This window comes from Helianthus annuus, chromosome 4 (assembly GCF_002127325.2).
Source record: "Helianthus annuus cultivar XRQ/B chromosome 4, HanXRQr2.0-SUNRISE, whole genome shotgun sequence".
Classification (NCBI taxonomy): Eukaryota; Viridiplantae; Streptophyta; class Magnoliopsida; order Asterales; family Asteraceae; genus Helianthus; species Helianthus annuus.
The window spans coordinates 130190519-130262607 of record NC_035436.2 but is presented as its reverse complement, the minus strand read 5'-3'; the positions used below and the strand labels follow the sequence as shown (position 1 = coordinate 130262607).

General features: G+C 38.6%; 3 protein-coding genes across 4 annotated transcripts; all 3 read left to right on the top strand.

Moving 5' to 3' along the window:
• Window positions 1–18077: 18077 nt before the first annotated feature.
• Window positions 18078–23956, top strand: LOC110936835 (probable prefoldin subunit 5). The gene is made up of 4 exons (XM_022179244.2): window positions 18078–18377; window positions 18455–18558; window positions 22191–22268; window positions 23710–23956. Exons 1-4 carry the CDS (start codon window positions 18191–18193, stop codon window positions 23791–23793), a joined length of 453 nt encoding a protein of 150 aa, XP_022034936.1. The 5' UTR covers window positions 18078–18190; the 3' UTR covers window positions 23794–23956.
• A 2914-nt stretch (window positions 23957–26870) lies between these two features.
• On the top strand, window positions 26871–32533 carry LOC110936836 (vacuole membrane protein KMS1). Of its 2 annotated transcripts, none has more exons than XM_022179245.2 (9): window positions 26871–27147; window positions 28634–28845; window positions 28963–29041; window positions 29125–29409; window positions 29522–29667; window positions 30672–30788; window positions 30862–31041; window positions 31982–32230; window positions 32313–32533. In XM_022179245.2, the coding sequence occupies exons 1-8, from the start codon at window positions 26937–26939 to the stop codon at window positions 32156–32158; spliced, it is 1407 nt and encodes a 468-aa protein (XP_022034937.1). In that variant the 5' UTR covers window positions 26871–26936; the 3' UTR covers window positions 32159–32230; window positions 32313–32533. The 2 variants fall into 2 exon arrangements, with proteins under 2 accessions (XP_022034937.1, XP_022034938.1); XM_022179246.2 differs by having other exon boundaries at window positions 26920–27147; window positions 32310–32533.
• A 1736-nt stretch (window positions 32534–34269) lies between these two features.
• On the top strand, window positions 34270–35241 carry LOC118491546. The gene has a single exon (XM_035989400.1). It carries the CDS (start codon window positions 34270–34272, stop codon window positions 35239–35241), a length of 972 nt encoding a protein of 323 aa, XP_035845293.1.
• The last annotated feature ends 36848 nt before the right edge of the window (window positions 35242–72089 follow it).

Below are 72089 nucleotides of genomic sequence, written 5' to 3'. Positions count from 1 at the left end.
TGGTTAGCGTAAGGAGGGTTTTTACTACTAGAGCATGTGACTGAGTAGGGTGATTAAGGCCATCAATCCTCGTTATAGGACCGAGGGGCATGAGTGATAGATCTATTTGGGTGTAGCGAGCCCCACCCCTGAGTCCGCAGGATGGACCATGTGGTGACTATGTCTTCCAGCCGAAGCCCGGTACGAAATCTGCTAGGTTTGAGTCTTCCTGCATCACTTCACACATATCAATGACCTTGCAAACCATTGGTGATCTCTTTTTCCTTATTGCTACATACCAGGGACTTACATACATACTTACAACATTTTTCAAAGGTTTATACATACACACAAACGAACACATGAACTCGCTCAACTTTTGTTGATGTTTTTCATACTACATGTATTTCCAGAAATTTTAATGGATCTGGCAGGCGTTGGAAGTTTTAAGCAGCGTTAAGAATAAAGATGTCATCCATGGTCTTTAAGTTTGGACGGTGTGTCTTATTCCTGGATGAGACATGTCTTCCAAACCTTGGTATTATTCAATATCTTTTGACGAGTCCTTAATGAACTCAAAAACAATTTGTACGATTTGTAAAACTAGAATTTGTAGTCTACGTTTTAAAAAGATGTTGATATATTTTAAACTTATTTAATGGATGACAAACCTATGGTTTTATCATATAGTTGATGTTATGATTGAATGCAATGATATTAAGAAAGTCACACCATAATCACGCTTCCACAAATGTCAGGGTGTGACAGCTTGGTATCAGAGCTTCGATCGTAGCGAACTAGGATTCTTTCTTGAGTCTAGACTACGATCATTAGGGCTCTCATGAAAATGTTTTACGACATGTTTTCATTGCATACACAAAACGTCCAGATCCAGGGAAACAAACATTTTTACAAACAAAAGGCACAAATACACATTTCAAAATTTATATTTATAGTTCAGTCTTAGAGACTGAGGGAGGTTCAGTCTTAGAGACTGAGGGAAGTTCAGTCTTAGAGGCTGTGGGAAGTTCAGTCTTAGAGGCTGAGGGACGATTAGCCTTAGAGGCTGGGGATAATTAGTCTTAGAGACTAGGAGGATTGGTCTTAGAGGCCAAGGAGCTGGTCTTAGAGACCAGGGAATTAGTCTTAGAGACTGAGAGTTGGTCTTAGAGACCAGGGAATTAGTCTTAGAGACTGGGAGTTGGTCTTAGAGACCAGGGAATTAGTCTTAGAGACTGGAAAGGTTTGGTCTTAGAGGCCAGGGAGTTAGTCTTAGAGACTAGGGAGTTCAGTCTTAGAGACTGGGGAGGTTTAGTCTGAGAGACGGAATGTGTTAGTCTTAGAGACTGGGGAGGTTTGGTCTGAGAGACGGGATGTGTTAGTCTGAGAGACTGGGTGGTTTAGTCTGAGAGACTGGGAGATTTGTCTGAGAAACTAGGAATGATAATGTGAATACATGACTACGTGATAAATTTCTCTTATTTGCATACACTGCTTGCTAATAATTTCACATTTTGAGACCCCTGTTAACAAGCTATCCTCTGATTCTAGCATGCATTCGATTCTAGACTCCTTTGAGTCTATGACATCTGCAGCCTTACAGACAGCCAGATTATAGCTTTCTACTACTAACGCAGACGATAACGCCGTTATGACTGCTGCAACTATCACCTGCTCAAGGCGCCACACCGTTACACGACCCAGAACCTGCTTCTGAGACAGCTCCTGCTTCTTTTGGGTCAGCTTGATGTTGCACCTGCTGAACCTGCACCTTTACTTAATCATGACCCTGTTTCTTTCGATTTACCAGTCATTACACCCTTATATACATCTGACCCAGTACCTGCGCCTGACAATCTCCTTATTGGTTGGGACGCTTGATTTTGTACCCACAACCGCTGACGTTGCTCCTTTTCCCCTATGAAGACCGACATCCATTGCGCTAGGCATGTTTATCCCTTTATCTTGGGACTTACCCGCACCCCGGAAAGGTACTCCAGGTCGGCACCCGCGTAACGATCCCTTTGGCTACAGCAGCATTGTCTACAATCTCGCAGGCCACACCATTTGCTACATCCATCTCCACATCGTCAAACGAGCCATTTCGATGGTTCCTATAACACACTATGCCAATTCTAGACCCTTACCATCCCTCACATTATGGAGGCTACACACGGAATGAGTGCCCCTGTGACATCAGCTACAGTTTGAGGATATAAGCCGCAGAGTTTTTGGAGCTTGAGCTGATAACACGTCCTCCACCCTGTCTATTGCCAGTATACTTTCATCAAGATTCCTTTGCACTCTCACCTACTGCTATTATACCTTTCCCAGGTTTTGATGCTCGTTTCTTTACTGCCGAGCAGCAGATCAGTTACTTACTTTGACGTACATACAAGCTTGAGGAGGAATTCAAGCATGTTAACAATTTACTTTTCTTTCCTTCTCCACCTCAGTTACCAGTATAGTTGGTTTCTGGATTATGCAGATTGCATTACATTTGGGTAGGACATTAATGATAAGCCGATATTGTGGAGACTCTTGAAGACCACATCTGACTACGTAATTTTGATACACTAAGGGGGTGTTTGTTTTTTCTTCAAACATCTTCAAGGGGTCTGACATCTGTAGGCGCGCAGACATTACCCTTGAAGACTGTTTGTTTTTTTTCTTTTAAACAGATCTGAACTCAGCTTTTTTCATCTTAAAAAATAAGCTATGGACCCCCTTCTTAAAACATCTTCACACCTCCCTCTTCTCCTCCCTCAAACATCAGCCCCTCCCACCACCGCTCCTCCTCTTTCTCCGACCTCCCTCTTCTCCTCCGGCGACCTACCTCCTCCTCCGGCGACCTCCCTCTTCTCCTCCGGCGACCTCCCTCCTCCGGCAACCTACCTCTTCTCCGACCTCCCTCCTCCTCCGGTGACCTCCCTCCTCCTCCGGTGACCAGCGCCTTCTCCGACCTCCCTCTTCTCCTCCGCTGGATCGAAGCGGAATGTGAATGTTTCGTCATTGTTTGATGCGCTTCAGACCGCTATCAACTTATAAAAACAAACAGTCTTATATTTTCAGCTTGTAGATCTTCAGACCACATCTTCAGTTGCAGACATAAAAACAGATGAAATCAGCTTGCAGACAATTTATGTCTGCAAAAACAAACAGCACCTAATATATTTAATAGACAAGGGTAGGGTGACCCTGTGTCCCTGTTGATGTGATACATTTTGGAAGACAACACAAATGTGGCCAGGGAATAATGAGAAGCTAATCATCATTAAGCATGCGATAATACTTTGTGACCAATGACCAACGAAAGCTCAGTCGCTATGTCTTCATTAAGCGTGTTATTGATCTATATGTGTGTGCTATAATTATAATACTACGTGCTTACTTGCTATGTTCTCATTAAACATAATTACCAAATTACTTGGTTATACTATGATTATACTATTGCTTGATTGGTTGGTATGATAACCTAATATGTGTATGTGCATATGATCTCTAAACAACTATATGCACTCCTCGAACGAATAAGACCTGACCTAACCAATCTTCTTCTCAGAAGATGTCGACACAAGGGAACGTCGATACCAACAACCCTCTGCCGACAACAGCAGAGTCAGAACTGCAAGGGCGCATCTCGCAAGCCATCGCACAACTCGAGACCCTTCGCTCCAAACGTGGCGGAGGTACCTCAGGAAATAACCAACCCAGCGGCTGCACGTACGAGCAGTTCTTGAACCACAAACCTCGAGAATTCGACGGCACTGGGGGTGCCTTAGCTTTTGTGCATTGGGTGGAGAAGACGAATTATGTCTTACGGTTGAGCAAATGTGCCCCAGAACATCAGGTCACGTACGTAGCTGGACTATTTGTAGATGGGGCTCTGTCCTGGTAGCAATGGGCGAGACTATTGCGTATGCTTTGACGTGGGATGAACTGAAGGAACTAATGTGCAAAAGATATTGCTCTAGGGTGGAAGTCCAGAAGTTGGAAACTGAATTGTGGAACCTGAAAAGGGAAGGTCCAAAGATAGCTGAATATGTGCAGAGATTTGGCGAATTATCACAAGTTGCATCACGTTTGGTGGAACCAGAATCTAGGAAGATCGAACGTTTCATCGGGGGACTAGCACCTCAGATTCTAAGCCTGGTAACAACATCTAAGCCTCCAACAATCATCGAAGCAATCGACATGAGTGTGGCGCTCACTGAAGAAGCGATTAGACAAGGAAATTTTCCACTCCGGAAGAGAAAAAGGAAACTTCCGTAGAGTTATCTGGGGATAACAAGAGAAAGCTCGTAAATTTCAAGAAGGTTACTCGGGTGAGTAACGAGAAGAAGGCCAAAAAGGGAAAAGACTACATGGGTATCCTACCTAAGTGCGACAATTGTCTACGTCATCATGTCGGGTGATGTAAGTATGGAAAATGCGATAACTGTGGTAAGAGGGGGCATCCCAAGGAGACTTGTAGGCAAAGTATTGAACATGGAAATAAAGACCAAGATAATAGCGAGAATCACGAAGGAAACAACGACAATTATCAGGGCAGAGCTAGTGACAAATAGAAACGTGTTCAAGGTTGTCTTAACTGTGGGAGCAAGAAGCATTTCAGGAAATACTGTCCTAAGAAGAATCAGGCACAAGGATAAAAGGCTCAGTAACAAAGCTAGGGGAGCACGCCAGGAACCCGAGCGTGGATATCGGTATGTCCCATATTACTCAACGATATGCATCCGTGTTGTTAGATATTGTCGCGAATTTTAGTTTCGCATTTCTAGAGGTTGAAAGTATGCTTGGTTTAGTAGTAAGTAAGTTAGATATCTCGCACTCGATAGAACTAGCTAATGGGGAAGCTAGTAGAAGCCAATGAAGTAAATGGGACATGGCAAGATAGGACCCGGGGAGTGAGAGTTCACGCTTGATCTACTGCCAGTGAATTGGGAGACTTCAACAAGGTAGTTGGACGGATTGGTTGACAAATGATCAATAGGAGATTGATATCCGCACTGCGATGGCGAACGAAGAAACAATCCCGACTCGTGAAGCAGAGTACGCCTTTACAAATTACAAATTGCTTGAAGGCACAAAAGTTGTTTGCGAATAGGATGTGTTGTTTTCTTGACTCATGTCATGGACAAAGGAGTCGAAGAACCAAAGCACGAAGATATTCCTGTGATAAGGAAATATCCTAAAGTCTTCCTCGAAGATTGCCAGAAATACCTCCTCAACGGCAAGTCGAATTTCACATCGATTCGATTCCAGGCACCGCGTCCGTAGATAATGCACTCTAGAGACTTACACCTTCGGAAATGCAAGGATTGACAGTGTAGTTTCAGTAGTGGATAGAGAAGGAAGATAACAGACCAAAATTACCGTTTTGGGTTACCCCAGTTCTGCTCATCAAAAGAAAGGACGATGACTTTCAAATGAATATCAAACTACCAGGAGTCGGACGAGCTAGCCAACATGGGTTAGCGACTCTTGCTAAGGATTGACGAACTACTTATTGGACTAACTGCGAGGATCCAACCCGTATTTCCCGACCGATCGATGATCGAGTAGCTGTAACTTCAGGAAGAAAGTATACCCGGGGAAAATTGTGGGACAATAACTTGTTCTTAAACGCACACAAGAAAGGTGTTTCCTACACAATGCACAGAATGATTCTACACCGAATACGAAACTCTGAGAGTCTAGGAAACATGTACTTAGGACCATCGGGAACCAGGTCTAAACTCACAAAGGTTGTTACTTAGGAACCACATCCGTTAACTCAAGCAGACACCATTAACCTGACATATATGCCAGTTCTGTTGACCAAACCGAAAGTACTTGAATTTCTTTTACTTCTAGCGAGTAGACGTTTGCATCTCTACTCCCCTTAATGGTAGTTGCATCGCGTTGATTTTCTTCGCAAAGAGCGAACACACATTTGTTTCGATACTTGGTCATTTCTTCATTTTAGCAAGTACTCATTGTTTCAGTACTCGGAAACTTTCATGACATACATGCATCATTTGCTACGCATGTGGTTTCGTCACGAACAAACACTTCATTGAAATTTAAATATTATTTTGCTAAACCTAATTACTGATTCATGTTTCGAATGACCTACATTATTGTTATTGTTGGCCCTTTTGATGCCAAGTCAACACACCTTCTTGAAACTGCTTCCTTTCAAGTTACATTCATGGTTTGTCTTTGTAACCATGCCGAGATTCCTTTGTTGATACATACGTTTATTGCCGGGTTACGCTAAAACCAAGTTCAATTGCTTGAACTTATCGATTTCGTATATTCAATTTAAGACGTCATATGATGTATTAAGGGCATCATATTCAAATATTTTGCAAAGGTTCTTTCGTTTCGAGTCGTGGTAGGCTTGGTTGGTCTACGAATCAACTAAATCGTTGTTGGTTCGATACCTCACGGAGATACCTTCACAAAAATTGAAGCTTGCGCTATTTTAGTTACTCACTTCATACACGGATTTAATTGATTATTTGATAATTTGCCCTAAATTCGTCTTGTTTATCACGATGAAATCGGTCTCAACACAGTTGTGTGTTGAGGCAAAGGTACATAGATTCATTTCATATCACGGTGTACCTCCTAACGATTCTTTTACGATCAATCGAATGCCTTGCGGTACTTATTGCTTTCTCACTTTCGACCGAAAACAGTGGCTCTTTGATGTTCCATATTCAACTGAAAACTCTATGACATTGTGTAAATCAAATCTTCTGGCTTGTTTCGGTACGTGTTCATTTGATTTTCCAACTCGGTGAGCTTGTTCAGTCACCACTATACTTGAGTTATGTCACTGCGACACCTTGTGGTGTCATTTCAAACTTGTAACTCGTGCTAACCTGGGTCAACCGTTTCACACAAAATTGCACGTACTTTCGTTTGACTTGTAATTTAAACATTTCTGATACAACTACGGATCAAGACAATGATACACCAGACTCGCTTGTATTTCATTCGATGTACTTTCGAAATTTAAGAATGTCAACACACTAAACCTTACCATCCATTTACTCGGTAGTTAGCAGACCATTTTACTATTACATTCGAGTTATTGATTTTGAATTCATATAGCGGATGCTAGGGGTTGTGAAAACTCATTTGCATATTTCGATCGATCGTTCGGGAATCTTATTAGTCAAAACTCCTTTTTTTGTGGAACCCCCCTGCTAGCTGGATTACACTAGGCAATACGTGAAATACGTCTTGTACCTTTGACATCAAGTGCTAAAAGCACATACCTTGTAACCATAGGATTCGGGTTGTATTATATTATCTTGGACTCACCCGATGAGAGTGAGGTTTGATTCGGTTTGGTGATTATCTACCTCGGTATTACCCATATGTATATACATGTGATGTAACCATAAGGACTTAAGGTAGTCCAAATTTCGAGGACGAAATTTTCCTAACGGGGGGAGAATGTGACAACTGTCAAATTTGCATGCATCCGTACGTTTAATTAATATTGATTTATGCTTAATGACTGTGCTTAATTACAACTGACGAATTAAATTGCGTTATGATTTTTTTTGCATCATACATACATATGCATCACATTCATACTGTCACTCCATTTATTACATACAACCTTAGTGACAAACTTGATGCACAAGCACAGTTAGCACAATGAGCGGATAACTCAGAAAACATGCTGACAATGCCAGCACATAGACAGACACTGGTTTGAGGCCAGTATGAGCCAGAGATAGAATACTACACTAGTAGGGAATGTAGGGAAGTGAGGACCATAAAACTGCGTCACTAGGTGATAGTTATAGTGCCGGGAAGTGCCTAAAACACACTCTAAATGCAGAATTATGCACTTAATAAACAAAATTCAGCATTTAACTATGCTAGTAAAGTGCAAAAACTTGGCAAAATAGTCCTAGATACTTTCCAAAGTGTTGGGAATTAAATGTGTCACATAAAGTAACATAAAAGACACTTTATGGATTTATTAAGCACTTTAACGGGCAACACCCAACCGAACAACCGGACTTTACCCGGAACACAAAAATATTGTCAAACACATTGTTTTTATTTTTCTGAGCCAGTTAGGGTCCCCGAACACCCTAACACACTATATATTATATGACACATCATAACACACAAACTTAATACTTGAATCCTAACTAAATCACTAACTAACCATTGAAACTCAACAAAGCACCCCCCCCCCCCCCCATGGGGACGGTTACATGGGTGACTCACCAATGGATTTCTTCCATTATTTTATTAGATCTTGTTGTTAGATTTAGAAGCATAATAACCCATGGTTAAAAGGTTGTTGGAACTCACTTATATAAACACACTAGTCCTTCACCACATTACATTACATTCACAAACACCAAACAACAACACTCTCTCCCTCTTCCTTGTGTGTTTGGCCGAGAGCCACCACACCACCACCACCATCTTTAAGTTTCATTCCAAGCAATCTAAAGACATCCAAAGGTGCTAGAGACCATACAAGTAAGCTTGGTGTGTTTGGAAGCTCAAGGACCTCTCTCGTTTTCTTTTATGCATCACTTTTACACACTTGAAACCCCCTAGCCTTGTGCTAGTAGTAAGTGTCTTAGATCTTCATCCTCTTCATATTTTTGGTGGTTAATAATAAAAGAATGATGAAATGATAAGAACTCTAAACAAACATAAACAAAGTCTTGACATAAACTAACTATGAGATGAAGTAGTGTTAAAATGAAGATGAAATCATGTTGTTCTTATGTTATTATGATTATTGTTGTTGGTTGCTAGTAAAAATGGTATAGATCATCACATGGACTTGCTAGATCATGCTTAAAAACATGAACTAGCAAGATGTGAAAGTTAGAAATGTTGTGGATAATGAAATCATCCACACATAAACTATCAACTTGATTAAATGGGTGTTTTCTCGAAAAATAAAGATCAAAGTAAGTTCTAATATTGTAGATCAAAAGATCCAAGAGTGGTTTTTCGAAAGAACCAAGTGAAAAGTATGAGTTTTGTTAAAACTTGGATCTTACATAAACTAAGCGCATTTTTGGTGAGTAAACAAGTGTAGAAACACTTGTGTAATAAGGGAATTTTACAAAGAAATATTTTTAGAAAATATGACTAGAAGTTGTAAATGTTCAAACTCTTTAAAAATGAAGTTTTTAAAGAACTAATCACATTTTGGAAGGTAACAAGACTTACTAAGTGTGTTAGTAAGTTACTACATGTTTTTATAAATTTTCAAGTTCATGAGTTTATGGTTTATGCTTGTTTTTGACAAAGTTTGATAAATAGAGGTTGTATGTTGATGATTGAGAATTGATTGAATGATTTTACAAAAGAAAATGATATGCTAGTAAGCATGGACGCCTCCATTTACAAAGGAAACTCTGGCGAAATTTTTCTAAAATTTCAACACTTAGAAAATATTTTTCTAACAAGTGTTACAAATATATTTTTAACTTGGTTTTCAAAATAAACTTCGCCATGATTTTATTTACAAAAATACCAAGTGCCGGAGGTTGATTTTCGTAAATAAAATTTGATAAATATATATTTAGGAATATATATTTTATACTAAAATGCTTGTGTGATTGTTTGTTTATATTGTGAACTAGTTATATTATTTTTAGGATAAAATAATATAACTTACAAAATACCATGGAAATTACAACTCCAAAATAATACCAAGAAAATCACAAGGAATGAATATTTAAGTTACACACATAATATTGTGAAACCGAACACAAAAACGTGACTTATGAAATATTTCGGGATATACCATTACACTATATTTTTGGTAAATCTTATTTTGAAAATGAAAGAAGTGAAAATAGGATTTCGTAAATATTACCAAGTATATCATATTTTTTTTTGACAACGAGAATATATATTATTTTTGGGAGTTAAAAATATATTTTCCTAGTATATTTAGAAGATATATAATTTTTGGAGAAAAATATATATTTTCTGGGACGCTACATGATTGAACAAAATAAGTTTATATATATTTTAGTGAGACTTGAAATATATGGTTTTAAAAATATATATTGGGAATACATTAACATATTTTTATTTGAAACAATACACCGAAATACGACACCATTACTTGGCAAGATATACAAACACAAATACGAAAATACATGTATGAGATACCCCCACCCTTGGGAAGAAAATACGAAGTTAAATACTTGAGAAGTAGGAATACGAAATATTGATTAACAATTATTCCAACCATTAACTAAAATTTAAAGTTAAAATAATTATTTTAACTAATAATTATAACCTGGAATAATTTTGGGAACACAAGAAACGTAACTCAAAAACCTTCATGCTAAGCAAACGCACGGCCCGTTCGTCTAATAGACGTTAGTCCACTGTAGGTAGTCGTGTTGGCTGAGGAGACTCGGGTTACACATACTGAAGACGTAATACTGTGAGTTCATGTTCCCCCTTTTCTCTTTACTGTTTTCAGTTTTATACTTCGGGGGTGAAATACATGTTACAAAATGTTACAGACATTTATTTACATGGTATGGTTAGCGTAGGGAGGGTTTTTACTACTAAATCATGTGAATGAGTAGGGTGATTAAGGCCATCAATCCTCGTTATAGGACCGAGGGGCATAAGTGATAGATCTATTTGGGTGTAGCGAGCCCCACCCCTGAGTCCGCAGGATGGACCATGTGGTGACTATGTCTTCCAGCCGAAGCCCGGTGCGAAATCTGCTAGGTTTGAGTCTTCCTGCATCACTTCACACATATCAATGGCCTTGCAAACCATTGGTGATCTCTTTTTCCTTATTGCTACATACCAGGGACTTACATACATACTTACAACATTTTTCAAAGGTTTATACATACACACAAACGAACACATGAACTCGCTTAACTTTTGTTGATGTTTTTCAAACTACATGTATTTCAGGAAATTTTAATGGATCTGGCGGGCGTTGGAAGTTTTATGCAGCGTTAAGAATAAAGATATCATCCATGGTCTTTGAGTTTGGACGGTGTGTCTTATTCCTGGACGAGACATGTCTTCCAAACCTTGGTATTATTCAATATCTTTTGACGAGTCCTTAATGAACTCAAATACAATTTGTACGATTTGTAAAACTAGAATTTGTAGTCTATGTTTTAAAATGATGTTGATATATTTTAAACTTATTTAATGGATGACAAACCTATGGTTTTATCATATAGTTGATGTTATGATTGAATGCAATGATATTAAGAAAGTCACACCATAATCATGCTTCCGCAAAAGTCAGGGTGTGACATAGTTCTGGAATTTGATTTTTGTATCTGATAAGATAATTAACCGATCATCCCCCTAGATTAACGAAAACCCATGGTCTTCGCGTTGCCCTTTTTTTGGGAAGTCGTTGAAAGACTGTGCCGCATTAACGACTTTTGAGACAATGCAGAAGTAGATGGTATTAGAAAGACTTGTGACGGGTGATGTATACAAAATGCAACATATAGATTAAATCAATTGAGGCATAAAACTAACCATTTTTTAGTACTAATGTTGGAAAAAGCGCGTTTCTTTCTTCCTTTTGAATTTACAGGACCAAATGAGCTTAAAAGAACAAAAGGAACAAATAAGCAGCAAAAAACCAACAGGATTACAAGAAGGAATAACGTGACATGCCCAACCCCTCAGCAGCATCTCCCAAGACAAAAACAAGAAGACAGAAGCTGACCACAGGGTCGTGCCCAGCCAGGCATGGGCCGTGGTCAGACCTTGCACAAAAAGACAAAGACTGCAGAAGCTTCTACGCTCACCACGGGGCCGTGCCCAGCTCACCATGGGGCGTGGTCAACTCTTAAATTTACAGAATCTTGATAGTACAGCAAAGAGTTGACCACGGGGCCGTACCCAGAAGACACGGGATCGTGTGGGCCCCTCTGCTGACAGATGCAATTTATGAAGGAAGAGAAGAAGATTGGCCACCGGCTGTGCCCAATGGACACGGGGCCGTGGCCTGGGCTCTGTTCTGGCTATAAATTGGGGTGCTTGGTTCACTTCAAAGGCATCCCTTGGCAAACCACTTCTCTCCCACTTTGCCACCACCCCACCACCACTACAACACCAACACCTACCATCATCATCCATCTATCATCTTTAGAGTGTGTAGTAGTCTTGGGATCAAAGATTGATTATAAGAGTTCTGGTCAATCAAAGGTCATGTTTGGCTAATCTCTTACATCACTTGGTGAAGACAAGTCTTTAATGTATTACTTTTTATTTTTAATCTTTCGGCACTTTTTAATTGGGTATGTATTAGTGACTTTAATAACTAGTTTCTTACGTTGAAAGTGAATTTTCTTTACCAGTTCTTCATGATGTCATTGATTTGCTCATTCGTGTCTTTACGGTCTATATAAAGCGTGTTAACTACCTGGAAGGGGGTTAGGAGGGTGGTTTGGTAAAGTTCTTGTCTCGTTCAATGTATAGATCCTGCGAGGACTTAGTTCAAGCTTACTAGGACCTCCTTCAATACCCCAAAGGTATTGATTGTAACACCTCGAATTTTTGCGTCCAATAATGTATTGACACGTGTCATAAGTTTACACGTGGTATTAAATATTAAATAAGGACTAATGTTGACAAACATTGAAAGTATGTGAATCCGAGGGTTCAGAATGTCAACGATGGATAAATATACTGTATAGTAACCCTAAATGATGCTCGTACCTTCAAACGAATAAATCATGGATCGTACGGAACGAAATGCGGAAGAAAGTGAGAGATTACAAACTACAGGGGTTAAATGTGTCAACATGTTTAAGTTATACCTCTGAGTGACCCTTTAACGAACCCGGGACTTTGTAACAGTAAATTACGCTCACTAGAATGTACGATATAAATTTCGCGAAGTTCCGTTTTAAAACGAGAAAGTTATGATCAAATTCGTTAAAAAGGGTTAAAAGCGTCCAACATTGAAAGTTATGACTTTTCGGGAAATAATAGATTAACCAAGGGTTAATAAAATGGGTAAAAGTTCCGAGGCCCTTATTCGTAAATAAACGAGGCCCAAAACGCAAAGTTACCCCTTCGAAACCCAAAGGCCAAGTGCAATAATTAAAAAGATTTGAAAATCTTGAAAAACAAGTCTCATGCGGGCCGCGTTAAAGAATCAAAGGATCTTACGCGGGCCGCATTGTCAGTAAAGATATGGGCTCTGACGGATGGATTCAGGCGACCCGCGTAAGAGTTAAGTGATCTCTTACGCGGGCCGCGTCAATGCCCCAGATGCAGAAAACGTGTACAGAAGCACTGTTGAGTGTTTTAACCGACCTTAGAGCCAATTATGAGAGCATGGGCGCCCCCTAAACGTCCCCTAGCACTCAGGGACAGCTGTTGATCATCCATGAACAATTATAGGTCTTGTTGTAATGATCTCATGCTTCAAATTTCACTATAAAAGGCCTTGTTGTGCACACTTTAGAAACACACCTAAATCTGCTTTCTTGATCACATCTGGAGCTCAAGAACACTCTTCTAGTATCTCTGGTCGTGTACCAAACTTCTGTAAGTGTGCCTAACCCTTTGTGGTTTAGTTTTTGCATAGTTATTGCTTAAAAGTCAATCCGTCGTAATTAACGATTGACTTAACAATAAATCACAAATGGTCCAGTGATTTGTCGAATCAAAGGTAGTTATATGTTGGTAATCATGTGGGCATTAAACCCTTAAAAGGGCACCCTCTGATTCCCACTCTAACTAGTTCGAATGTCGAGTCAAACTTGCTTAGAAAAAAGTCAACAGAATGCTAATTTGCGATTTTATGCATAATCAGTAATGTAGATGACGTGTAACCTGTTTTAACACTCATATAACATGATAATAAGTATATTAACTAGTCTAAGCTTGTTTGGTCCGACCATTTACTATTTTGACCCGGTTCGGAACCGAAAGTCGCAAAACTTTGACTTTTACTTTGACTTCAGTTATGACCCGTTATGGTATGATTTAGATATGCCTTAGAACTCTCTTAGGACCAGGTTACATGATGGTATAACCCTCTGTGACCGGTTCATCGTTTGTTCGAGTCTTTCACACATTTCCGTTAAAAGCTCAAAAGTTGACCATAACGCCCTTTTCACTTTAAGACGAGAATTTTGGACATGTGAAAGGACAATAACCTTAGTCACTAATTTCTAAGCATGTCCCTAAAATTTCATGTCAATCCGAGGTCTAGAATAGGAGTTATGCTAAATAGCGCAATTACGGAAACTTTAGTAATTAAACGGCGCAATTAGCATAAAGCCTATCTAAACCCAAATTTCGACACCAAACCTTTTACACACTGATTTAAAATAATATTTTGAGATTTTTAAAGATTTTTAATTATTTTTAACCTACTCATAACCTGCGGTTATGGCATCGATTCGGTAAATACCGAATATACCCTTTTCGGACATAACTTGAGTTCTACATGGTATTTTGACCCGATTCCAGTTGCTACTGATTTTAAATAATAAATAAAGTATTTTGAACTTTATAAACTGTTCGGAAAACTCCGATTTCCTGTAGAACTCAGAAACCTCTTTTATAATCTTTAAAAAGACCGAAATATCCCTACGGGGCGTATATTGGATTTAAACTCGTTATGGGCATTATGGAAGGTATCCTACTGATACCACAACCTCTTTAAATCATATTGACTTGGGAAACCTGTGTAGGACTCTTACGGTTACCCGTTACGCCTTTTGCGCGCACGGTTCGGTTTATGTAACTAGTTTACATAAACTAGCCGAAACGGGTCAAACCTTATCGTTTTTACTTCAAAATCCAGAGTGCGGTTATTATACCCATATAAAACAAGTCTTCAAACTTGTTGGGTCCAAACCACATTCCATTCCCGGTTTTCGCCTTTCACGCGATTAAACCGTAATTATCCTTCGAAACTGACCGGTCTAAGCTAAGGCTAAATTAAAGACCCGTTAGGATTCTAATAGGTTGTTATAAACCTTCGTTCCAGAATAGGAGACTAGTAAAAGATACTTGCATTTGTTTGATTGAGGTTATTACTTGCTCATGTAAATACTTTTAACTTATTTTCCGTTATACGGGCTTGGGTTACGGTATATAAAAATACCGCTTGGTCGGGCAATTAACCCCAACTCATTAGTAGTTGGGTATTATCAATGTGACCCGTTTAAAAATTTGTTTTGCTGGCTTTACGCCTTTGGGAGCTTAATGACCATGTCCCGGATATCCTTGGCAGCATTTTACGAAATGGCCACGACCTTGACACGCGGGTGTAGGCGTACACCCTACAATGTGTCCATAATTATAAAGGTATAACCGTTAGATTTCCCGCCACGGTTTTATGCTATGTGGTGTGTCAATTAACCTTAAACCCGGCACGACCCGGGCGACCGAACGCATAGTGAACATGTAATTCTTTTACAAGATTTAATTGATAAATTATCCCAAGTTATAAAGAGTTTGTGCCTTGTGCATTCAAATCAATTTTTATTAAACATTTTACAAAAGTGTCGGTTGAATGTATTTACCAGTGTAAACTGACGTATTTTCCCCAAAAAGATTAAATGCAGGTTCTACACGTAATAGGCTGGCCACTCCTTAGCATCGTTAGAGTCTCGCAAGCTTGGGATGCCATTATCTGTTGAACATTATCTCTTTTTTATTTTTGATCCCCTGTGGATTTTATTCGACTGTTTGTGATACTCGGATATTACATTTAATGGTCGGAATATATCTATCTTTATGTTTCCGCTGTGCATTTAATTATTGTGTGGTTTGACTATATTGTTGCCAACTACGTCACGGTAATCCCCCACCAGGCCCACCGGTGAAACACGTGGAAATAGGGGTGTGACATGGATGGTGGGGGTGCAAATAGCTTGAACCCCTCATATGTAAACTACTATTAAAACATTAAATCGGCTTCTTGGGATTGTATCCTTGCTGACTCAAACCACTTAGCCGAGGGTAACGTCACCTTCAAAAGAGGGGCCTACCACTTTTCGCATTAATAACTTACTTAATTGTCTTTCAATATTTCGACCCCTTGGGATTGTATCCATGCTGACTCAAACCATTGGGTTGAGGGTAACGTCACCTTCAAAAGAGGGGCCTACTACTATAACTAAGATAATCTCTTAAAAAGTCCGAAAGTACGGAAATCATAAAAGGGTACATTAAATATGAGTTGGATCTTAGTGATTCTATCTTGTCTATTTGTTTTTCATTTTATTTATCTTTTACTTTTTAGATTTATTTTCATGTTTAAAAACTATTTTAAAAAAAATTAGATTGATTAGACGTTGACGATAAACCGGTATTAAAAGCTCTTGTGTCCTTGGACGACATCAGTATCTTACCAACACTATACTACGCTCGCGATGGGCGCACTTGCCTAAGCGTGTGTTTAGTGTTAGTACAATATCGTGTTTTATAAATTTAAAACTTGACTAATGCGTAAAACGGACTTAAAATATTAATAAAATCATATCACGCTTAACGCACACCAACGGGACATAGGAGCTATGTCGAGGAGGGTCACACCTGCTTTGTTCGAAAGGCCCAACCAAGCTAGGTCTAGCAGTTTGTTCTCTTCTTTGTTGTTGGACCTTCGATGTTGGACGCCCGCGAGTGTTTTCTTGTACAACAGGAGGTTTTTTGTAAACAAGAGGTTTTTGTCGCTCATACGTGAGTTTAACACAGCCTTGATCTTCGACATCATGCTTTTCTTTACTTGTGGGGGTTCGAAACGCATATCTGTTTCACATCTTCGAATTCTTTGGTCGAGACTACTTATCACCATAAAAGGGCATCCACATTTTTTGCTGATGATTTTCCTAACCATAGCCTTACTCTCATGTTCACCGCTATGACAACATTGGAGCCATATCCAGTGATTCTTAGATCGTCTAGTAACAATAACGTATCCGTTGTCTAACCCTCTTTTCTACCCAAAGTTCTAACTCTTTGCGGGATAAAAAATCCTAAACATTATTAACGAAAAATACATATTACATTTACAATAAATTTTTAACAAAAATATATAACATTTATAATACATTTTAACAAAATATATATCATTCATTCCTGATTTGTTTTGTACGAAACTTCCGGGTAAGCGGGTTGCTCATCACCTAATGACTCTTGGGCGTAAGAATGCTCACCAACGTCTTGTTGTATGTACGAGGCATCACTAACGAAAAAGTTATTGTTATAGTTTTCTTGTCCGTATGAGGCACCATAACCTTCTTCATAACCCTGACACGTGTAACCGTAATCATCGCTAGGCACAACAACCTGAAAAAACCAACGGTTAAAAGATGACGGTACATCTAACGCCTAATTAAAAATAAGTAAACAAATATTTACCTCGTTCAGGTCTGGCGACAACGGTTCGCGAACAAACTGAAAAAAAACTAACAGGTAAAAGATAAAGGTAAATTTACCGTCTAATACAATAAGTAAATAAATGCTTGCCTCGTTCAGGTCTGGCAACAACGATTCCTTGTGATGGGAACGAAAGCAGGACACAACCTCCTCCGCATGATCATCATTTACTCACCCATTGTAAGAAATTGGGATAACAAACCCTTCCTAAAACAGCGGTGTGGTAAGTATTTCATAAACAAACCAACAAAAACAAGTTAATAAAATACTATACCACACTGCTTGCCGAAATAAACGTGCTCGTGTTGTTGCCGGACGACTCGCCAAAAACGTAATTGAGGTTGAACCAAGACATGGTGGAACCGATTAAGGAAAGAAAGAAAGAATAGAAAAGGAAACAACGAGAACTTCGTCTCCTTCGTCGTTTCTAAAGGTAGAAAGTCCATTTCATCTTTTACAGATCAATACGAGTCATATATCCCTATACAATCCATATAGGGCGGACTCAATATTCACATCCATCATTTTCTGTCACTGTTAAGTGACAAAAAGCTAACATCATACTTACGGATCGTATAGGCTTTTACGATCCGACCAGTATAGGGTTTGCACGTAAACACTTTCTATGAGGTAGGTATGTGTAACAACCTTGGAAATTGATTTTTGCATAGTATGTGTGTACCCGTGGTCTTCATTTCATTTAAGGTTTTCCATTGTGCCACTAATCCGACAAAGTAAAAGTGATTTGGTAACTAAAAAACTTGGTGGGTTTGCTAGCTAGGGTTTGTGAGTGAGTAAAGCCAGGGAAACAATGGCGACAAGGGGGATGATGATAGCAGAACTGGAGAAGATGAGCGTGGAGCAGCTAAAAGCAATCAAAGAACAAAGCGATCAAGAAGTCAATCTTCTTCAAGACAGCCTCAACAACATCCGTACCGCCACTACTCGTCTCGATCTCGCTTCTACAGCTCTTAATGATCTATCTCTCCGACCTCCAGGTATATACATACATCAATCATCATTCACTTGTGTCGATTGATTCTCTCAATTTGCACTTTATTTGATTTTGAAACAGGGAAGAAAATGCTGGTCCCGTTGACGGCTTCTCTTTATGTTCCTGGAACCCTAGATGATGCCCAAAAAGTTCTGGTTGATGTTGGTACTGGTTATTTTATTGAGGTATGTTGCTGCTTTTCTTATATGTGTTTTTATTATGATTTAGCCTTTGCAAATATCATATCCTTTGGAAAGATATTCACCTTGAATGTTATATAAAAGTAGGCTCAAATCTAACCATGATTGAACATACACTGGTCATTCCAATCTAAGGCTATATGCTGAGGCGTGGAAAGATATTCGCCTTGATTGTGAGTTAGGATACAGGTGACCGATGGTTGCTTACATGGCGCCACTTTTCCCCCTTGAAGCCCTCACATTTGGTGTAAATTGGCACTAACTTTTCCTGAGGACGTGCCTGACTCATCTTCCACCCGATACAATTTGTCCCTCGAGTTTCAATTGCATAGTAAGTTGCTAAGTTTTGACGCTGCTGAAGCTCCATGTTTTCCATATCACTATTTGGGTCCCTCTTTCATCCGATTCCTAGACGAACCTAACATGCTTTTTAAGTCTCTAAATCAAAGATTTTAGGAAACTCCGATCTGCTGTTCATTTGTTTAACCAGAAATGTGTCTCTTCTCCATTGCCCTGCTTTGTGCTTTCGTTACAGAAAGTCAACAACTACAGTTTAGGAGTAAATTACAAAAATCGTCCTTTATGTTGACACCAGATTGCAAATTATGCCCTTTACCTTCAATAATTGCAGAAAACGTACTCTATGTTTACAAATCCTTGCACGCTATGCCCTTTGGCCCTAACTCAGTTAATTTTCATGGTTTAATATGACCATTGGACACCCATTTGAGGGCAAATTAGACTTTTTACCAATTATCTATATAAAAAAAAATTTATTAAAAAACATATAAAATTTATACCCCACCACCACTATTTTCATGGTTAAATTTCCACCGCCCCACCACCTACACAGCCATCATCGACTAAGAAATTGAAAGGTTGTACAAATATTGAATGGGGTGAAACAAATTGAAAAGCTGTAGATAGTGGACAAAACGCATCATCAAACTTCTCTGCTTCTAGCCTAAGCACATGGGGCAAAAGTTCCTAAAAGCTGTGCAAGTAAAAAGCCCAAATTATTTCATAAAAAAGTAAAATGCTCAAATTGAAGTTGAATTTGGTCAAAATGTTGGATCCTCCTCTTAATGCTTTTTACTGAAAATATACTCGATTCCTCTAAAGCTCACAGCAGAACCGCAACCCACAACTCCTTTAATTAACCGACTAAGATCTACACCAATAAGACGGTTTAACCAGGATAAAAAAATGGTGGTGGGGGCGGTGGTGGCTGGTGATAGTTGTGGGGGTGGTGGTGGCTGGTTAGTGGTGGCAGTGGAGATATAACCATGAAAATGGTGGTGTGTAGGTTAGGTGGTGGTGTGATGGCGAGGTGTTGGCGTGTTGCGATGGCGGTGGTGATGCGATGGCCGTGGTGTTGCGATGGTGGAGGTGCTGCACTAGATTGTAGAGAGAGAGAGAGAGAGAGAGAGAGTTTGTAGAGAGAGAGAGAGTGAGTGTTTATTTTTAATATTTCAGTATTTAGGATAGAATGACCAAAATACCCTCTTGTAGGGTTTACTTGGTCAGATTTAACCATGAAAGTTAACTGAGTTAGGGCCAAAGGGCATAGCATGCAAGGGTTTGTAAACCTAGAGTACGTTTTCTGTAATTATTGAAGGTAAAGGACATAGTTTGCAATCTATTGTCAACATAAAGGACGATTTTTGTAATTTACTCTTCTCTTAGTTTAGTCCACGGCTATTGAATTTCTTTCCAAGTTCCTCGCTAGGATACTTTCCCAGGAGGCCAGGACTATTGAGGAAATTAGTGTTGATGGTAAGCTTGATGCCTAGATTTTGCCACTTCGACAATAGAGCCAAGTTGGTAGCACGAATATTGCCAATCCTGAGCCCACCTTGATCTAAATAGGAGTATTTAAAGTATATTCATCTTCTTTGGTAACTGTTATTAGAAAACTTATGGGACCCACCATAGTTATTAAAGGCGCGAAGCGCACTCTAGGCGCATTAGCTCCGATTAGGGCCTAGGCGATAGGCGCAAAAAAAGCGTGGGCCCGAGAAAAAAAAGCGCACTTAAATAAAAAAATTAAAAAGTTCATTAAGGGAATAAAGTACTCAAAACCAAAACAATAATGTGACAACAGAATTCAGAATTAAATCAGAGAACAAAAACTAGAACTTAGAGAACTAATCAGAATTAACTAATTAAAAATAAATACTGGAAAATACAGAACTAAATCAGAGAACAAAAAACTGCTGTTAATGTATTTCGGATAAGAGTAACTTGCTAGCATCTGTTGTATTTGTTTGCCGGATTCTAATGAAAGTTTTTTAGCCGTGCAAAAAAATAGGATAAAAGTAGCTAGCCATATATTTAGGATATGCAGTTTCTGTGAGTAGTAATGATTAATTCAGCATACCGAATTCAACATTTAGTGATATAATCAGTTGCCAGTAGTCCTATAAATACTGCAGATAATGAGGAATTTACAAATTAAAAAAAAAAAGATTAATTATCATTGCGCTCAAAACACCTAGTAGGAAGTAGGAGCACATTCAACTCGCTTCGCCCAGAAATATCGCTTAGGCGCCAAAATCGACCGCTTTTGATAAACTATGGGACCCACCAATACCTTGCTAGCTAATTAATGGGATCAAGTAAAACGAAACTTACGTTGGGCATGTGACCTTCAAGTTGGTCAAGGCAGAAACCAATGGAAGTTATGGGACCTCTGTTAGAGAGGCTCAAACGCTTACCACCGTAATCATTCTTCTTCAAAGCATTCTTAGGCATAGTTGTTAAAGCGAATAGCGACAAGGGACCTATATGCTACATAGCGAATAGCGACCGTTATTCTATATATAGCGATACACTAGAAAAAGAATTTTGAAAATTTTTATATGTATATTATACCAAAATACCTTGGTATATATGCTATTTGACATGTATATTTAACAAAAACCTATAAATCCAGCTATTTTATAGCTATATTTAATTGCTATCTACATAAAAAAAAAACTAACTGTCGCTATTCACGCTATTGGTCGATATGGCCCAAATAGCGACACTTGGTCGCTTCGCTACATAGCGCGCTATAGCGGTCGCTATAGTCGCTATTGACAACTATGTTCTTAGGGTTTGCGCTCATCTTCAATATTCATTATTATTATTATTTTATTTTTTTTATATTTCTATCAAGTAAATAAACAAAAAACAAAGCAGATCATTCAAATTTATAAACGAAAACATAGAGAAACCTAAAAAATCTAAAACCTTCTAGTGCCTAAAACTTTTTTTACTTGTAGAAAGTACCTCCTTCAAATCTAATCCATAAAACCAAATAGTTGTTGAACTTCAACCTAAAAAGCAAGTATTTTGTTCGGATTTGTTTTTACAAAGCAAGAAGAAAATGACCACTCGTTCAGCACATAAGAACAACCATTGATGAGTCAAAACCAGTAAGGCAAAATACATGACCAAATAAGCATTTGAATTTGATTTAAAAAAAGACGAGTATATCAAAATTACCGTTGTCCATATGGCAGATCAGCAACCAAAACCTTGTTGAGTTATTTTGTGGGATTTTCACACATCAATTGCAAATGCCGAATAAACATATCTTCTGTTTGTTAATCTCTCTGTGTATGTGTTAATAGAAAACAATGGAGGAAGGGAAGGACTACTGCGAACGTAAAATCAACTTGCTGAAATCAAACTATGACCAACTTTTGGAGGTATGTTTTCTTTCAATAAATCACGTAGCTTGTTTTGTTGAAGTAAATTGCTATCGAATATCTATGTATGCTATGCATGGAAATTCATCGATAAATTCAGATCCCAATATCACAGTTTCTATGACGTTATAGATTTTACATTGGTGAACAAGTAACGTGTAGCAACATACCACCTATTTTCATTTACAAGATGCGATATGCATTTACAATCTTGTCTGTTAACTTCAATGTAAAAGCAAGCAGATTGAAAAATGAACAAGAACCACAACATACATCTTACATTTTTATCAACAGCCTATGGGGCATTATGTTTCTTCTACGGACCTCAAGTTGAGGATAAGGTGTAAATTTTGGTTTTGCCTTGTTCATACTACTAATGCCGTATTAGGGTATGTTGGCATGGAGCTTTTAGGAGCTTCTAGCTTTAAGCTTTTAAGAAAAAGCTTCTACTCAATAAAAACTCTTGTTTGGTTGAAGGAGCTTTAAGCTTTTAGGTTAGGAGCTTGAAGCTTTTGGTTGAACGCTACTACTAGTAGCGTTTAGAAGGAGCTACAAGCTTTTAGGGAAAAATGACTATTTTAACCTCTAAAAATAAGGAACTTTTTAATGCACCAACTTTCTAAATTTTTAGTTATGTCCATTTTGGTAATTTTATACATTTTATTAAAAGCTCCAGCTGCTCTACCAAACACCAAATATATCTAAAAAGCTACAGCTACTAGCTACCAGCCACCAGCTACTTTTGCCAAACATACCCTTAGTAGGGGTGACAAGTTTGGTTTTAAAAAGCGCGCTCAAGGTGATTAGAAAACGGGGTAACTTTGTAGAATAGTAACCAAGTTTTACAAGTGTTCCAATTAGGTCACTCAAGTTTCAAAAGTGTTCCAATCAGGTCATTCAACATTCATTCTTCTTTAAAATTAAGGGTTTTTTTATCAATTTCATAGGTAACTATGGTGATGTGGATTTTTGTTTCTTTTTTCTCTTTTATTTGATGCTAACGTCGAGTGATGATGTGGATTGTAACTTGTTTTTTTAATTTTTAATGTAATTAAATGGTTTTTATTTTTAATAAATATAATTTCATATGTTAAAATAATTCGACCCCAGCATCTTATGCTCCATTTTTTTCTTGACACATGGAAAAAAGGACATGGCTCGATTTGAATGTTAAGTTATCTAATTGGGATAAAAACAACACAAGTGACCTAATTATAACACTTTTAAAACTTAGTTACTATTCTGTGAAATTTTCAGGGATGTGGGTAAAAATAGGTCCTGGCATGTAAAAAATAAAAACGATAGGAGATTATAAATGGTTTACGTGATTAAAAGGCTAAATCCTAAATTCTAGGAGCGCCTTACACTTTTTAAAACCAAAAGGTGACGGACAAGATGATGGAAACGCTTTGAAATATGAATAATGCGTTTGTTTAAGCAGGTGACAAGCAAGAAGAAAAGCATAGCAGATGAGGCAGCACTGGTGTTGCAAGGCAAACTGAAACAACTGGCCAGTCCATCATAGATGTATTCATGGCATCTTGTAATGGTTTTTTTCTGTGTTTTAGCCCTTTTAATTGTTTTTTTTTTTTTTAACTCAAGTTTGTTCTTGCTTGCAATATTCTTATAAACAAACATGTCCTTTTTTTAGAGAATAGTAATCAACTTTTTCTTTAGTGTTCCAATCATGCATAATTTAATTGTCTTCATGGTAATGTGGAATGTAATGGTTTGTTTTTCATAACTGAAAAATAATTATTGAGACCTAAATCATGTGAACAATCAAATCCATCTCTCAAAACTCACAAGATTCAAGAACAGCCGATCAATCAGTCGGTCTCCCAACTCGCAAGGTTCAAGAACACTCGATCAAATTCAAACCGGAAGATTTCTTAAACACATCAGTCCACAGATTGGCTATCATTTCAGTTTTGTTTGGTCTTCAAGTGGCAATCTTGTCATTGTGTCTTCATCGATTCGTATTGTAATGAACCTTTTTGAGGCCGGTTTCAGTTCTTAAGCAAATGTTTTGAACAGTTGAACGATCAAATTGATCTATGCCTTACCTGTTTTTGTTTTTGTAGCTGAAATGTTGGTATTTTTAATGTTTCTTCATTGCTGGATCAGATGCTATTTGAACTTTTCTTCTAGTTTATCATTACGACTCGGATCACATATTGTATTTTTTACAATCTTTCATTTTTAACCCTTCTATCCACCAGTCCATTTCAGGTTAAACACTGACATAACTGATTTGGCATGTGAGTGACTCCTTGAATCTCAGTTCGATTAGGCAGACACTTGGATCATTCAGCTCGATTTGGCAGACGCTTTAAACCTGGAATTGATTAATTTGGCACACGCCGAAACCGGAAATTGATTTTCATGACAGTTTGAAATACGAGCTGTTTGGATATTTTTCATGAGCTTTTAAAATTAACAGTTATAAAAAAAGCTTAAAAATTAAAGAGTAAGAAACTGAGAGTGGAGAGAATGATTCTGTCTTATAAAGTTGGCATCATAACATGGTAATTGCGTAACATTGAACAAACATGAAACAAATGTGAAACGTTCTTACTATTATGCAAAGTTACCCTTACTTTTACGATGAAAATTTACAAAATATAATGTTAATATGGGGAACACTAGATCACCTTTTCTGTTTTATTTTGGTTCTCGTGATTGGACCTAGATGAAAACCCAAAAGATTTACAATAGGCTATTTATTGCATATGCTTATTCGATTATCATAGATTCATAGTTGTTTACTTAAATTGCTATTTTTTATATTGAATGTACCTCTTATATCTATTTTCTTAAAACTGCATACCACCTAAATAAACACCCATGAGTATCACCTAACACGATGATGAGTTTAATCAAGAGCTATGTTTATGTTGAATGATTTAAATCAAACCAAATTTTCAAGTTTTTTAATAACCAAGCACAACTTTTTAGGGTTGAAGGGACACTCTTAACCCAACACAAGTACCCACACCACCAGCTAATAATATTGTACCATCTTATTTTAACCGAGTTCAATTTAAAATTGAGGGGACACTCCCTTAGTTGAACCAACTACGCACACCACCATCCAAAGCATCCCTTCAAAATTGTTACATGTCCTCGAGTTGTACAACTCGCTTCCCATACTCGAATAGGTTGCGGTTGTGTACCCAACCTAACCCTCTACCAATCGAGAACTCACCCCTTCACCCTTCCACCCTCATAAGAGAAAAAATAAGACATTTTTTTTTTCAAATCATAATGTTATATAACATCGGATTTTGACATAAGCATTAGGGTACACGGTATGGTTTGGGGGAGTGGTTTCAGTGACTCCTTTCACCAATCAGGGAACCACCCCCACTTGTTTGAGTCACCGATTGTTTGAATGTTTTTGGTGTATAGTCACCGATGCGGGAAGAGGAGGGAGAGGGGTTTAATGGTGGGTCCCAACCCCTTTCAACCAATCACTTTTTTTTAAAAAAAATTCTTTACCACTCTCTAGGTGTTTGAACCATACCCTCTGATTGAGTGCAAAATGGGGAGTGGAATGGGGACTTGACATGGCATACTATTATTGGGTAGACAATAACTCAAACACCCTAGAGTGATTGAACCATACCCTCCACCCTTAGGGATGAGTAGGGGCTGTGAATGAACCAAACGCTCAACGAATAGTTCGGCGGAAAGTTCGTTTATTTCATTCGTTTAATCAATCAACGAACATGAACAAGAAATTTTGTTCGATTAGTTAATGAACGAACACGAACATGTGTCTTAATCGTTCAATTGTGTTTGTAAACGTTCGGTAATATGTTCGTTAGTTTATGTTGTTCATTAAAGATTTTTGTGCATTTATAAATTTTATCTTAACGTTTTATATCCTTTAGTTCTTATTTATTTTATTAACCTAACAAATAATACAGGAAACCATATTCCCACTTTGGTTATGCACCATTTCTCTTTCCTTTATCATTCACATCGATAAATATCATCGACCTCCACTCCACGATTATGGCTTCAACGTCTAGCATTGCTCCCTCCCGCCATCCACCTCTAGCTTTCGCAAATTTTTATTTGTGTTCATGAACACGTTCATTTCCTTAACGAACGAACACGGACAAGGCCTTTTTCGTGTTCGTTCGGCGTTTCCAGCACTAAGTATGAGCATTTGGTACCGTAACAACACCAGTATCAAATTATTCTCGATACCAACTTTTTAGCATTTTCAATATGGTACTAGTACTTTTGGTACTGGTACCAATAAGAAGTATTAGAGCATTCACATTCAATCCTCTATTTTTTACCTTATATTATACTAAAAATCACTATCTTTTCTCTTTTCTTTTTAATTAAATAATACTTTTTAATACAACTATGATTGCATTTTCTTTTTCTCCCACTTACAACCACTTTCAAATTATATTAAAAAATTATAAAGGGCAATTTACAGATAAATAAATAGTAACATTTTTTTTCTCTTCTCTACTTCCAATTGCTCATAAATTAAAAATCCCCCTTAGATAATTTAGAGGGTTGGATTTGAATCCTCTTACTTAATACTTAATGCCTTTAAAAGATAACATTTAAAAAATTGTAATTTAAAATTAAATACATAAAAATGTAGAGCCCTTGTATTGGAGGAATAATGTGGTTGGAAAAATGGCAGCAACAAGAAAAGGAAAGGGAGCCCGCAAAAGCAGTGGTGATCCTCCACAAAACAACTTCCTTCTTCCAAATCACACGATTTCAATTCCAACTTTCTTTCACCGGAATGCACCAGATTTCGAATCATTCTTCTTAACATGTAACCGAACAAGTATTATTGTCTCTCTGTTTTTCCCAGCCAGCCAGCCAGCCATGTCTATTTCAGGCAACTTTTTCTCATCCTTTTAACTCTTGTATCCCCATACATACGAATAATCTATGATTAGTTTGTAGATTAATGCACAATATTTTGCAGGATCAAATGATTATTGTTGTTATCCTTTGGAATTCGGATACCTATTTGTTTGTGTAGTGTCATGTACATTAGGTTAAATTAAATACCTCCTATGCTATATCAGGAAAGTGTTTGTAGCTAGCAAATTGTTGTTTCTAAATTTAAATGTAAATAGGTTTTTGATGATGATCTAGTTTGCTGGTGCATGCTGTATGTTTTTAGTTTTCGATTTGACAGTTATTGAGTACGCCATACTTGCGGGCGCTCGGAGGGGAAAAGTAAAATTGCACTAATTTTAACGTTATTTTACTAAGTTCGCGAAAATAACGTTAAAAGCGGCGGACGGTTAATCATGCATCATTTGATGGCGTTCATAGCCGAAAGACAAAAGGGAACATGTACTAATCGGTCTTTGTCCCGATTGCTGAGTGTTATGTGCCTTATGTCCAAGGCTTGATGCAAAACTACTATCGAGCCGGGGGTCTAACTGGAAGCAGCCTCTCTATTCCTACGAGGTAGAGGTAAGGTTGTCTACATCTTACCCTCCTCAGACCCTACCTTAGCTTTGCTATTGGTGGGATTTACTGAGTATGGTGATGATGATGATGATTTGACAGTTATTGAGTGAGGGAGTTCGTACGTTATTGCTGTGGCTTAGGTTTGAACGGTTAGATATGTCGGATCAACGTTTGTGTGTATCATATCGGTACATGTAAGGTTGTATGTAGGAATGTTATCCCAATTCAATCCTTCATTTGGCTCGTGATCATTTCATTATGTGTAGCTGTTGACATTCTTGTGTGGAAATATGTTTGCTGATAGCACATGAGGCGTCTTTGAATTCCCTACAAGTAGCGTTATCTAAAGCGCTCACAGTTAGTTACTTGTCACTTGGTTATTAATAAATGACACCCATAAAAGAAGTAACCAACAAAAAAGAGTTAATTACTGTTTTTGTCCCTGTGGTTTGTCAAAAACCACTATTTCAGTCCATTAGTTTAAAGATTGCGATTTCAGTCCCTGTGGTTTCACTTTCGTAACCATTTCAGTCCCTGTGGTTTCACTTTCATAACCATTTCAATCCATTTATTCTGTTAAGTACAGGGACTGAAATGGTTACGAGGTGGACTGAAATAGTTACGAAAGTGAAACCACAGGGACTGAAATCACAATTTTTAGACTAATGGACTGAAATAGTGATTTTTGACAAATCACAGGGACGAAAACAGTAATTAACTCCAACAAAAAAAATAAGTTATAAATATATGTATGTAACCCAAGTCCAACAACATTTTATTTGTATTGAACCCGACCGAGGCTAGCTCTTTGTGACTCTGTGTTAACTATTATGAGTTTTTGTTCCACTAGCACCACTTTATGAAAGAACAATTTTCATGGGCTGCCAGTTTCTTTGTAGAATTGCGCCAGAAGCATAAACATGAATTGGAGAAGCTGACACTCACATCACAACCTTTTAAGACGCTCAAGTTTTTTACTTTGGCTATTCTTCAACACGTAAACAGATCAGCAGTATACATTGTTACACATGGTTTCTTGCTTATGCTTTTGATAGTGGCGGTCATGGGGGTCGGAGCATTACTTGTGACTGATGATGGTCCTCATACAAAGGTATTTCATCTTGTTTTTTTGTAACACCACACTTATATGATTGAAGATGCATAATCATACACTAGTGCTCATGTCATGTTAAACGGTTAAATGTGGTTCACGTGGTGTTTTGTGCAGCATGTTGAAGTGCTTGTAGAATATCTAAGATTTGGATTGTGGTGGATGGCTCTTGGCGTTGCATCTTCGATTGGTCTCGGTAAGCACCGCTACTTATTATATTGCGTCTTTTAAGTTATTCTGCATTTCTTCTTCTTATTATATGATTATGAGTATGATCAGGGTCTGGGTTGCACACCTTTGTCCTGTATCTGGGTCCCCACATTGCTTTCTTCACGATGAAGGCAATGCAGTGCGGTCGAGTGGATATCAAAAGTGCTCCATACGATACAATATCACTAAACCGAAGTCCTACATGGCTTAACAAGAATTGCTCAGAGTTTGGTCCTCCACACGGTTCTCACGTCTCACTTAGTAGCATTATATCACAAGTTCAGATGGAATCTATTCTTTGGGGTTTGGGAACTGCAATCGGCGAGCTCCCTCCCTATTTTATTTCAAGAGCAGGTTCGTTAGAAATTATGTACATTTTCATGTATTCTTAGATATCGTCTGAAAAAGACTTTGTATGTGTAAATATATCTTACAAAAGTGTGTGTGTGTATCTTTATGAATGCAGCAAGTATCTCTGGTGGCAAAGCGGATGAACTAGAAGAGCTCAATGGAGACAATAATGGAGTTTCTTCACACATGAATCAATTAAAGCGCTGGTTTCTTTCACATGCACAATATTTGAACTTCTTTACCATTCTACTGCTTGCTTCGGTTAGTCTCGTTACTAAAAAAGTTCTAAAAACTATTACAAAATTCTTTTGTTTTTTCAAATTATAGTAACAAAGGTGTTTAAATCTCATCAATTTGAATATAACTTTTGTTTGTTTTTTTTTCAGTGAAGATATAGTTTTATTTTTGAGTAAAATGCACGGATAGTCCTTGTGGTTTGGTGTAATTTCACATTTAGTCCCCAACTTTTCAAAATTACACTCTTAGTCCCTGTGGTTTGACAAGTTGTTACTCGGATAGTCCCAAAGCGGATGAAGGTTACTCGGATAGTCCCTGTGGTTTGACAAGTTGTTACTCGGATAGTTGTTAGGGAAAAACCAAATTATATCTGAAATGAAAATTGGAAATGGAAAATGATAAAGAAAAGGAAAAATCTTTCATTTCAAATTAAAGAAGAGAGATAACTGTAATTTTAATAAACTTACAGTAGGTTATAAAAAAAGTTTTAAAGGGTACAGTAGTTTTCAAAATCATCATCATACTCAGTAAATCCCACCAATAGCAAAGCTAAGGTAGGGTCTGAGGAGGGTAAGATGTAGACAGCCTTACCTCTACCCCATAGGAATGGAGAGGCTACTTCCGGTGAGACCCCCGGTTCGATAGTAGTTTTGCATCAAGCCTTAGACCTAAGACACATAACACTCAAACAATCGGGACAGAGACTGATTGGTGCATGTACCCCCGCGTCATTCAACTATCAACGTCACCGCATGATGCATGATTAACCATCCGCCGCTTTTAACGTTATTTTCACGAGATTAGTAAAATAACGTTAAAGTTAGTACCATTTCACTTTTGCCCCCCGAGCGCCCACACATATACACATTATATGTGCACACCGCAAGTGGGGCAAAAGTAGTTTTCATAAGAAGTCTTATTTTATCTTCTAGCATTGCTATTTACTAGTATCTTTTTTTATATCATATTGCATCAGTTCTATTACTCAACTTGAACTCCATTACTTAGCTGACTGACCCAATTTGTAGGTACCTAATCCTCTATTTGACCTTGCTGGAATAATGTGTGGCCAATTCGGGATTCCATTTTGGGAGTTTTTTTTCGCAACAGTTATCGGGAAGGCAATCATTAAAGCTCACATACAGGTTTCCTAGTCTTGAATTTTATACCAGTTATTTTGATAAACAAGGTGTTTTAGACACTTAACATTCTTTGCAGACTGTATTCGTCATCTCAGTCTGCAACAATCAACTTCTTAACTGGATTGAAAGTGAGTTGATATGGACACTTAGCTTCATCCCTGGTGTTGCTTCTGTCCTGCCTGGAATTGTAGCTAAGTTACACGCGTTAAAGAATAAATATATGGCCGCCCCTCCTGCAAAGTCGTCAAACATCAAGGTGACTCTACAAGATCGTACTCACATAACATGTATCACATATTAAAAAAAAAAGATGATATAAACAACAACCATACCCAGTAAATCCCACAAATAGCAAAGCTACTTATAGGGTCTAGGGAGGGTGGGATGTAGACAGACCTTGCCTCTATCCCTAGGGATAGAGAGGCTATTTCCAGAGAGACCCTCGGCTCCAAAACGAACAGCATACCAACTAAAAAAAGATGATATAAAGTGTGTAATAGTTAAATTTGTAGAGTAAAAATACCAAATTTGTAGAGTAAAAATACCAAGTTTATTAAAAATGGTGAATACCCACATTTTTTTCCATACTTGTTGTATGATACATATACATACATACACACACATACATATGTATAAGGTTGGGTTCAATGGGGATCACTAAAAAAATGGTGAACTGACTCAAACGATTGGACTCAATCAAGCGACATTGGAACCGGCTCGTCGAACCCTAACTAGAAAAGCTAAACCCTAAATAAATAAATTATAGGGTTCGATGAGCCGGTTCTAATGCCACTAGAATGAGTCCAATCGGAGTTCGTTTGAGTCGGTTCCCCACATTTTAGTGTTCCCCATTGAACCTCCCCCTACACACACACACATATATAGGATTAGGATCAAATGAGAACCACATGGAGATTTGCGAACCGAGAGAACCACTATCAACCAAGCAATTTTTTTTTTAATCTTTTTCCTTAGTTTTATTTATATGTCACTAATCTTTACCTAAATAAAGAAAATTTGAAAAAAATATATGCAGATTAACGGGTTGCATACACGTAGATTGTAAACTGTGTGTGTATATATTATATACACACTGTCTCCTTTTGGTTATTAAAAAGACAGCCTCCAGCCTTTAATCAAGAGCAGCCAATGATTTCTTTATTAAATTGTATATTAATTAATTTTCTTGCTTCTAGGTGGAATCATGGAAATTTTCATTTGCTTCGGTTTGGAACTCGGTCATATGGCTTATGCTGTTGAATTTTTTTTCCACGATCGTAACTTCAACCGCACAGAGTTATCTCAAGAATGATCAGGAAATAGAAATGTCGCTTTTGAAAAAGGAAGTACCGCAACCAAATGATACCAATTAAGTGTTGTGGAAAGTTGCAAAACAACAACAGTTGGTCTTCATTCTTTCGTTTCCTTAATATAGGTCATCAAAAGTGAGTACATGCGCGTGTATATATTGACGTGGGAGTTTCTTCATGTCTAAGCGTATGTCTGACGTTTCTTTATTTGTAGCAGGCCTTCAGTTTCTGGACCTTAGAAACAAACTATGCAGGTAGCCTTCGCCAGGAGAGGGGTGTTCTGTATAACATATATTTATGGAGGGCTCCATGTACATACAAACTTAGCATTAGTGTTCGTTTTTTTTTTTTTTTTTCACATTTTGATTAGTGTTTTTTGTCATCTTATTCTAAGATTTATAGTAGTTCTATATCAAGAATTTGTGTTTAATGATCTCATTGTTAACGTTCTTGGTTGAGTTATATCCTTAACAAGAATGTGCAAAAATTGGATCCTTTGATGATCCCTATGACGGGTTGGGTTGGTGGGTTACTTAGGCTACTCGGTATGGTTGATGGAGGATGGGCCTCCACGTCAGTTCCACGTAGGATGGGTGTGAGGATGGGGCAAAGAGGATGAACCTAAGGAAATGGGGGATGGGTTTAAAATATGATGTGTTGCATGTATATGTGTGTGTGAGAGGCCTTTTGTCTTCTTGTGCCCGTCTTCATCGTCCCACCCCAGGCGATCTTGACAACGACATGCCATGCGAAATGGTGTTTGGGGGCGTCGCCGGGCCTCCCCCACACCAAGTGGTCTTAAAAACCTTTGGACTCAAATGTTTTTGTGCTTCTAAGAGTAACTTATGGTTCATTTTGGAAGATTTGTTGATTAATTTCAACATTAAAATATATTCAAGAAATTAAAAACCAATAATTGGAAGATTGATTTTATGTTTGATGATGCTATAAGAGAGTAATAATTAAACTCCTTTGATGTTGAGATCGAGATATTATGAAACGGTGTTATTCCTTATTTCTCACATAACAACATTTAAGTGTATTGATTCAAAGTTGTACTGATTAATTGGAAATTGATAAGAATCGGTGAACAATACTAATCTTGTAAACCTTTGCAAGTGTGAGGGCTAAACTGTGATTACTTGTAAACCAGAGAGGTTTGAGATAGTTTTCCTATTTAATATTAGAGGTTCTTGTAGGCCACGGGTTGTTTGGCTTATAAATAGATAATTGTAATTTTATTCAATCAATGCAATAGGAGAACGAGTTCTGATTATTATTTTTCTTCTTTTAATACTGTTTCCATTAATCAGAGCCTAGGGCTCGGTTTGATAAAAGTTAGGCCGCAAGTCGAAGATCTAGAGAAGTCCGGCGGGAGAGTTTGATCGTTTAAGGTGAATAACGGTCTGTTACACCCCGACCCACAGCGAAATAGGTGTCCGGGGCCTAATCCGATTGTTCACAGCTTATGACAAAGTATTAAAGGTTGAATATTATTAATAATCAATTTGTCAAAATACAACTAATTCAAATAACAGTTGAAATACAAACATGACACAACAATATCTGTTTTATTCTCTAAGGCATCATCACTAAGTGTCATTATCCACTCTTTAACCTGATTACCTGTATCATGTGGATAAATGGTTTTTGGGTCAACAAAAGTTGATGAGCAAATCTAAAAGTTTTAACTAAAATGGTTTTTGTTTATTTGTTTAAAAATAAATAAGTAATGGCATGCAAATCAATGGTAATTAAATGAGTAAATGCATACAACAAATAACCAAATGAACCACACAAATAACCAGAGAGTCACCTTCAAGACATTCTATAGTTCAAGAGACAGATGGAGACACGATTCGAGATGGGTGATGTAGGAATGCTTCATTATTATTTGGGAATGGAAGTAAAGGAAAGTGAAAGAGGAATCAGAGTGAAGCAAACAGTTCGCTTGTTAAGGAGGCGATTATCAATGAAGGTAATAATGTTGTTATTTAATGAATTTCTTGTCTGTCAATGTTTGCGGTATGGGGGGGGGGGGGGGTATTAAGGATGGATGGATTAGAGGATTGAAGCAGGATCATGATATTGATTTTTTTTGTTAATACAAGAAACTAAAATAGAGGATTTAACTGGAGTGAATATTGCCAATTTGGGGAAAAGGGGATTTCGGTATGGATTTCGTAAGTTCTGTTGGGATGTCTGGTGGTATCCTATGTATTTGGGACCCGAGGATGTTTGAAGTATTGTCAGTTGTTAAGAATAGGTATTTTTTATTGTTGGCTGGTAAATTGAAAGGTAGTGGAATTGCTCTGAATGTAGATAATGTTTATGCTCCGCAATCGGTTAGCGCTAAGCAGGTTGTCTGGAATGAGTTATTGGTGGCTATGGAGGATTTTACCGGTTTATGGGTTGTGGGTGGAGATTTTAATGCGGTCAGGGATCCTAGTGAAAGGAGAAATTCCAGATTCAACAATTCGTGTGCTATGAACTTTAACAATTTTATTCTTGATTCGGGGCTTTTAGAGTATGACCTAAAAGGAAGAAAATTTACTTGTATTAGAGGAAACGGCAAAAAATTGAGCAAAATAGACAGGTTCTTGGTGTGTTCGGAGTTTTTTAATCGATGGCCGAATGCTACTTTTAGGGCTCTGCCGGCCAACTATTCTGACCATGGCCCTATTTTGTTAGTGACCCAGTTGAGAAACTTTGGAGCTAAACCTTTTCGAGTTTTTAACTCGTGGTTGGAGAAAGAAGGGTATAAGGAAGCAGTTGAAAAATCATTGGAGGGTTTTGATTTTGTTGGGCCATCGGATAGCTCGTTGATTCAGAAAATGGCGACTATTAGAAAAGGTATAAAAAGTTGGAGAATCGAGATGAAAAAGAAAGAAGGGGAAGCGGTTAATAGGGCTTTAGAAGAGATGGAAGAGATGGAAAGTTTATTGGAATCTAGAGATTTGTCAAAAGAGGAAGAATGGACATTTTTGGAAAATAAAAAGTTGTTGATGGAAATAGAGAGAAGTAGTGGCGGATCCAGAAATTTTTTTCAATGGGTTCAGTTTTTTAGATACCTTAATATGATAGGACCAGATGTAAAAAATTCGGGTATGTCCAAAGGTTCAGGTCGGGTCAAATTAATCACATAATAAAAATACAATACAACAATAAAAAAACATGGTCATTAGAGATAAAAAAAACACGTAATACAAATACGACGGTTCTTACAAATTAAAAAACATACCTATAATTGTTCCCTTCGAGTTTTCATCTTTTAAAAGCGTTGCATTACATCTTCAACCGAAACTTGTTGAAAGAACTCTTTTTCGATGTAACACATGCAAGCATCGTTTATATATCCATCACCCATCCTATTACGCAATTTCGTCTTCACATGTTTCATCGGAAGGATCCCATGAAAGATCATTTAAATCTATTTTTGAGGATTTACTACTTGAAGATGATGATTCAAGGTTTGATGGTTGTCTTTGGAAAAAGTTGTCAATTTTCTTCATACCTAAATATCCAATTCAAGTTTCAACAAATTAACATCACTAATTGTCTAATTCAAATACACATAATCATTCAACTTCAAGAGTCTAACATAAACAAATTAACAACTCACAATTTTCATATAATCATTCAAGTTCAACTAACATATTAACAACATATTACAATTTACACATATTGATTGAAAAGAATAAAAGAAACTAAAGAAATTGTACGATTACCTTTCATTGTTTCAAGAATGTATACTGACTGAACCCGAAATCAGGGGCTTGTTTGAAGGATTCAGAATGACTGAAGTGTTCTCGATCTTTGGGCTGTGAAATTGTGAATTCGATGTGTTCTCGACGTTAATTGGGGATTAATTTCGATGAGAGAATGAGAGAATTGGTAGGATCGAAGGGGTTAAAGGAAGTGACTGAAGTCTGATGTGCGTGTTTTGAAAAGGGGGTACTGTGGCGCTGTTGGTATAAGGTTAAAACCCTAGAAAGATTTTAGATTTAAAAAAAACAAACGTGTAAAAAGCACCCAAAAGGAGAATTGAACTCGAAACCTACATGTTAATAGTAAGCGCCTTCACCACCCAGCCATTGCTCACATTCATGAATGGGTTCATCCCAAAAATATTTTATGGGTTCATTAAAATTTTTCTATTAACACTAACACTAATAATTTGAAACCGAGTGGGTTCGGGCGAACCCGTACGTTTCAATGTAGATCCGCCCCTGGAGAGAAGTAAGCTGTTGGATTTGAGACAAAGATCTAGAACGAAGTGGGCGTTGGACGGAGATGAAAATTCTAAGTTTTTTCATGCTCATGTTAACGTTCGGAAAGCTATTAATGGAATCCCGAGTTTGATTATTGGGTCGAGTTGGGTTGATAAACCGTCTCTGGTTAAGCTGGAAGTGTTGAGGTTTTTTAGGAGCAGATTCGCGGAAGAAGTGGGTAATAGGCCGGTTTTGACTTGTAATGGCATTCGTCGGTTGTCCGAAACGGAAAAGGATAATCTTGTGATGCCTTTCTCTTTATCGGAAATTAGAAGTGCTTTAAAGGAGTGTGGGGATGATAAGGCTCCCGGCCCGGACGGTTTGAATATTAAGTTTATTAAAGTTTTTTGGCACTTATTTGAGGTGGATTTTGTGAAGATTTTTTATTGGTTCTTTGAGCATGGGGTTTTTAGTAAAGGAAGTAGCTCGTCGTTCATTACTCTCATCCCCAAAATTAAAGAACCAGTGGACCTTAAAAATTATAGACCGATTAATCTTATTGGGATTATTAGCAAGATGATTTCGAAGGTCCTTGCAAATAGGTTGAAAAAGGTGATTGGTTCGGTGATCTCGGAGTCTCAATCAGCGTTCTTGAAAGGTAATTACATTTTGGATGGTCCGTTGATTGTTAATGAGGTATATAATTGGGGAAATAAGTTTAAGAAAAATGTTTTTTTCCTTAAAATTGATTTCGAAAAGGCATATGATAATGTGAATTGGAATTTTCTGATTTCCATTATAGAACAAATGGGTTTCCCGTCAAGATGGTGCAATTGGATTAAAGGATGTGTTGAATCGGCTAGGTCGTCTGTTCTCGTTAACGGTTTGCCTAATTTTGAATTCAAGTGCTCTAAAGGGATTAGACAAGGTGATCCGATCTCGCCATTTCTGTTTGTTATAGTGATGGAGGCTTTGTCTTTTATGATTGATAGGGCTAAAAATGAAGGTATTATGGTTGGTATTCAAACCCCTTTGAATGGTCCGATGGTGTCCCATTTGTTTTATGCGGATGATGCGATTATTATGGGAGAATGGTCAAGGAGTAATATTACGAATGTGGTCCGTATTCTTTGGGTTTTTCACCTGTGCTCTGGTTTGAAGATAAATTTAGCGAAGTCTAATTTATTTGGAATCGGTGTCAATAATGAGGAATTGAATAATATGGCGGATATAGTTGGGTGTCAAGCGGAGGTTTTCCAATTTCGCTATCTCGGTTTGTCTGTTGGAGGTAATATGAATAGGGTGTCTAGTTGGAAACCTGTATATGATATTGTTGATGCGAGACTCGCGAAATGGAAAGCGGTGATGCTTTCAATGGGAAGAAGAATTACTTTGATCAAGGCAGTCTTAGAAAGTTTACCGAATTACTATTTCTCGCTTTATAAAGCTCCCGTTCAGGTTATTAAAGATTTGGAAGCTAAAATAAGGAATTTTTTATGGGGAGGGTGCAACTCGAACAAAAAAGTTCATTGGGCGGCTTGGGATCGAGTGGCTCTGCCGTTGGATAAAGGTGGTTTGGGTCTTTGTAAACTGAAGTTTATTAATATATCTCTTCTTTCTAAATGGGGATGGCGATATAAGGAGGATAAAGATAAATTATGGGTGAAAGTGATAGACGCGGTGCATAAAACTAAAAATAGATGTGATTTTTTTCCGGCTAGAAAATCGATGGGGGGTGTGTGGTGCAATATTGTGAAGATGATGGATAACTTAATTTTGGATAACAAGCCGTTAATAAGTCTCTTTAAAGGGGAGGTTGGTAATGGGAAGTCTCTGCATTTCTGGACTGATCCTTGGTTGGATGTCGGCCCATTACGTGATCGTTGTCCAGCTTTGTTCGAATTAGAGGAGAAAAAAGAATGTCGTATTAATGAAAGGATTTTAGTAGATAGTAGGAGTTCTAGATATGGTTGGCATTGGAAGAGACCTCCGGCGGTTGGGCAGGAGATAGATGAGCTGATTGGATTGTGTGATTATTTCCATAGTTTGGAGTTAAAGGAGGCTGAAGATCGATGGTATTGGTTGGTGTAACACCTCGAAAATTTGTGTCCAATAAATAAACGACACGTGTCACTTACGACAAAGTATTATAAAACCGGTTTTTATTAAAAGATGTGTGGTAGGATTTTTAGACATGTCGACATGTTAACTTATACCTCTGATCGACTTCATCATAAAACCCAAGACCCTAACATGATTAACAAACATTTACTACACCTTAATCCGGTGATTTCTGATAATTATAATGGAGGTCCAAATTACTAATATAAATCCTAAGAAAATGATGCCATTTAAACCTTTGTTCATGAATCTCATTTTTATGCAAGCCAATAATCTTCATGATGGGTTGGCACACCTGATCAAGCATGGGTTAAAAGGGCCTCATACTGACATTTTCCAGACTCAAAATCATGCATTGCAAGTAGTCCGTTCAAATCATGAAAGGTTATTTTTTTTTGCTTCTGACAAGGGCTTACGGACCGCAAGGGTCCTGCCTTACGGTTCGTAAGGGGCGAAAGGTTAAAATTTTTCTCTGTCAAAGGCTTACGGACCGCAAGGGCCTTGCCTTACGGTCCGTAAGGGGTGCCCAGTGACAGCAGCTTGGTTGTTGGCTGTTGTAAACGGTAAAACAACTTGGTAAGATATTTTCAGGAACATGGGCAACTCCTAACACTTCCTCGGCACTAGGATACACTTGTAAATGATCTGAGATCATTGATAGACCTAGTTGTCATGATCTCAATGGATTAACTTCACTATAAAAGGCCAATGAGTTGCAACCAAGTTCTTCACACCTTCATTCTGCTTTCTGATCATTTCTGAGGCTCAAGCATTCTCTCTAAGCTTCACAAGTCATGCATAGGACTCTTGTAAGTATGTTTAACCCTTTGTGGATTAGTTTTGCTTAGTTATAGCTTAAAAGTCAATCCGTCGTAATTAACGATTGACTTAACGGTTAATCACAAATGGTCCAGTGATTAATCAAAACAAAGGTAGTTATATGTTGGTAATCATGTGGGCTTTAAACCCTTAAAAGGGCACCCTCTGATTTCCACTCTAACTAGTCCGAATGTCGAGTCAAACTTGCTTAGAAAAAGTCAACAGAATGCTAACTTTCGATTTTATGCATAATCAGTAATGTAGATGACGTGTAACCTGTTTTGACACTCATAAAACATGATAATAAGGATTATAATTGGTCTAAGCTTGTTTGATCCGACCATTTACTATTTTGACCCGGTTCGGAACCGAAAGTCGCAAAACTTTGACTTTTGCTTTGACTTCAGTTCTGACCCGTTATGGTATGATTTAGATATGCCTTAGGACTCTCTTAGGACCAGGTTACATGATGGTATAACCCTCTGTGACCGGTTCGTTGTTTGTCCGAGTCTTTTGCACATTTCCGTTAAATGCTTAAAAGTTGACCATAACGCCCTTTTTACTTTAAAACGAGAATTTTGGATATGTGAAAGGACAATAACCTTAGTTACTGATTTCTAAGCATGTCCCTATAATTTCACGTCAATCCGAGGTCTAGAATAGGAGTTATGCTAAATAGCGCAATTACGGAAACTTTAGTAATTAAACGGCGCATTTAGCATAAAGCCTATCTAAACCCAAATTTCGACACCAAACCTTTTACACACTGATGTAAAATAATATTTTGAGATTTTTAAAGATTTTTAATTATTTTTAACATGCTCATAACTTGCGGTTATGCCATCGATTCGGTAATTACCGAATATACCCTTTTCGGACATAACTTGAGTTCTACATGGTATTTTGACCCGATTCCAGTTGCTACTGATTTTAAATAATAAATAGAGTATTTTGGACTTTATAACTTGTTCGGAAAACTCAGATTTCCTGTAGAACTCGGAAACCTCTTTTATAATCTTTAAAATGACCGAAATACCCCTACGGGGTGTACATTGGATTTAAACTCGTTATGGGCATTATGGAAGGTATCCTACTGATACCACAACCTCTTCAAAGCATATTGACTTAGGAAACCTGTGTAAGACTCTTACGGTTATCCGTTACGCCTTTTACGCGCACGGTTCGGTTTATGTAACTAGTTTACATAAACTAGCCGAAACGGGTCAAACCTTATCGTTTTTACTTCAAAATCCAGAGTGTGGTTATTATACCCATATAAAACAAGTCTTCAAACTTGTTGGGTCCAAACCACGTTCCATTCCCGGTTTTCGCCTTTCACGCGATTAAACCGTAATTATCCTTTGAAATTGACCGGTCTAAGCTAAGGCTAAATTAAAAGACCCGTTAGGATTCTAATAGGTTCCTATAAACCTTCGTTCCAGAATAGGAGACCAGTAAAAGATAGTTGCATTTGTTTATTGAGGTTATTACTTGCTCAGGTAAATACTTTTAACTTATTTTCCGTTATACGGGCTTGGGTTACGGTATTTAAAATACCGCTTGGTCGGGCAATTGACCCCAACTCATTAGTAGTTGGGTATTATCAATGTGACCCGTTTAAAAATTGGTTTTGTTGGCTTTACACCTTTGGGAGCTTAATGACCATGTCCCGGATATCCTTGGCAGCATTTACGAAATGACCACGACCTTGACACGCGGGTGTAGGCGTACACCCGACAATGTGTCCATAATTATAAAGGTATAACCGTTGGCTTTCCCGCCACGGTTTTATGCTATGTGGTGTGTCAATTAACCTTAAACCCGGCACGACCCGGGCGACCGAACGCATAGTGAACATGTAATTCTTTTACAAGATTTAATTGATAAATTATCCCGAGTTATAAAGAGTTTGTGCCTTGTGCATTCAAATCAATTTTTATTAAACATTTTACAAAAGTGTCGGTTGAATGTATTTACCAGTGTAAACTGACGTATTTTCCCCAAAAAGATTAAATGCAGGTTCTACACGTAATAGGCTGGCCACTCCTTAGCATCGTTAGAGTCTCGCAAGCTTGGGATGCCGTTATCTGTTGAACAATATTTTCTTTATTTTATTTTGATCCCCTGTGGATTCATTTCAACTACTTGTGATACTTACATTTGATGGTTGAAATATAATCTATCTTTATGCTTACGCTGTGCATTTAAATATTGTGTGGTTTGACTATATTGTTGCCAACTACGTCACGGTAATCCCCCACAGGGCCCACCGGTAAAACACGTGGAAATCGGGGTGTGACAGGTTGGTATCAGAGCCAACGTTGAGTGAATTAAACACTATCTTTATGTGTTTAATCTCAATGACACAATTGCACATACTCGAGTCTAGACAAGAACATATGACAAATTCGAATTGTTATTCCAGTTTGTCTTTTATTGTTTATTGTGATTTAAAAATTTGTTAAGTAGGAAATATGCCACCAGCAATTAGAAGAGGAGGAAGAGGCAAAGGGCCGATCACTACTCATAACGATCACGAGGCCGGACCTTCACATATGCGAGCTCCTTCCAGCACAAGAAGTGAAGAACCTCAGAGGCGTAGAAGGAACCTCTTTGAGCCCGCAAGACGGTCCACCTCACACAGTTCGACACCTTCATACCGTCACTCTTTTGGACCAAATTCGGAGAACGAGCCCAGTAACCCTCAACCTTCGTTTATACCTCTCCAGCGTTCTATTTCGCACCATTCTTATGGCGATCCTACTCCTTTCTTCCAAGGCCGGTTCAACCCGGCAGACTATGTACAAGAACCAGTAGGTTTCAACCCGCTAGGACCAGAAGACCATTTCTCCGAAGATAATGCGATGGATATGGACGAGGACATGGATCCCATCGAACCCGCAAGTGGTACTCCCAACCATCCTATCTAGATCTCTGATGGGTCATCCTTTCATGGAACACCCTATCAGGGTCCCGACAGTTACCAGGCGAGGTTTAACCAGTGCGAGTGGTACTTTACACCCTCTCACCATTCTTCACCTCACCAGCAGCAACAGCAGCGGGATCCTTCCGAGGATTCGCATTTAGTGGCAGTTACGCCACCGCCTCCACCGCCACCAGTTCAACAAGCACCTCCAGATCCGCCAAGGCGCAGGAGATCAGGCGCGCGGATGTCCACCCGAGGAGGGGAATTTCACTTTAGCACCCCTCGCCACTCGAGTGCAAGTCATTTTCCACCACTGCCTGAAGAACCACAAATGGGTGAACCTTCAAACCACCCTGCAGAGGTGAATTCTGCACCAGTTGCACCACCTCCACCACCATTCGGCTATGATAACCCGATACTTGCGTACGCCGGTTCCACCGCGTACAATCCATTTGAGCAGCCGACTCACACCCATTATAACTACGCGGATGCCGACCCATATTTGGTAGCGGCCAATTACAACGCCCTCCATCCCGAAGGACCTTATGGAAATCCTTGGGGATTAGGATACGCAACTCATGGTTATCCAGCACCTACTAGACCTCTGGTTCAACAGCCGTCGCAGCAGCCACGTTTTCCCCACCGGAGCAGGAAGAAATCCTTCACCGTTTAAATAGGGTAGAACGAGACTTTGAGCAAGAACGTAAGAACAATCGTGGATTCCTTAAAGGCCTAGCAAACCTACTAAAGGGGAAGAAGAAGCGAGATCATTAGTCTTTATATGTTCTATTGTATTTCCTATTTCAATCGAGTCCCTGTGTGGACATTTATTTATTTTAGTCCCTGCGTGGACAATTGCCTTTCAGTCCCTGCATGGACTTATCTCTTGTCCCTGTGCGGACATCGATCCTTGTATTTGGTCACTGCGTAGACTTGTTTTCTGTAAACCTCTGCGTAGGTATGTGTCTATTGAAAGTCCCGTTTAGGGCAGCGTGTAATCATTATTATGATTAATGGAATGTTAAGTTTATAAATTTCGTTTTTGTCATTTTAATACATTATTATATGAAATAAATTAAAAATCATTCCTTTTAAATAAGTCTGCCTAAATAAAGAATCTTAATGGTGAGACCTAGCTTGGTGTCATTATAAGACCCGGCCAAGATGGTGAGACCTGAGTAAAAGGTTCAGATTCCTGTTAACCTCTGTAAACATGTTAACATTCTTGGCAGATGTGATTCGTTAAAATCACACGCGTCATTCTTATAAGAATCCTTCAGAGGATTCCAAGACCTAAACTAATGATTTAAGAATCATGGGTTTAAATCATCAATTAAGATGATCACTTATCAGACATCCATTAGTGATGTAGTGCCTACGGGCCATACTTATTATCATATAAGGCAACAGACAGTTGTAGTCTATGACTCTCTGTCAGAAAAGGGTAAAAGAACTATGGTTCAAACCTTCATGCCTTGATCCTCTGAAATCCTGGCTACTAATATATATAAAACGTCCTGGTGACTAGGCTTTTGTGCCACTAACAATATTGTTTGTAATTAGATAAGTTATATTCAAATCCTAAATGAAGGTGAGTAACAAATTAACCAGATATGGTCTATGTTTACCATGGTTAATGAATTGCCATAAAAGACAATTCCATAAACTCCTAAATAAAATTCTGTCATATTCTTTGTAGCAGATCAAGATCTCAATGGCTGACCCAAATGAAGTTAATAGTCATTCAAAGGAGGATGACAAGATAACGCCCAAATTAGTATAACGGGTGCTGAATTGAAAGCTTTGGTAGACAACGCTGTGAAGACGGCCTTAGATCAGCAATATGAAGAATACAGCGAGTCTCGAAGCAGGACCTTATCTACACCACACTCGAAGCCAAGAACCCATTCTAAATCTCACAGCAAACCACCCTCGACCCTGTCTAAGCCTAAGAAGGATGACGATCGACACTCATTAAATGAGAATAGTGTCCGTCCCAAGAAATTAGTGTTCACTAATGCACCTCGCGCCAAGGGTTGCACGTATAAGTACTTTGTTTCCTGCAAACCCCGAGATCTTACAGGGGAAAAAGGCGCGGTGGATTGTATGACCTGGTTAGACGAAATGGACACTATCGTGGACATCAGTGGTTGTGCTGAGAGAGATGTGGTGAAGTTTGTATCACAGTCGTTCAAGGGTGAAGCCCTAGCATGGTGGAGATCATTGGTTCAAGCCTCTGGGAAGGCTATTTTGTATAGCATGTCATGGGAGGAATTTATCGCTCTCATTAAAGAAAATTACTGCCCTCAGCACGAGGTTGAGAAGATAGAGTCTGATTTCCTATCGTTGGTCATGAAGAACCTGGATTGCCAGGCATATCTCACAAGTTTCAACACTCTGTCGAGATTGGTTCCATACCTTGTAACACCGGAACCCAAACGGATTGCGCGTTTCATTGGTGGTTTGGCCCCAGAGATAAAAGCTAGCGTGAAGGCTTCTAGGCCTGCTACCTTCAGATCTGTGGCAGATATATCTCTGTCTCTCACACTGGATGCAGTGAGGCAGAGATCATTGAGAAGTGCTGATAGTGAGAAGAGGAAACGTGAAGATGATGATTCACGTAGGTTTAACAAGAAGCACCGGGGGAATCGTGACCACAAGAAGGGGTCAGAAAACAAGAAGAATGACCGATAGTCGGGCGACAAGCCCGTGTGCAAGGTTTGTCAGAAGCACCATTTCGGAAGGTGCAGGTATGAAAAGAAATCCCAGCCGAAGGCATGTGGGATATGCAAGTCCTCTGAGCATAGGACTCTTGAGTGCAAGAAACTCAAGGATGCAACTTGTTATAGTTGCAACAAAAAAGGGCACATTAAGACTAACTGCCCGAAGATAGTGAAGAAGGCTGAAGATGGGAAAAAGACCAATGCTAGGGTCTTTCAGATGAATGTTCAAGAGGCTATCCAGAACGACAACGTCCTAACCGGTACGTTTCTTATCAACGATGTATTCGCAAGAGTGTTATTTGATTCTGGAGCAGATAAATCCTTTGTGGATGATAAGTTCTGTGAGTTGTTAAAATTGCCTGTTAAAACCTTGAATGTGAAATATGAAGTAGAACTAGCTGATGGGACTATGGGAACAGTCTCAACTGTTTTAGATGGATGTGTTATATCCATTAGGAATCACTCATTTCCTTTATCCCTGTTACCCTTTAAACTCACTGGTTTCGATGTAGTGTTGGGTATGGATTGGTTATCGCATAACCAAGCCTAAATTGTGTGCAACAAGAAACAAGTGCTAATCAAGACTCCGTCTGGAGAACCACTTACCATTCAGGGAGATACTCGACATGGATTGCCTGCACAAGTGTCTATGCTGAAGGCATCCAGATGTTTGAAGAAAGGATGTGTCATTTATATGGCACAGGTGACTATCGGTGAAGAAAAACCCAAGATCGAAGATATCCTAGTCATCTCTGACTATCCTGAAGTTTTCGCGGAAGAACTGCCTGGTTTGCCACCGGATAGGCAAGTGGAATTCAGTATCGACATCATTCCAGGAGCCGCGCCTATTGCGAGAGCACCTTATAGATTGGCACCCACGGAAATGAAAGAATTGAGGACGCAGCTAGATGATCTGCTAGCCAAAGGTTTTGTTAGACCAAGTTCATCTCCTTGGGGAGCACCAATCCTGTTCGTCAAGAAGAAAGATGGTTCGATGCGTCTATGCATCGATTACCGTGAGCTGAATAAAGTCACAATCAAGAATAGGTATCCTTTGCCCAGGATCGACGATCTGTTCGATCAGTTGCAAGGAGCGAGCTACTTTTCCAAGATTGACCTAAGGTCAGGGTACCATCAATTGAAGGTCAAAGACAAAGATGTTCACAAGACTGCATTCAGGACTCGTTATGGTCATTTCGAATTCCTGGTGATGCCTTTCGGGCTCACTAATGGACCTTCCGCATTCATGGATCTCATGAATCGTGTCTGCAAGCCTTATTTGGATAAATTTGTCATTGTCTTCATCGATGACATCCTCATCTACTCAAAAAGTCAAGCTGACCACGAGAAGCATCTTCGATGTATTCTTAAACTGCTTCACCAAGAAAAGCTTTATGCCAAATTCTCTAAATGTGAATTTTGGCTACGAGAAGTACAATTCCTTGGACACGTAGTCAGTGAGCGTGGTATCCAAGTGGACCCCGCCAAGGTTGAAGCCGTCATGAATTGGCAGGAGCCGAAGACACCTACGGAGATTCGCAGTTTCCTAGGTCTAGCAGGATACTACAGACGCTTCATCGAAAATTTCTCAAGGATTGCTGCACCCTTAACTTCTTTAACTAGAAAGAATATAAAGTTTAATTGGGGCCCTAAGCAGCAAGAAGCTTTCGATATCCTCAAACAAAAGCTGAGCAATGCTCCAGTGTTGACATTGCCGGAAGGAATGGAAGAATTTGTCGTATATTGTGATGCATCGCACACCGGTATGGGTTGTGTGCTTATGCAGAGGGGCAAGGTGATTGCCTATGCGTTACGACAATTAAAGGTGCATGAAAAGAATTACACCACCCATGACTTGGAGTTGGGTGCCGTTGTATTTGCACTAAAGCTATGGAGGCATTACTTGTATGGCATTAAATTTGTGATCTATTCTGATCACAAAAGCCTTCAGCATCTGTTCAATCAGAAAGATTTGAATATGAGGCAGCGACATTGGATGGAAACTCTGAACGGTTATGACTGTGAAATAAGATACCATCCAGGCAAGGCCAACGTAGTCGCAGATGCCTTGAGCAGAAAAGAAAGAGTGAAACCAATAAGGATCAATGCCAAGAGCATTGAAATCAAGAACAACCTGAATGAGAGATTGTTAGCTGCACAGAAAGAAGCTGTGTCAGAAGCTAACTATCCTCACGAGAAACTAGGAGTAACTGAAGAGCAGTTATCCTATGGCAAAGACGGAATTCTGAGATTAAATGGAAGAATATGGGTTCCTGTTTATGGAGGTCTTCGAGACGTTATCCTTCAGGAAGCCCACAGTTCCCGATATTCCGTTCATCCTGGAGCTGATAAAATGTACCAGGACTTGAAGGCAAACTTTTGGTGGATAGGCTTGAAGAAGTCTATAGCCACCTACGTAGCAAAATGCTTGACTTGTGCACAAGTGAAAGCTGAATATCAAAAGCCGTCAGGCTTGCTACAACAACCTGAACTTCTCGAGTGGAAATGGGAAATGGTGACGATGGATTTCATCACCAAGTTGCCAAAGACAAAGAAGGGAAACGATACAATATGGGTGATAGTTGATAGACTGACTAAATCAGCACATTTCCTACCCATAAAGGAGACTCATAGCTCCGATATACTAGCCCAATTGTTTGTAGATAAGATTGTAGCCCTTCATGGCGTGCCTGTATCTATCATCTCTGATAGAGATACCAGATACACGTCACACTTTTGGAAAAGTTTCCAACAATCCTTGGGCACACGTTTGAATTTCAGTACGGCTTACCACCCTCAGACAGATGGACAAAGTGGGCGTACAATCCAAACGTTAGAAGACATGCTTCGCGCATGTACGATCGACTTAGGTGGTAGTTGGGATAACCACCTACCCTTGGTCGAGTTCTCATATAACAACAGCTACCATACAAGCATCAAGGCTGCACCTTTTGAAGCCCTATATGGTAGAAAGTGTTGAACGCCCGTTTGTTGGGCATAAGTTGGAGATGTCCAGATAACAGGACCTGATATAATATTTGAAACAACGGACAAGATTGTCCAAATTCGCGATCGATTGAAAGCTGCCCGAGATAGGCAGAAAAGCTACACAGATTTGAAGCGTAAGCCTTTCAATTTCGAAGTAGGCGACAAGGTTTTGCTTAAGGTATCACCCTGGAAGGGGGTGATGCGATTCGGTAAGAAAGGCAAGTTAAGCCCGAGATATATTGGACCATTCGAAGTAATCGAACGTATCGGATCGGTTGCCTATAAGTTAAACTTACCGGAAGAGCTCAGTGGTATCCACAATGTGTTCCACATCTGCAATCTAAAGAAGTGTTTCGCAGATGAATCACTAGTTATACCACATACAGATGTACACATCGATGAGAGCTTAATGTTTGTTGAAAAACCTGTGTCGATCGAGGATCGACAGGTTAAGAAACTTCGCAGGAAGTATATACCGATTGTGAAGGTAAAATGGGATGCCTGTAGAGGTCCCGAGTACACGTGGGAGGTGGAGTCCACGATGAAAGAAAAGTACCCTCAGTTATTTCAATAAATCTCGAGGTCGAGATTTCTTTTAAGGGGGTGAGGATGTAACACCTCGAAAATTTCTGTCCAATAAATAAACGACACGTGTCACTTACGACAAAAGTATTATAAACCCGGTTTTAATTAAAAGATGTGTGGTAGGATTTTTAGACATGTCGACATGTTAACTTATACCTCTGATCGACTTCATCATAAATCCCAAGACCCTAACATGATTAACAAACATCTACTACACCTTAATCCGGTGATTTCTAATAATAATAATGGAGGTCCAAATTACTAATATAAATCCTAAGAAAATGATGCCATTTAAACCTTTGTTCATGAATCTCATTTTTATGCAAGCCAATAATCTTCATGATGGGTTGGCACACCTGATCAAGCATGGGTTAAAAGGGCCTCATACTGACATTTTCCAGACTCAAAATCATGCATTGCAAGTTGTCCGTTCAAATCATGAAAGGTTATTTTTTTTTGCTTCTGACAAGGGCTTACGGACCGCAAGGGTCCTGCCTTATGGTCCGTAAGGGGCGAAAGGTTAAAATTTTTCTCTGTCAAAGGCTTACGGACCGCAAGGGCCTTGCCTTACGGTCCGTAAGGGGTGCCCAGCGACAGCAGCTTGGCTGTTGGCTGTTGTAAACGGTAAAACAACTTGGTAAGATATTTTTAGGGACATGGGCAACTCCTAACACTTCCTAGGCACTAGGATACACTTGTAAATGATCTGGGATCATTGATAGACCTAGTTGTCATGATCTCAATGGATTAACTTCACTATAAAAGGCCAATGAGTTGCAACCAAGTTCTTCACACCTTCATTCTGCTTTCTGATCATTTCTGAGGCTCAAGCATTCTCTCTAAGCTTCACAAGTCGTGCATAGGACTCTTGTAAGTATGTTTAACCCTTTGTGGATTAGTTTTGCTTAGTTATAGCTTAAAAGTCAATCCGTCGTAATTAACGATTGACTTAACGGTTAATCACAAATGGTCCAGTGATTAATCAAAAAAAAGGTAGTTATATGTTGGTAATCATGTGGGCTTTAAACCCTTAAAAGGGCACCCTCTGATTTCCATTCTAACTAGTCCGAATGTCGAGTCAAACTTGCTTAGAAAAAGTCAACAGAATGCTAACTTTCGATTTTATGCATAATCAGTAATGTAGATGACGTGTAACCTGTTTTGACACTCATAAAACATGATAATAAGGATTATAATTGGTCTAAGCTTGTTTGATCCGACCATTTACTATTTTGACCCGGTTCGGAACCGAAAGTCGCAAAACTTTGACTTTTGCTTTGACTTTAGTTCTGACCCGTTATGGTATGATTTAGATATGCCTTAGGACTCTCTTAGGACCAGGTTACATGATGGTATAACCCTCTGTGACCGGTTCGTTGTTTGTCCGAGTCTTTTGCACATTTCCGTTAAATGCTTAAAAGTTGACCAAAACGCCCTTTTTACTTTAAAACGAGAATTTTGGATATGTGAAAGGACAATAACCTTAGTTACTGATTTCTAAGCATGTCCCTATAATTTCACGTCAATCCGAGGTCTAGAATAGGAGTTATGCTAAATAGCGCAATTACGGAAGCTTTAGTAATTAAACGGCGCATTTAGCATAAAGCCTATCTAAACCCAAATTTCGACACCAAACCTTTTACACACTGATGTAAAATAATATTTTGAGATTTTTAAAGATTTTTAATTATTTTTAACCTGCTCATAACCTGCGGTTATGCCATCGATTCGGTAATTACCGAATCTACCCTTTTCGGACATAACTTGAGTTCTACATGGTATTTTGACCCGATTCCAGTTGCTACTGATTTTAAATAATAAATAGAGTATTTTGGACTTTATAAACTGTTCGGAAAACTCAGATTTCCTGTAGAACTCGAAAACCTCCTTTATAATCTTTAAAATGACCGAAATACCCCTACGGGGTGTACATTGGATTTAAACTCGTTATGGGCGTTATGGAAGGTATCCTACTGATACCACAACCTCTTCAAAGCATATTGACTTAGGAAACCTATGTAAGACTCTTACGGTTACCCGTTACGCCTTTTGCGCGCACGGTTCGGTTTATGTAACTAGTTTACATAAACTAGCCGAAACGGGTCAAACGTTATCGTTTTTACTTCAAAATCCAGAGTGTGGTTATTATACCCATATAAAACAAGTCTTCAAACTTGTTGGGTCCAAACCACGTTCCATTCCCGGTTTTTGCCTTTCACGCTATTAAACCGTAATTATCCTTTGAAACTGACCGGTCTAAGCTAAGGCTAAATTAAAAGACCCGTTAGGATTCTAATAGGTTGCTATAAACCTTCGTTCCAGAATAGGAGACCAGTAAAAGATACTTGCATTTTTTTTTATTGAGGTTATTACTTGCTAAGGTAAATACTTTTAACTTATTTTCCGTTATACGGGCTTGGGTTACGGTATTTAAAATACCGCTTGGTCGGGCAATTGACCCCAACTCATTAGTAGTTGGGTATTATCAATGTGACCCGTTTAAAAATTGGTTTTGTTAGCTTTACACCTTTGGGAGCTTAATGACCATGTCCCGGATATCCTTGGCAGCATTTTACGAAATGGCTACGACCTTGACATGCGGGTGTAGGCGTACACCCGACAATGTGTCCATAATTATAAAGGTATAACCGTTGGCTTTCCCGCCACGGTTTTATGCTATGTGGTGTGTCAATTAACCTTAAACCCGGCACGACCTGGGCTACCGAACGCATAGTAAACATGTAATTCTTCTACAAAATTTAATTGATAAATTATCCCGAGTTATAAAGAGTTTGTGCCTTGTGCCTTCAAATCAATTTTTATTAAACATTTTACAAAAGTGTCGGTTGAATGTATTTACCAGTGTAAACTGACGTATTTTCTCCAAAAAGATTAAATGCAGGTTCTACACGTAATAGGCTGGCCACTCCTTAGCATCGTTAGAGTCTCGCAAGCTTGGGATGCCGTTATCTGTTGAACAATATTTTCTTTATTTTATTTTGATCCCCTGTGGATTCATTTCAACTACTTGTGATACTTACATTTGATGGTTGAAATATAATCTATCTTTATGCTTCCGCTGTGCATTTAAATATTGTGTGGTTTGACTATATTGTTGCCAACTACGTCACGCTAATCCCCCACCGGGCCCACCGGTGAAACACGTGGAAATCGGTGGATTATGTTCCGAGTAGATGTAAATGGATTCCGCGGAAGTGTAACGTTTTTATTTGGAGGCTCGGGTTGAACAAGCTGGCTTCAATGGATGCTCTTAAGAAAAGAAACATTGATGGGGGTGATTGCACTTGTGTGCTTTGTGGAGATCAAGAAGAGACAGTGGAACATTTATTCACCTCGTGCGGAATTGCATCGATGGTTTGGTCGATTGTTAGTATGTGGTGCAAGATTCCTTTTATTCTTGCTTTTTCAGTCAAGGATTTACTCGAATCACATGATAATTGTGGGCTAAAAGGCAGGAAAAAAGACTTGATTCAAGGAATTATTAGAATTGGATGTTGGTGTATTTGGAAGGCAAGAAACGAGGTTAAATTCAACAATAGAGAAGTAAAAGTGGAACGAATTATTCGTGAGATTAAGTCTGTTGGTTTTTTCTGGTTTAATTCTAGATCGAAAGATAGTGATTTTAGATGGAAAGAGTGGTGTAACTTTGTATATATGTAAGTTTGTGTTGTTGGTTTGTTCTTGCCGCCTCGTCTTGAGGTTGGTGGTTGTGTTTTAATGAAATTCTCCTTTCAAGAAAGAATAAATAAATAAATAAAAATCAAGATCCTACAACAATTCAGTTTGTGGGAAAGTAATGCAACGCGGTTTCCGCTTGACAAGGGATTAAAGTTGTCGAAACAAAGTGATGAATAGAAAGTTGATCCAACTGAGTTTCAAAGGATCGTCAGGAGCTTAAGATATGTTGTGCATACATGAACAGATCTGGGTTATTCGGCAAGTTATGTATAACATATGCAAGTTGTGAAACAAATCTTCCGATACCTGAAGGGAAGTGTTGACAATGGCGTGTTCTATCCTAAGGGCGAAGCTAGTACCTTACACGGTTTCAGTGACAGCAGTCATTCGGTAGATAGTGATGACGGAAGGAGTACGCCTGGAGTGGTATTTTATTATGATGATGCACCAGTAAGTTGGGTTTAGCAAAAAATGGAACTCTTGCATTGTCATCCTGTGAGGCCGAGTTCATGGCCGCCACATCGGTATCTTGTCAAGCACTGTGGCTCCGTGGCTTATGGTCAGAGGTAACCGAAGAAAAGGAATAGATATTAACGTTGAAGGTTGACAATTCATCCACCATAACTCTAATGAATTACCCGATGTTCCATGGGTATAGCAAGCATATTCATACACGCTATCATTTCATTAGAGTGTGTGTAGAATGAGAAGAGATCAAGGTTGAGCACGTAAGTGGGAACTTGCAAGGCAGATATCCTTACAAACGAATTACCAAGACTGAAGTTTGCAGAGATAAGACACGTGTTACAAGATTGGGGGGGGGGGATTGTTAGACTAATCTTGTAAAGGTTTGCAAGTATGAGGGCTAAACTGTGATTACTTATACACCATAGGGTTTGAAGATAGTTTCCCTTACAGAGGTTTCTTGTAGGCCAAGGGTTGTTTAGCTTATAAATAGATGTTTAGCTTATTCTTTTTCTTTCGATACTGTTTCCATTAAACAACACCTCGTATTTAAAAAATGAAGACATGGTAATATTGTCCATCAAAATATTAATATGGTGGGACCATAATGCAATTATCAATAAGGAAGGCGGAAGGTTGATTAGGAAAGGAGCTTTTCAAATTCGTCATACAATTTCGGCGATTACAAAATTAAAGGAGTATATCCGTCTCCGTTAGTGTCTCTACACTTCCGTTGTTTACTTCGCCTAAATTTTTTGAATCCCGACCCGCTTTTTCCCTCCTAACTAATTAGATTATGCATCGCTTATGGAGCGGCTTATTGAGCATTTGGCAAACTCACATTGTCCATTTCAAATGAGATTTATCTTGTTGATACACGAGCAATCTAACCCGCAGTGAGTATGTCGGACTGGTCCTTTAAGAAAGTGTGAATACTGAACCATCCAAAACTATGAAGGCCTCTATCCCAATGACCCAGAGATTACAATCAACACCAAATACGTTCTCCAATTGGAATATGCTAATCGTTTTCTATTCTTCGAATGAAATGTCGAGATTTAAGAAAAGATGGATCGGGTCTTCTTTTAAGAGGTGGAGCTTGAAGAAATCATTGTCATTGTTGTTTTGAGGGTCCTAAACCAGTGGAAATGCAGAGGCAGTGAAAGAAGAGAAGTTTACTATTAGCCAATAAATATATAAAGTGTTGTTGCCGTTCATGTTAAAATGTTGTTGGCTTATTGTAATTTCATATGCAGCATATTGGGCTTGTTCTTGTATTGGGCTTACTGGTATTTGGGCTATTGCAAGTTGTTACAAGTTGTTACGTTTGTTAGTTGTTGTGATGGGCCGAGGTGTATTTTGTTTGTTTCTCATATTTGAAGGGTCTGGTTGTAACAAGCTTTCTAACCAGCTATATAAGGTAGAGAGAGAAGAAGGTTCCAGTTGTTGAGATATTTGTTAGGGTTTTCATCATCTCTCTGTCTCATCTCCGTATTTGCTGAGTTTGTGTGGTGTTCTGGATTGTTCGTGTGAAGATCTGGTCATCAAGTTGTCTTCAATCTGTTGGAGAGTTTCATCTGTTCTTAGATCTCTGTTGTAGAGATCATTGTTGTATTTGAGATCTTGTTGATCTCTGTTTGTTTCTTTTGTATTTTTTGTTTGTATTTCTTTGTTCATATTCAACAGATTATCTAATCTGTTGAATCGGTACTTTGTATTACATAGATCTCAGATGTTTGAGATCTAGGGTTTGGTTGGGTACTTTTTTGGTTTGGGTTAATAATAGATTTTGTCACGTTTTTCTGTCGCTATATCTTGTGTGTTCATCTTGTTAGTCTTAGATCTATACCATTTTACATGGTATCAGAGCTTTAAAGCTCTTATATGCAGATCTGAGTCTTCCGCTGTTTTAGATCTTACTTGTTTCTTGTAGATCTGTTCTGATAGTGTTTGTTTTTTGTAGATCTGTGGAGTTTGTGGTTATCTGATCTTGGGGTGAATTTGGTGTGGATCTTGGCACTGTTCTTGGAAGTTGTGAGAAGACTGCGTTGGTCTCTGAAACCCTAGAAGGTTCAGGGCAAACCAACCAGTAGTTGTTCTTTATTGTTTGGTGTTTGACTTGTAACCCTAGAAGGTTACAGTCTTCACCTTGTGCGAAGACTTTGCACCCACTGTGAGATCTTTCCTTCTTGTAGCTAGTTTATTACTTTTGTTGGTTGATTAGTTGAAGTCGGGGTAGTGAGGACCGGCACCTTATCTGTTGCTTGTTTGTTTTTTCTTGGTTTTTTGTGGGTTTGGCTCCTGTATTAAGACATGTTCAGGCACTATAAGTGATGAACCTGAAGTCTTGACACTGATACAGCTTCGCCATTGTGTGTTGTATATCTGTTGGTTTTTTGTGTGTTTTATCTGTCTTCTTGATTGTGTGTCACCATGGTTCAGCCAGAACCAGTGGATCAACCTATACCAGGTGCTAGTACATCTCAGACCTTAATAGGTAAACTGGATATTGGAGATCCACTTTACCTACACCCTAGTGATTCTAGTGCCCTTACTATTGTTAGTGTAAAGTTGAAGGGTACTGAAAATTATGCTGTGTGGTCTGCATCTATGAAACTTGCTTTAGAAGCTAAAAATAAGTTTGGGTTTGTTAATGGAAAGTGTGAAAAATCCACTGAGGATGATGTGCTTGCTAATCAGTGGGATAGATGTAATTCTGTGGTGTTAACTTGGCTTTTAAACTCTGTGTCTGAGGAACTTTTCTTAGGTCAAGTTTTTTCTAGTTTAGCTTCAGAGGTTTGGGATGATTTGAAAGAGACTTATGACAAGATAGATGGTTCTGTGGTTTATGATTTGTTCAAAAAAATAAATAGTATTTCTCAAAATGGTTCTACTGTAGCTGATTACTATAATAGATTAACAACAATGTGGAAGCAGTTTGATGCTATGCTTCAACTGCCAACATGTTCTTGTAAAGCAGCAAAAGATTACAATGATTTTTCTATGTTAATCAAATTAATGCAGTTTTTAATGGGGTTAGATGATGTTTATCAACCTGTTAGAACAAATCTATTAACCAGAGAAACCTTTCCATCTGTCAAAGTTGCTTATTCTGTGGTTTCTAGGGAGGAATCACATAGATTGGCTAGTAGTGGATCTAAAGGGCAGAATGTAGCATTTGTTTCTAAACCAACTCAATCTTTTGAGTCTAAGAAAAAAACTGGTAATCAAAGAGGACCTAATTCTAACTTGAAATGTACACACTGTAATATGATGGGTCATACTGTTGATAGATGTTTTGAGTTGATTGGGTATCCACCAGGTTTTAGGAAAAAGTCTAATAATATGCCAGGTAAAACTGGTGGGTTAAATAGATCAAATGCTGTGGTTGGGTCTTCTACTAGTGTGTCTACATCTAGTCTGCCTTTTACACCTGAGCAGATTGCTAAACTTCTGAGCTTAGTTGGTGATAAGTCTGGAACTGAGTCATCAGGTGTTGGAGGTGAGTCTTTTATAGTTAACAATTGTGTTAGTTGTTCTAGTTCTGTGTTGTTTGAAAACTTCTTTAGTTGGATTGTTGACTCTGGGGCAAGTCAACATATGGTTAATAATGATAAAGAGTTGTTTAATGCTATTGATGTGTCTGAATTTGACATTAAAGTTGCTCACCCTAATGGAATTAATGTTAAAGTTTTAAAGATTGGTAATGTAAGATTAATGGGTGATATTATTTTAAAAGATGTCTTTTATGTCCCAGGGTATCATGTTAATCTGTTGTCTGTTCATAGATTAGCTAAAGATAACAATATAGATGTTGTGTTTAAAGAAGATAGTTGTATGTTACAGGATTCCAAGTCAAGGAGAATCCTGGTGACTGGTAGTCAGGACAGTGGTCTTTACTTTGTTGGAAAAAATGGTAATTCTGTGAATGTGTGCTATAATAGTTATGTTAAGGCAAATTTGTGGCATAGCAGGTTAGGCCACCCTTCTGATCAGGTTCTAGCTGTGTTGAAAGATCAGTTTGATGTTAAAAGCATTGAACATGGCCCTTGTGATGTGTGTCACAGGGCAAAACAAGTTAGGGTTCCATTTCCACTTAGTGAACACAAAACTAAGTCTATAGGAGAGTTAATTCATCTTGATGTTTGGGGCCCTTATAAGATAACAAGTTATGAAGGTTTTAAGTATTTCTTAACTATAGTGGATGACTTTTCTAGGACAGTTTGGTGTTACATGTTAATAAATAAAACAGAAGTGTTTGAAAGTTTTTGCAGTTTCTATGAGTTAATCTTAACTCAGTTTGAAACCAAAGTAAAGATTATAAGAAGTGATAATGGAACAGAGTTTGTAAATAATCAAATGAATAGTTTTTGTAAAACTAAAGGCATTTTGCATCAAACTTCCTGTTCTTATACACCACAACAAAATGGTGTGGTGGAAAGAAAGCATAGACATCTTCTTAACACAGCTAGAGCTTTATTGTTTCAGAGTAATTTGCCTCTTAGATATTGGTCTGATTGTGTTTTAACTGCTGTGTACTTGATTAACAGGTTACCATCATCTGTTTTAAGTGGTAGGAGTCCATATGAAGTAGTTTATGGTTTTAAACCCTCACTTGTTCATCTAAGGAACTTTGGTTGCTTGTGTTTTAGTACTGTCTTGAATGACTCTGATAAATTGGCTTATCATGCTGATAAGTGTGTTTTAGTTGGTTATTCCAATGTTAAAAAGGGATATAAGTTGCTGTGTTTAGATAACAAAAAAGTGTTTTATACAAGGGATGTGAAGTTTTATGAAACAATATATCCTTTTAAATCCATCTTGAATAAAAGTCAAAGTGTTAATACTGATTTAAATCAAATAAATTTTTTTGATATTACTGAAACAACAACACCTGAAGTTCCTGTTGTTCCCAATGATGAAGAGGGTATAACTGGTGTCCAAGGTCACTGCAGTGATAATCAGCCACCAGTGTTGCCCTCTACATCTGCCACTGTTCCTGATGTTGATAGTTCTCAACATGTTGAGGAACAGTTAGGTAGTAGTTTGCAAGGTAGCACTGATGGGGTAGATAACATTGTAGGATCTCATGAAGAGACCAACCCATCTGAGGGACAAACTACTAGGCAATCTTCTAGGAAAGTTGTTTTTCCAAAAAAATATAGTGATTTTGTTGTTGAAGGTAGGGTTAAGTATGGGGTTGAAAAGGTGGTGAATTATGCAAATTTATCTGTTGATAATTTTTGTTTTGTTAATTCTTTGAATAAGTCCATTGAGCCCACTTTGTATAGTGAGGCTATAAAAGATCCTAGGTGGATCGAAGCTATGAATAAAGAAATGGAGGCTCTCCTTAGAAATAATACTTGGGAGATTGTTGAATTACCTAAGGGGAGAAAACCTATTGGGTGTAAATGGGTATATAAAATAAAATATAAAGCTAGTGGTGAAATTGAAAGATACAAAGCTAGGTTAGTAGCTAAAGGTTTCAACCAAAGGGAAGGAATTGACTTTGGTGAAACATTTTCACCTGTGGTTAAAATGGTAACTGTCAGGGTTGTGTTAAAAATTGCTGTGAATAGTGGCTGGCCTTTATATCAACTCGATATAAACAATGCTTTTTTGTATGGGTCTTTGTCTGAAGAGGTTTACATGAGTTTACCTCAAGGATATTATAACAGTGATAAAAATAAGGTGTGTAAACTTGTTAAGTCCCTTTATGGACTTAAACAAGCACCAAGAAAATGGAATGAAAAGTTGACATCTGTTGTGTTAAATATGGGTTTTGTTCAAAGTCTTTGTGATCATTCTCTTTTATTAGTGTATGTTGATGATATAGTTGTTACTGGAAACAATCCTTCTGAAATTGAAGTTGTCAAGAGATGTTTGAGTGATAACTTTCAAATTAAGGATTTAGGATTGTTAAAGTATTTTCTGGGTATTGAGGTGTTATACTTGAATGGTTCTGTTTGTTTGTCTCAGAGGAAGTATTGTCTTGAACTTCTTGCTGAGTTTGGTTATTTAGGGTGCAAACCTGTTGGGACTCCTATCGAACAGTCACATATTATTACTGCTAAAACTGATAAAGATACAGTTTTTCTTGAAAATGTGACTGGGTTTCAAAAGTTGATAGGAAAGTTGTTATACTTGTCTTTAACTCGCCCAGACATAAGCTATGCTGTTCAGTATTTGAGTCAATACATGCATAAACCTTGTCAGTCACACTTGGATATAGCTTTAAGGTTGTTAAGGTACTTAAAGCTATGTCCAGGGAAGGGTGTTATGTTTAGGAAAACAGGTAATTTAGATATTATGTGTTATGTTGATTCAGATTGGGCCAAGTGTACCAAAACTCGAAAATCTGTAACAGGATTTGGAGTTTTTGTTGGAGACACACTTGTTTCTTGGAAAAGCAAGAAACAAGGTGTTGTAGCTAGGTCCACAGCTGAGGCTGAGTACCGGGCGATGTGTTCAGCAACATGCGAGGTAATGTGGGTTAAAAATGTTTTGCATGAGCTGAATTTTAGTTGTACTTTGCCAATAAAATTGTTTTGTGATAGCAAATCTGCTATATCTATTTCTTTAAATCCTGTTTTCCATGAACGAACAAAACACTTTGAATTAGACTTGCATTTTTTGCGAGAAAAAATTGCAAGTAGCATTATTGAACCAAATAAAATTGCTACTGATGAACAGGTAGCAGACATTTTTACAAAAGGGTTGAATTTAGTGCAACATGGTTTGTTGTGTGAGAAATTGGGTTTGTATGATATGTTTGCTGTATGAAATTATGGGGGGATGTTAAAATGTTGTTGGCTTATTGTAATTTCATATGCAGCATATTGGGCTTGTTCTTGTATTGGGCTTACTGGTATTTGGGCTATTGCAAGTTGTTACAAGTTGTTACGTTTGTTAGTTGTTGTGATGGGCCGAGGTGTATTTTGTTTGTTTCTCATATTTGAAGGGTCTGGTTGTAACAAGCTTTCTAACCAGCTATATAAGGTAGAGAGAGAAGAAGGTTCCAGTTGTTGAGATATTTGTTAGGGTTTTCATCATCTCTCTGTCTCATCTCCGTATTTGCTGAGTTTGTGTGGTGTTCTGAATTGTTCGTGTGAAGATCTGGTCATCAAGTTGTCTTCAATCTGTTGGAGAGTTTCATCTGTTCTTAGATCTCTGTTGTAGAGATCATTGTTGTATTTGAGATCTTGTTGATCTCTGTTTGTTTCTTTTGTATTTTTTGTTTGTATTTCTTTGTTCATATTCAACAGATTATCTAATCTGTTGAATCGGTACTTTGTATTACATAGATCTCAGATGTTTGAGATCTAGGGTTTGGTTGGGTACTTTTTTGGTTTGGGTTAATAATAGATTTTGTCACGTTTTTCTGTCGCTATATCTTGTGTGTTCATCTTGTTAGTCTTAGATCTATACCATTTTACAGTTCAAAAAAAAAAAAAAAAAAAAACTATTAGCCAATAAATGTGGAATTACATTAGTGCACACAATTATTGTTATACATAGACAAACATATCTAACGTGTATAATGATCCCACAAGCGCATGCCCAAAATATTGGTTTTCCAAAAATATAAACTTCGTATCATAATATTAATAAATAAGTTTCAAGGTATAATTTTGAAACAAATATAAGTTTTAGCAAATTAATTAATACACATAATTATGTACATGCCCGGGTTGTAAAATCTTGTCTCATACCCGATCCATTACCTATCGGGTATTTTTCAGGTATTTAACCATCATGTATCGGGTATGGAATTAGTCATACCCGACCCATTGTCATCCGTATTTTTAGGTGGATGGTTTGGTGTTTTTCTAAGCTTTTGCTTAGTAGCTTAGTTTTTTAGTTTATTTAGGTGACCTTTGGATGTTATGGTTACTCTATGTGTCTATTTGGCCCGGTACTTACTTGTCCATATCATGTGTTTTTATACCTTATTTATTTGGGAAAATTACCAAAATGTCTGTTGACCAAGTGCATTTGCAAAATTGTCACGTTCCTGCGTCTTTGGAAGGTCATCACAGCCTCGGAAGCTTCCGTCATTCATGTTGAAGCGTCCATTTCCTACAAGCTGACACGTGTCCCACACGTGTCCGGCATGTTCAAGCGTCTGGTGATTGATGTTCATGCGTCTGTGGACGCAATGATTCCACGGCTTGCGTCCCTGGTTTCATATCGTTTCTAAAGCGGTTGAGGTTTTAATTGGCTGACGCACCGGAATGGTCCGGCTGAAGATGAGCAATGGTCCGGCTGACGCTTTGACCAGCGTCCTGCTGACGCTTTAAAACGGACAGGCGGACGCTTTAGCTTAGGCCGACATTTAGCTTAGGCCGACGCTTTTAAAACGGACATGCGGACGCTTTAGCTTAGGCCGACGTTTTAAAAATTTATGCCGGACGCTTTAGAAAGTTAACGTGTTCAATTTTTAAGGTAGCCATTTTTAAATTTTTTGAAGTTCAATTTATTGTTAAACGGTTTGGTTTTTGACATATTTATGATCTCCCCCTTTAATTATTAACATATAACAATTTATTCTTAAACCGTTTCAAGATTTCTTCCCCTGTATATACCACCAGTTCTTCATAAAATCTTCATTCTGCATTGATCATCTAATGAAAATTTCCGTTACCCCAATAGATTTAACACCTTCCAAATATGATCAGACCCCCTGAAATTGATTTGCGTGAAGTTGCTTTAATTGAAGATGACGTCTCTGAAGCGTCTCCCCTGACGCAAGACGCCTCCGAAGCGTCTCCCCGACGCAAAAAAGTACTGCCATCTCGTCAACCTCGAGGAGTCCGTCTGACACTTACCCAAGCGTCCACTGACGAGTCCGTCCATTGCGTCGGTCGGACCATTCCGGTGCGTCGGCCTGACTAGATAATTATTTACTTTTTTTTTTAGTTTTTCCACTTTTAAAGTTAATCTTTAATTTTCCTTTAATTTTCTATTATCTTTAATGCTAAGAAAATTATCCATTCCAAAAAAATTAAAGTCATGTAAGTTAAAACATGCATTTAGTAAACATAACAACTGAAAAAACATGCACTACCGGGTCCAACCCCACACTGAAAAAACATACATTAGGTAAAATAAAACATGCACTATCTAAATTATTTTTATTATTTATTTATATTAATTTCAATTGGTTCTTAGGTTTGGAGAATGTAAGTTGCTTTTAATGGTAATTCATAAAACATAACAACTCTAAATTAAAGAACACCAAATACAATAAAAATTACACATCATACCACTAAATTTTATTATACAAGTAAAATTACACATCATATCACTAAAAATTACACATCATACCACTAAATTTTATTACACATCAAATAACCCCCTCTGTAAGTGACTTCTTCAGGAGGTGGAAGACCATACCGATAACACGGTGTGATTCTATGTGTTCTTTGAAGATGAGTTCTTCCCATTTCTGAGAAGTTCACTAACCCTTTTTCATCAACACCGGTTTTCATGTGTTCTTTGAAGATGAGTTCTTCCCTGCTACCGGTTTTCATCAACACCGGCATTTATAAAGCTCAGTAAAACGTCATTTTCAAAACATGTAAACGCCTTTGTTTCTATTTGAAGACTATCAAAAGAAATTAACATATGCATTGTATAACGTTGCTTGGAAAGAAAACATTTGATTTCCAAGGGTATTTATATACTGAAAATTATAACAAAGTATAAAAATCAAATAATTTGAAAAAATATGTTGCCACGCGTCCGTCTGACGAAAGACGCCTCCGAAGCCTGACAAATTCTCAAGCGTCCGCCGACTCATTAATTTAATTTTTTAATTTTTTTTTGAATTTTTTATGTTAAATTTAATTTAATTTTTTTCATCAAAAAATGATGGCAGCGGGACTCGAACCCCCGTGCCTACCGTGTCCAACCCAACACTAACACACGCATCAATTATATTATTTATTTTTGTTAACATTTGCTAAACATAGCGGCCAGCATACAGTTGATCAGCCATAAATCTTCTATATCTCATACAAGCATCTTGAATGTTTCCTTCTTCCCATTTCAGTGAACGATTTTCAACCAGATTTTGTAGTAATATACATACGATAACCTCTGAATTTCGCCAAACGTGACGAACACACGTAGGCCATACAACATCCTCAGCATATTCTAATGCGTCAGCCTCGCTGAGTCCAATTTTTTCCTAGTAACCTATACGTTCTAGAAACCATAGGAATGCCGACTCGAATTCAATAAGAGTTTGGTATATTCTCTGTTGGACGCAAAACGAATCACCACAATTAATTGCATCGCAATTGTTCGTATAATAAATAGTGATAGTTAGTGACGGCATTTCAATCTTAATAAGGATCCAATTTTCTTCGTCTGCTGACACCGGTATATATACCTGACAAACGTTAAGTTAACATTAATATTGTAGTTTCGGGAAAAAAATTACTATTATTTTTAGGTCCCTTTTTTTTACCGTATCGACATCCCACAACGCAGGATATATTCCGCTAGAGCCATTTACATATCCGTAAGCATCATGATGTTGTTCTACAAGGAGATTGAGAAATTGAGGTGGGAGCACCGTCCAGCGATAACTAACTGATGAAGTCGCAATTCCGGGATTTTCATTTTTCTTCGACTGCACGAGCCAGTTACACCATGCTCTGACATGCTGTGTACAAAATTTTGATATTTTAACATTTTTATTAATATAAAACTTAAATATATTACACAATTACCGTTTGTTGAATAAAACCGTTTCCACAAAAACCTAATAGGCCACCCCACCAGTGTTTATCTAGAGGTTGGCTCCCAATATAGCTGGAACAACTGGAAGAACAATCACCCTCATAATAAAACTCAAGAACATTTGGAGACCAATTTTCATGCTGTTGCTTATCATTGACCCAGATAGTGTTTTCTACTAATTCCGGTATGTTACTGGAACGCCTCCCGGTTGCCATCATGCTCGTACACACTAATGGACAACGTGGGCCAGTATATATAGGCTAAAAATTTAAAAAACTTATATTTAACTAATATCTTTAGGTTGTAATATTTTTACATTGGAAAATTTATGTTTAATAGAATAAAAAAACAAAAAAAATATATATTAGAGAAATCAACCAAGCTAAACAATTCAAAGAGTCGGCCAAGCCATTGGAAGCGTCGACGAAGCCATCGGAGGAAGCGTCGGCAAGCCGTTCGAAGCGTCTGGGAGCCAAAACTTTTAGGAAGAGATGATGCGTCAGCGAAACACAAAGCCGGACTCATCAATATACTTTTTGGTTATGATGCGTCGGCCACCGACGCTTGAACATTGTCGGACACGTGTGGGACACGTGTCAGCTTGTATGAAATGGACGCATCAACATGATACACGGACGCTTCCGAGGCTGTGAGGACCTTCCAAAGACGCAGGAAGGTGACAGTTTTGCAAATGCACTTGGTCAACATACATTTTGGTAATTTTCCCTATTTATTTATTTATTTTTTGTGTGTATGTGTGTGGAGATTTGCAAGTAGCTATGTGTGTTTTACTTTGACTTTTATGGATATACGTGATTTTAGAGCCAGACCCTCATCGGAAGCGACCGCTTGGCTTGGCTATGGGTAAGATTATACTATGTATGGTTGTTGTTTGGTGTTTGGTGTTTGTATGCATCTATCAACTAATACTTTAAGCTTATTCGAAAAAAAGGCTGCGTTCACCGTTGGCATAACAGCCGACCCAGCCATGTCCAATGTCTACAAACATCAAAAACAATGAAACTATATATTATTTACATTGACTTAGATTTGAAAACTTTTGGTGGGTTGTGACCAGAATCGAGAATTAAATTGAACAATTTCACCAAATACTTAGGAACAGGAAGCAGCCGAGTAAATAGTATATTAACATAATATATTAGCTTAGCTTTGGAAGAACAATAAGCTACTGAATTGCACCAAGCTGCATTTTCATGTGTAAATAAATTAAAAAACAGATAAGCTGGATCAAAATAAATATTTAACTTGATCAATAGATATTAACGTAAAATACATAAGGCGCCAAAGGCGTCAAATTGAAACACAATTGGCTGCGGCAACGGAGGTTCTGATGGAGGTTCTGGAATCGACAAAGGTGGCGAAAACAGTGGCGATGTTGGCTCGGATCCTCCCGACTCCTGATCACTCGAATTTTCCGTAGAGTAAACCTTTACCATTGTGGGGGATTTGGGTCTCTCATCTTTTGCCTTAAACTTGAAAAACCCAAATTGTGACTTCTTCATTCTGGATCTCGAGCTTGAATTCGTAGTATCGCAGTCCGGGCTTGTAGCTGAGTTCAGTAACCCTTTGTAATAAGGACTAACCAAGCACTCGTGTGGTATAGCAGCAGTAGTCTCTACTTCAAAAGTTGTACCTGTACCCGTACCCGTACCCGTACCAATACTAGTATCAGTATCAACTCTTTCAGTGTAGAGGAGCCCTTTGTAGTAAGGACTAACCAAGTACTCATGTGGTATAGCAGTAGTAGTCTCTACTTCAAAAGTTGTACCTGTACCCGTACTCGTACCAGTACCAGTATCAACTCTTTCAGTGTAGAGGAGCCCTTTGTAGTAAGGACTAACCAAGTACTCATGTGGTATAGCAGCAGTAGTCTCTACTTCAAAAGTTGTACTTGTACCCGTACCCGTACCAGTACCAGTATCAACTCTTTCAGTGTAGAGGAGCCCTTTGTAGTAAGGACTCGGAGAGAGCAAGTTCTGGACATCATGTACTATAGGAGTTGTACTATCTGGTTCGGTTGAAACTTTTTCATGACAAAGGAGGCCTTTGTAATAGGGACTGCTTGAGCTGTATGATCTCCTGTGTTCCACACTATTTTTGGAATAGTCATCATGCTTTTTTTTGTACACCAAATAATTTCCTGAAACCTTTTCGGTGACACAAGATGATGACTTTTCCGTCAGGTTTGATCTTCCGTCCATGAGAAACGCCAGTGGTTCGGGGGAGTCATGTGGGCTCTTCATTGTCCTTGGAAGCAAGTCTGGTACGAAACAACAACGAGGTATAAGCACTTATGCATAGTGCATCAAAGATATAGTGCGAGAGAGAAAGAGGGACCTTTATACGTTTATATAATCACTTATCTATCACATTTAAATCCACATGTACAAGTGTTAATACGGTCTTCATATATTCTTGTTAATCAGTCCAATATATTGTTTTGAGTAGTTATTGATTTAATATTGCAACCTTGTAATTCCTTGTTTTTATCATTAAGATATACCTTAAAGAATATGCACATGATCAAATGAATAAATTGGATGTAATTGGACAATTATGTGTGTGAACAAGAGGTGCCAACATGCATTAGACAAATTTGTGAATCTGTTGACAGCGGCAAAGCTTGATGATGTAACCCTTTTTTTGTTTTAAGATCAAATCAAGACGGTACTCACATTTTAATACAAGAAGGAATAGAAATTTGTGATTCTGTTCGGTTTTATAAAAGATAGAAAGCAACAATCGATAGAAACCAGAATGATGTAGTTGACATATTTGTTTTTCTTATGATAAACAACTAGGTTTAAAGAAGTTCGCGGCGTTTCGGCGAATTTCTTTTGTTATTTAATCTGTATTTATATGTGTTTTGAAATCACTACAAGTGCGTTGCGAATGGAACTGCTGACAAGAATAAAAAGAAAATGTAGAAAAAAACACTAAAAGATAACCGAAAGAAAATCAACAAAAAAAGTTGTATGGTAAGATGTTGTTCGTATGAAACCCGTGGTCAGAGATGAGCAAATGGTTCTGGGTACCGGTACCAAATTTGCCGAACCGAAAGATCTTAAGTACCAATTCGGTACCGACTTTTGGCGTTCCTGGTACACTATCGTTTTTACCTTCATATACCGGTACCGTAACTGGTATTTTCGGTTTCAGTATCGATTCTGTATCGGTTGGCACCGAGCTCATCCCTACCCCTGAAACTAAAAAAAAAAAAAATCAAAAGTTGAAGAAAATAAACAAAAAAAAACTTGTACGATACCGTTGTTGTTCGTACGGTACCCGTGATCAGGGATGAACAAATGGTACCGGATAGCAGTACTGAATTTCCCGAACCAAAAGATTTCCAATATCAATTCGGCTCCAACTTTTGGTGTTTTCTGTATTAGTGTCGGTTTTTACCTTCGTGTACCGATACCGAACAAGACCGTAACAGTATTTTCGATACCAGTACTGGCTTGATACCGGTTGACACCAACCTTATCCCATCCCATGATATTAAAAAAATGTTAAAGTTCAAAAGTAAAGAAAATAATAATTATTATAAAATTAAAATATTAAAAGTATTAAAAAAACTAAATATTATTATAATATTAAAATTACTATTCATTAGCTTCTATCTATAATATATATATATATATATATATAATTGCAATGCCACCTTTTTTTTTAAACGCCAACAAATCAATCCCGAGCACTCTCGGGCACCCACTGGACAAACGGAGTACTCTGAGAGTAACCGAGTCGTCCACCACCAATTCCGGGGAAAACCCGGTAAGCGACCTGCCCGTAAACATGACAGTAAAATTACCGTTAAAACCCGTTTGACTCAAGGATCGAACCCAGGTTTCCCTTGGTCTCCTATCACTGTCCACCAGTGCCTCACTCATTTTTGCATCAAATGAGAATTGAACTTGAGTCTTCAAAGAAGAACTCAAGTCCTCCTATCACTTGAGCTAGAGGTCATTGGCTGTAACGCCACCTTTTACTGGTTACAGTTCTGTTTATTGTTCATTAGTGGTAAAATTGGTAATATAATAAAGAGTTATTGATAAGTTTTGTAATTTATGTTAACACAATTTTTCTGGCGTTATCCTTTGATGTAAAAGTTAACGAGTTTTGTACTTAACGTTTCAAAATCCTATACGTTATGTTCTTTAGCCCTAACACAGTTAAATTTTTCTGTTTAAATCAGATTACACAAGGGTAATTAGGTCTTTTTACTTACTTATTATTATATGGATCATGATATTCACACGCTCATCCTTATTTCCACACCCCCAAAGTGCCGCGCTTTGGCCAAAGCGCGGTTCTTTTCCTGACAAAAGATGATGTGACTTTGATACGAGGTTTGATTCTGTACGAGGTTGTCAGTTGTGTCACGAGGAACTCTAAGCGCTGCGCTTTGGTCCCAAATTCTGGTTCTTTTAAGAAGGTTGGCCATGCATTCGATATTCACTCAAAATTCGAAATCCCAAAGGTGTTTCAAACAAACGTGTGTTTTGTTGTTTTGGTAGCGTTTCTTCAAAATGCGATGTCGTGGTTTAGCAACTATCTTTTTGGTGAATACTCTGATGAGTCCGTCATTCCAGAGTCTTACAAGGGAACCACTATTTCTGACTCGTACGATAAACTGATCCCATCCAACATGAGGGAGGAGGTTGTATCTAGCATTCGTTATCGTGGCAATACGGTGCAGCTGGATTTGAATATCCCTGTGGAAGACTCGTACGCACAACACAGCTATTCGAATTACGAATACAGAGGTGAACCATATCCTCAGGCTGAATATCTGTATTGTCAGCCACCTGACCACGGTTACGGTGGTGAGCAGGGTTATGTACAACAAGACTATCCCGACCGCAGTTACGCTGATGAGCAGAGCTATGTGTAGGTCCCCCGGAGGTCGAGGTTAAACCTTATCCTTGTTATGTTTAACACACTAGCAAGTGCGGAATCCAAGCTAGAATGCAAACCGGTAGTTTATATGAGAACACAAGCTACAAAGAGAAAGGTAGACATACAAAATATCAAAGTTTTCTCTTGTATTTCAGTGGACACGGTTACAGCCCTTGACCAAACTGAAAATGCTCTCTACAAGACTTAGTTCACTCACATGCACACACTTTCTGTCTTTCTGTCTAACTGTGAAGTGAACCCATTACAAGACTATATATACTCATAACAGATTGTCTGGTCGAAGGATCAGAAAGACTGATCGAAGGATCATCTATCGACCAGACACCTACCGAAGGATCCACATATACCTCGAAGGATGGTATATCCTTCGAGGTCCATCTACATCCATCGAAGGTTATCCTTCGAGCTCATCGAAGGATATAAACAATCCTTCGATGACTCATCCTTCGACACAAACAACTTACAAACCATGTGTTAACTGTTTGGCCAAGTCAAACCAGGAGGATGGTTGACTTGGTCAAACTTACATCAAAACACATATACAAACCAACAAAAGACGTAAACAAGACTAACAAAAGACATCGTTTTATATCATTACAAAATACAGACAAAGTACAGACACAAGTGCACCAACAAACTCCCCCTTGGCTGTAGCTTTGTCTCGATCTTCGTGTCTTCACGTCTCTGACGTCCTTTCAACCGTTAAGTGATGCGTTGACCATGCACTTCCCGCATTCACAAGTAGGTTGAAGCAATACAAAGCCATCTTCTGAAACTTCATTGCTTGTTCCCGATCCCTAACCAAGTAGTTGATCTCGTGATCCTTAAGAACAATAATATCCGACCTGGACATGTTAGTAATCCACATTGGATCTATCATTCGAAAGTTCTCCTGACTGTCTTGGAATACGATCACCGCTTCTCTAGTATCTGCATCATAAACCCAGCAACGAAAGTTACCCAGAAAATCTGTCTTCATCTTCAACAACGGTATCTTCTTCATCAACTTTGGAGGATCATAAACCAAACGATAACGAGCAGTATTTGTGTCTGGATCAAGCGTAAACCTGATCTACTCGTATCAAGGAAACTGCGGCTTGTATAGCGGATCCTTCCAACCCCTTCTTCGTTCCAACCTGATCTTCTTGGCGAACAGATCCACCATCTTGTCTTCGACTCGATTAATAACCTTCAGCTGAGCCAAAACAGCAACATCATAATAAGGAAGTGAAAGAATGCTGAGAAGAGTCCTGAAGTACTGAAGGCCGCATTCTCGCTTCACAACCATGCAGTGAAGCTCCTTGATGAACATCCAGCTGATAATACGACCCCGAGCCTGATTCTTTTCCAGATTCATGTAGTTGACCTGATCCAACGGAGGGAGCGGAGGAGGATTCCTAGCTAGGAAATCCGCTCGCCATTCGTTCACGGTCTTCTCACGGCTTTCTTGAGCTGTAGGAGAATCTGAAGCCAGATTAGCAAATTCTGCTGTCTTCACCGCCACAAACTTATCATCAAGAGCATTAAACTCCGCATTATCTTGACCAACATAAACAGGACGTTCCGGATCCGAACCGATGAAGATTTCATCAATCGTAGAGAAATCGGTTTCGTCCGGAACTAACGGAGTAGCATCAATCATCTTCAAATCAACTTCATCCAATTCCTTCAGAGCTAATACACGTTCATCAGACATCTCTATAACATGTTCTCCCTCTTCTAATAGTTCACCCGTGACTGGATGATACTGTTGAACAATTGAGGATTTAGGGAGATCGGCAAATGCTTCCGGTTCAAGACTAACATGTTCAAGCCCTGCCGAAGCTTCTAACGATTCAGTCTGCTCAGACGGACCAGTAGTAGCTGTTGGAGGAGCAGTAGGAGCATCTTGAGACGTACCAGACCCACCTGCAGCACCGGATGCAGTTGCACCGGAACCTGAGGCAGCTGGTTGATCAGGATTTGCTGCATCATCGTCTTTGTCATCGCCACGCTTTGAGGGAACGATGCCTAAAGCTTTGCACCTTTCATTCCAAAGCGTACCTACTTTGTGATCAATTTTCTTGAAGTTTGCATGAACAGGCTTGAAGGCTTCTATTAAGCGATCATCACGATTTTTATAGCGCTCCGACAGCTCTTCATGCTTCTGCTTTAACACTTTTGGCTCATGCTCTAACACATCGCTCCGCCCTTTCATTATCTCAGCTTCCCTATCACGAGCCCTGTTTGCTTCTTTTAGCCTTTCAATCTCTAGAGCTTGTTCTTTTATCTTAAGATTCTGTGCACTAACAATTGAGACTAACTTGTTGTGTGCCTCCACATCCTGAGTTCGTTGTACACGATACTCTTCAATCTTTCTAGTATTCCGAACGACTAAGTTACCCAATTCACTGATTTGTTCGATCAGGAAGTGAATTTTCTCAGCTTCAGACAAACTAGACAACGTTTCTGCTAGAGTCGGCCGTGAAGGCTCAGGTCCTGAGGAGCCAGACTGAACAGATGGACCGGAAGTACCTGTTGGACCAGTAATAACAAGAGGAGGACGTACGTGTGTACCTGAGACGGGAGTTGCAGGCGGCTGTTGATCAACAGTCGCCGTGCGTGTCCCAGAAGACGTCTGAGGAGAAGAGACCAGCGCTAGCATCTCTGATGTAGTTAATTGATCACTGACAGGAGGTAGCTGATGCTCTGGAGGCGTTGAATGCTGGATCGAATCAGGTATAGGGGCATCACCAGCAGTTTCACCCATTGACCCTGATCCGTCCTTTGATTTCTTTGAAGTACGAGTACCCTGTCTTCTTGCTTTCCTCTTTCTAATCAAACCAGGAGCAGCAGGAATATAATCCTCATCTTTGTCAGATTCTGCGGTTCTAACCGGTTTCTCTATACGTTCAAAGCCACAAAAATTCCCGCGCTGATCATAAACCTTTTGCATCCCTGGAGGAGGAGGATTATCATCTTCAGAAGACGAATCATCATTACCAGAACCTCCTTCGTCATCAGAAGACGAACTGCTTTCATCCACCAACTTCCTCGGCTCGTCCACCTTACCTTTACCTTTGTCGGTCGTATCATCGCCTGACCGACTTGCAGTACCACCATCTCCACCTGCACCACCACGAACATCAGAATCGACGAACACTCCTTGAACTTCTTCTGCAACAACATTCACATCAATTTCAGCATGTGTTGCAGCACTGGAACTGCCAGCAGACTTCTTGCTCGATGCTTTAATTCCGTGCTTAGCCTCGAGTTGTGTGTTAGCCAACGCAATTAACCTGGGCTCTTCGTCATCAGAATCACTTGCATCTCGACGCCACTTGTTGTTCTGTGGTGCCTCGTAGGTCGGAACATCGAGGTGACCTGTGACAACTCGTAATTCGAACCCACTTCTGTGTAACGTTATGTACCTATATGATACTTTGGGTAATGAATGTTTTGCTTATGTGTATTATGTGTAACGTGGATTACATGATTGTATGTATGCATTGAACCGCACAACACTAGGCAACCCGAACCACACAACATTCACACTCGCACAAGCCCTCTTGGGCCGTAAAGGTTGTAACTGGATATTGGGACGGTGGCCCATGTTTAGGTCGGCCCACTCCCCTACTCGTATACACTTGGGAGGTGTTTACTATCTCACTTGTTACCAAACAATCTACACACAACCCTACAACCCTAGACGAATTCTCTCTCTCTCGTCCCTTTCTCTCTCGAAGCCGAAGGCACCCAAGACTCACAGTTTGGAATTGTTCTTG

What these genes read in the sequence shown, in the direction of transcription:
- LOC110936836 (XM_022179245.2), top strand. Translation starts at nt 26,937, where the DNA reads ATGGCAGCAACAAGAAAAGGAAAGGGAGCCCGCAAAAGCAGTGGTGAT. An exon ending in ATGATGGTCCTCATACAAAG is followed by an intron (nt 28,846 to 28,962) that starts GTATTTCATCTT and finishes TGTTTTGTGCAG; the next exon opens with CATGTTGAAGTGCTTGTAGA. An exon ending in CTATTTTATTTCAAGAGCAG is followed by an intron (nt 29,410 to 29,521) that starts GTTCGTTAGAAA and finishes TTATGAATGCAG; the next exon opens with CAAGTATCTCTGGTGGCAAA.
- LOC118491546 (XM_035989400.1), top strand. Translation starts at nt 34,270, where the DNA reads ATGGATTTCGTAAGTTCTGTTGGGATGTCTGGTGGTATCCTATGTATT.
- LOC110936835 (XM_022179244.2), top strand. Translation starts at nt 18,191, where the DNA reads ATGGCGACAAGGGGGATGATGATAGCAGAACTGGAGAAGATGAGCGTG. An exon ending in TCTATCTCTCCGACCTCCAG is followed by an intron (nt 18,378 to 18,454) that starts GTATATACATAC and finishes ATTTTGAAACAG; the next exon opens with GGAAGAAAATGCTGGTCCCG. An exon ending in GTACTGGTTATTTTATTGAG is followed by an intron (nt 18,559 to 22,190) that starts GTATGTTGCTGC and finishes ATGTGTTAATAG; the next exon opens with AAAACAATGGAGGAAGGGAA.